The 71,136-nt window shown below is 43.8% G+C and overlaps 3 protein-coding genes across 4 annotated transcripts; 2 read left to right on the forward strand and 1 right to left on the reverse strand.

The window, feature by feature from the left end:
• Nucleotides 1–2,916: 2,916 nt before the first annotated feature.
• ndufc1 (NADH:ubiquinone oxidoreductase subunit C1) lies at nt 2,917–7,311 on the reverse strand. Its single transcript, XM_085467727.1, has 5 exons — nt 7,229–7,311; nt 6,923–7,096; nt 6,276–6,379; nt 4,397–4,472; nt 2,917–3,009 (listed from the first exon to the last, which is right to left on the reverse strand). Exons 2-4 carry the CDS (start codon nt 6,966–6,968, stop codon nt 4,413–4,415), a joined length of 210 nt encoding a protein of 69 aa, XP_085323853.1. The 5' UTR covers nt 6,969–7,096; nt 7,229–7,311; the 3' UTR covers nt 2,917–3,009; nt 4,397–4,412.
• A 68-nt stretch (nt 7,312–7,379) lies between these two features.
• On the forward strand, nt 7,380–33,004 carry LOC146716726 (N-alpha-acetyltransferase 15, NatA auxiliary subunit-like). The gene is made up of 20 exons (XM_085467720.1): nt 7,380–7,579; nt 8,482–8,566; nt 10,253–10,357; nt 10,520–10,677; nt 10,863–10,997; nt 11,424–11,577; nt 14,893–15,012; nt 19,803–19,898; nt 20,358–20,464; nt 20,552–20,624; nt 20,738–20,907; nt 20,995–21,147; nt 21,863–21,991; nt 22,275–22,488; nt 23,633–23,826; nt 23,901–24,009; nt 25,002–25,100; nt 25,195–25,338; nt 32,490–32,587; nt 32,667–33,004. Exons 1-20 carry the CDS (start codon nt 7,526–7,528, stop codon nt 32,874–32,876), a joined length of 2,607 nt encoding a protein of 868 aa, XP_085323846.1. The 5' UTR covers nt 7,380–7,525; the 3' UTR covers nt 32,877–33,004.
• A 1,887-nt stretch (nt 33,005–34,891) lies between these two features.
• Nucleotides 34,892–56,953, forward strand: ugl (ureidoglycolate lyase). Of its 2 annotated transcripts, XM_085467740.1 has the most exons (18): nt 34,892–35,015; nt 35,114–35,162; nt 35,468–35,573; nt 36,351–36,390; nt 37,955–38,079; nt 38,151–38,369; nt 38,962–39,052; nt 39,647–39,723; nt 39,902–40,012; nt 40,098–40,157; nt 40,828–40,984; nt 43,097–43,295; nt 49,346–49,424; nt 49,517–49,609; nt 49,960–50,032; nt 50,120–50,187; nt 52,812–52,936; nt 55,832–56,953. In XM_085467740.1, the coding sequence occupies exons 5-18, from the start codon at nt 37,963–37,965 to the stop codon at nt 55,995–55,997; spliced, it is 1,635 nt and encodes a 544-aa protein (XP_085323866.1). In that variant the 5' UTR covers nt 34,892–35,015; nt 35,114–35,162; nt 35,468–35,573; nt 36,351–36,390; nt 37,955–37,962; the 3' UTR covers nt 55,998–56,953. The 2 variants fall into 2 exon arrangements, with proteins under 2 accessions (XP_085323866.1, XP_085323872.1); XM_085467746.1 differs by having other exon boundaries at nt 35,114–35,573.
• The last annotated feature ends 14,183 nt before the right edge of the window (nt 56,954–71,136 follow it).

Consider the following 71,136-nt stretch of genomic DNA (forward strand, 5'->3'; position numbering starts at 1 on the left):
TTTAAATATTGACTATGCACATGTATATTTTGCCCACATAATTAGCAGTATGTGTAAACTTTTCTCAGTTAATAAATTGTCCTTGATTTATGCAGAAAACTTCTGCTGTGGAAACTGAAATAATTGTTTCTGCTCAAACCTACATTTATTCATGTTGTGATCGTTATTGATGGTTTCAAGTGTTTTGTGGCCAAGAACAGTCAGAAGATTAGTCAGCATATGAACCTTTTTAAGGAAACAGTTACATTTTGGGGGTATTTATACAATTAAAACTAGCATTGCACAGAGTGCATGTAGTGAAGTAAAACTTACTAGCCTCTCCCAATTCGAGTGAATAATTGTATCGTCGTCTGGTATAATGTAACACAAATATTTGTAGTCAGCCAAAATTCAATTTTTCAATTCAATTTTATTTACACAGCACCAAATCACAACAACAGTCACCTCAAGATGCTGTATATTGTACAGTAGACCCTACAATAATACATACAGAGAAAAACCCAACAATCATATGACCCCCTGTGAGCAGCACTTTGGCGACAGTGGGAAGGAAAAACTCCCTTTGGACAGGAAGAGATCACAAACAAAACATTTACAGACCACATTTTAATATCACTGTAATATTTAATTGACACACATATTTCACAAATCACCAGAAAAACTCTCAGTTCATCAAAAATGTTCCAGGTTAACTCTTTTTTTTTTTTTACGTCAACTGGTTAGATTTGCTTAAATATTTTACTCTCTGCTTTCCACATATTGCATATGCAGATTTATCAATTTGAGTATGTTGTTTTGTTTTGACCAGATTAAAGATCTCGCGGTAAAGGCTGCTATCTTCAGTTCATGCAAATAGATGTTCAAGTTATCTTCAGGTAACCATGAAAATGATGCTGATTAAAATATTTGTAATAAAGTTGTTTTCTTCTGCTACCACTGAGCAGCTGTTTGCTCAGTATAATGAAACATCTTTGCAAACACGGTAGAAAAAAATGCATTTTTCTTTCTGAGGTGTCTGTAGTGGAAGTAACACCCTGGATGTCGATTTGCAGGGCCTACAACTCCAATACAAGGAATCTGTTTTGGCTGTTTCCCATTCAGAGTTCAGCTGGAGTCGATGTGGATGAGGGGACTCGCCCAGTCCCAACTACCGTGAAACTGTCCAGGTGTCTGTCCTGGATAAGGAGAAACCTGAGTAGCCTTGTAGGTCAAACCTTATCAGTCCCACCTGTTCCCTGTTGATCTTTCCTGCGAGGAAAGATTAATGTATAATTGCCAGGGTAGCCTGTAAGAGCTCTTTGCACTAATAAAGAATAACACTCAGACTTTTACTGTTTCACAAAAGGGTAAAAAGTTAGTGTCCACAATTTAGACTTTAATTGCAAGAAATGTTTTCAAAGCAATTTAGCAGGAGCGCTGCAAAGCAAAATCAAACCAAATAGTAATACTCAAACTAATTAAAAAACATAATTCAATCAACTGAACAATAGATATCTATACAAGTGGGAAGAACCCAGAAACCCGTCTTTCACTGATGTCACATCTTCACACTTTGGTCATTCAGTCACGTTGCTGTCTGATCTCCACCCACACCTCCTCTGTCTTTCTACAGCCTCATCATGTTATTAGAATCACTATTATTCTTTCTGATTCATTATACTGGTTAACTTAAACATGTTTGTTATTTATATTCAACATGCCAGTATTGAGCACAATTAACCCTCAGTGAAACATAAGTTATGGTAACTGGTACACATTAGTGTTGGGTTAGACTTCAGTGTCTTTCTACCCCAGGTCGTCATAATTTTCAGATCAAACAAACTTAAATGTTAGACAAAGATAACACGAGTAAGCACAAAATGCACTTTCTAAATGAAGGTATTTATTATTAAGGGGAAAAAGATGTAAACCGACGTGGCCCTGTGTGAAAGAGTGATTGTCCCCTAAACCTAATAACTGGTTGGGCCACCTTTGCAGCCATCAACAGGTATGACATCACTGCCTATCGATCCATCAGTTCTCCTCAGGCTTGGCAGGACCCGACCTCCAGTGACGGCTTGGCAGGTCCCTCCCACTCGCTGACCTCCGGCCCAGGCTGAGGTGGGTGAGCTGCTGGTGGAAGGGGAGAAAGCTCAGCTCCCCAGCAGCGGCACCGCAGACCACGCCCCCACCACACGGTAATAAAAAACAAATACATAACAACATAACTATGGAAAGAAAAAAAATGAACCATGGTTGCTAGCATGGCTTAGTACAGATCGCTTCCCACTAGTGAAGTATGTTATTTTACACAATGGAACTACTTTCACCAGTTCAAAAAAATAAAATAAATCAGAGATCAGTTTAAACTATTGTACTCTACTCACCGATAAACCAACTCCAGCCCTCGGGAGCTACCGTCCCCCAGCTTTTAGATGCATCCTTGTTCCGACACACCTGAACCACATGATTGGCTTGTTACCAGGCCTTTGCCAAACTTGACGGCATGCTGAAGAGGTAATCCAAACATTTGATTCAGCTGTGTTGGAGTAGGGATGCATCTAAAAGCTGGGGGCAGTAGCTCTCGAGGGCTGGCGTTGGACGCCCCTGCTTTAGGTCATGAGCTCAGACAACCTACTAAACTGCTGCAGGGACATTTTTGTTTCCCTTCAAACTTTACACTGAAACAATCCCATGTTTGTTTTTAGGTTTGAATTCAAGAAGTGAATAAAATGTAGTCTTATCACCGTTATGTTGGCTAAATTCCTTCAAACTTTACACCTTTTACTTTCTAAGCTTCATTGTGTTCAGTGTTTTTCTAAGAACGAATGCAGCTCAGGCAGACGTTCAAAACCAAAACAACACTGTATGAGAGTGCTGCTGGGAGTAGCATCTAAACAAACTCAATATGTACAAAATGACTGTGAGTCAAGTACGTTCACATGATAAATGTTTTTATTTACACGTAATCCACGTTGAGAAATGGGGACGAGACAAACCAGAAAGAAGCAGACCAACACCAACAACCTCCTGGACAGGAAAAGAGACAATTAGATATATCATCACACTGCACAACACTAGTGGTGCAACGGATCAAAAGCCTCACGGTTCGGTTCGGCAAAAAAAGACAAAAATTGAACATTTAATTATTTACTTATTGAAGTTTTTTTTGCCTGTTAAAAACATTCAACTCAACACTCATTCCGCACAACTATTAAAAACATTATGGTTCAATATAGTGCAGTACAGTCTTTGTATCTACCACTCAGTTCAATTTTATTCATAAAGCTCCAAATCACAACAGCAGTCGCCTCAAGGCGCTTTATAATGTAAGGCAGACCCTACAATAATACACACCGCTCATTGCATCGCTGTGATGGTCACGTAGCTTTCCGTTGACCTGGAGCTCCACCCGTTTGTAGTTGGGCAACAGAAGATGCCTGGGACAGCTCAGCCATAACTTTAAACTTTTCCTGCTCATACATGCTTGGAACGATCTTGCCACTAAAGTGGACGCGCGACAGGATATCATAGCGTGGCTCAAGCACGTCCATCACAGTTTAAACACCTTGTTTGGCACAACAGAATACGGCCTCCCGTCTGCAGCTAAACACCGCAGTAGCTTCTGTAACAGCTTTAGCCCGGTCGGACTGGGCAGCAAAGGGCTGCTTAAATGCCACAAACTCCTCTGCTCCTCCACTTGGACCGCCAGCGCTGACCATAGCTATCGCTTGACAGACCCACCACGCCACCATACACATACTTTTTTTTCGAATCTTTGGATCACGTGCGTGCCGAACCGTGGAGTGGGATCGGTTTGGATTACGGATCAACCGTGATCCGTTGCACCACTACACAGCACCAATAATAATAGTAAGATGTATAACTGATCAGTGATTCATATTTAAACTGAAACATTACATGTATAAAGCCTAATTTACACCACGGAGCCCTGTTTGTGAAGTTGGATTTAAGAACATGTTTACAGCCATCTCGTGCCAGTGCTGGTAACAGACAGGACCAGCAATGCAGTGGAAAGCAACGAGACCGGAACATTAAAAGCAGTTTAAGAGTCTTTTGAATTGCCCCAAGCAATAAAGAAAAAACAACAAGGGTTTACCAAACTGTCCACTGTCACTCTTCTGTCTCTTAAGCAGTAAGTCAGTTTACATTGTTGGCTAGCTAGGCTACGGTTTATAGAGCACTTTATGAACGAGGGCAGTGAGGAGGAGAGCTTGTTTGAGTCAGCTGCACCTGATGGCACTAAATATGTTCCAAAAACTTTAGAAACCTACTTCTTAAATGCATCTTTACAGGCAGTGTTAAATCTATCAGTTGTTTGTGAAGGGCGCTCTTGTGTAAATTAGCTTTAATACTTGTAGTGTCCACTTAAATTTCAGTATTTAGAGGCGCTCACCTGTGAGTTTTGTAGGTTATTCCAGGCCATTCCTCACTTTGTACTCATGAGTGTCTGTGCTGTGCTGTTTGAAGAGCTGCAAATGGAAGGCCGAGAAGCCACAAGTCACTTACATGTGCGTTTGTCAATTCCCTATTTTAAATACATCACATCGTAATCTTAACTCCTGTATTGTTCCGCAGATCTACAAGAAATGGCTGTCAAATGTCTGATTGTAAGACTAACATTGAAGGAACTATTTTTTTTAAAAATCCTTAAAACCACTTAAATTCAGGTGCCAGACACACTATGGACCGAGCTTCAGAACAAAACACATGTTACAGTAAAAACAATAAAAACATTTAAAAAAATCTTGCTGCTCATTGCTGCCCTCTACTGTGTAAAATTAAGACAAGCATAGAGACAACACTAAGCACCATCTTTGTCACGCTTTTAGCCTGTAGCAGCGGTCCCCAACCTTTTTTGCACCACGGACCGGTACCGGTCCGAGGCCCGGGGGTTGGGGACCGCTGTTCTATAGCTTATATAATAGTTTGCATGACTTTGATTGTCAAAAGAAGCCGGAGTGCCCAGAGAGAGAGTATCTGTAGGCACAGGGAGAACACGCACACTCGACACAGAGGGTCACAGCTCTGGTTCAAACTGGGAACCTTCATACTGTGAGGTAACAGCCCAGCCAGGATTCAGGCTCAAGAAAATCACTCTGTAATCATTCTGCCTGACATGAATACATGCATTTAAAGGCAAGTCAAGAGTGTAAACTTCCAGTTTGATGCATTAAACAGAATTCAACCAGAAACAAATAAAAGGGAAACTCTGACAACATATAGTCTGAGGCAGTCTAGAATGCAGGTTTACCCTGACATGAAGGGAACTCTGAGTTAGGGCTGGGCCATTTTATACCTTTCACGGTAATACCGGTACAATGTTGGGCAACGATAAGAAAATGAAATATCGCGATAGAATATGGGTAAAACGCGCATGCACGGTGCCTTTATTTTCATACGCACACAGTGGAAAAAGCATGGCAGCGACAGAGAATGAGAAAGGCGAAAGTGGATCGTTGAATGAAACGAATCAGAATTGGTTTGTAAAAATGGTTCAGTGGTGTGGAACTGGTTTAGCTTTCGTCCGTCAGATACACACCAAAGCACAATGTCTGGTAGAGCGTGCTAGCGGATCATCGTTATTACCGTGTTTTTTGGAAAATAAGTCGCTATTAAAACCTCTTTTTAAGTGTTGTGGATATTCTACATGGTTATGCTGAGGATATGTCGGCCAGTTTCCACTGGAAATACCTTTTGGTTAAACTGTCAGCGAGGAATTTGCATTTGCACTGTTAAATGTTTATATAACTTTAATGCAGATAAAAAACAGCTGCTTGTTTCAGTGAAAATACATTGATGTTTTTTTTTTGCACCAATAAAGTTGTGGAGTTTTAAAGTACTTTGTCTGGCGTCAGTTATATCGTCAATTATATCGTTATGGCAAATTTCAAAATATATACCATGATAACTATTTTTGGCCATATTTCCCTGCCCTACTCTGAGTTTTTTTTAATCAAGTGAGCTAACTTAAACTCTGAAACAAATACTAAGGTAACACACTCTGAAACCAATCTGCTGGCTAGCACGTTTTCTCCAACAAACTAAGTTACGTGACATTGGTATAGGTTGCATTCACATAACATTAAACTCCACAGAGCCTATGCAAACAAATGCTGCACTCTGAATACAACTCAAGTCACAGCGAATGCACTCAGACCTGATTGAACTACATAATCAGCTTTTTCAGGACCAAAGTCTCAGTTCTGCATCAACTCACAGTGGAGCTACTTCTAAAACAGCACCTTGGTGTACATATGAAATGATGCACTCACCAAGCCCCATAGGAAAGCAGATGTTCCAAAAGCAAGACCCACTCTGAACCAGTTGGGGTTGGTCATATCAGGCTTGGAGCTTGTGAAAGCAGACCTGCAGCCAGCTGGAACAATGAGAAACCACAACAACATGAAAAACACGGTCTTTGTATGGGCAGCCAGTACTCATACAGTCCAAGTAACGGTAAATGGAATGGTTCTTATATAGCGCCTTTCTACTTCCCTGTTCATACAAGCACCTTTTATTAACTCTAACATTTACACACATCCACACTAACGGATACATTGGAGAACAACTTGGGCTTATTATCTTGCTTAGGGACATTTGGCAAGTCAAGGATCGAACCACCAACCGTGATTAGTAGATGACCTGTTAGATGTTTTTTAATCTTTACACAAAACAAAACATGCACTGAAAACCTGGGTTGAAAGCAGTTGCTAATACTTTGCCAGTCTTTAGTTTTGATGTTTTATTTTACCCCTTAGTTATAAAGCCAAAACCAATTCATGCTACCAGAATGCTAAGCTAAGCTAAGCTAAGCTAAGGTCAGCCTGCAAAACAAACAGTCACTGTTTTAAATAACGAGCCAAATCACGTAGCCTTAAAAATTTTAACGACGATAATTAACAGCTTTTCGTGATTTTACCTCTGCTGACGAAAACAGCCCTGGACAGCAACCGGTTGAAAGTCATTTTCGCTGAAGAGAGCACCTTCCTCTCGACTCGCACGTTCGCACCGCGGTTGATTAAACTTCCTGTCAGACCTGATACCAAGATCACCGATAAATCAAACGACCACTCCGGAGCATCCTGCCCCTTTACTGGAAACAAACATTTGATTATGGTTAAACTGGTATCTTTATACAGACATAATCCAATTTTACGTTATACAATAACATTAACGAATGAATTTGTCAGTTATTATATTTAAATATCCAGAAATTACTCTTTACCACTACAGTGAAAGAAATATCACTGCGTATAACGTGGTTTAATTGCGGTGTCATCTGATGCACGGTGAGGTGCCAGTCAAACGTGTGTTCGCCCACCACCTCCGACCTGTGAGCAGGCTCACAGAACAGGCTGACCCGGAGGAGAAGCGCGTCGGCCATTTTGCTCGGAAGGGGGCCTTGGCGTCAACACGTGAGAAAGAGAGGTGTCTCAAAAGATCGAAACAGCCTGGTCTCTCTACCTCAGCCAGGACATTATTATTCATGTTTAAACCGAAAGAGACATAAGAAGCTACTACAATGCCCACAATCACCCTGCCGCCGAAAGAGAACGCGCTCTTCAAAAGAATTCTGGTAGGTTAAAATACCCGAGATCACGTTAGCTTGCTGGCTAATGGTAGTTTGCCAAGTAGCCTTCAGTTGCGAGATCTACAAGAGACGTGCCAGTGAATTAGGGATGTGTTCGCTACGCCAGACACACTGCGATTAAGTCGGCAGTTTTATTAAGCAGTAGCTGGAACACCGCGAAACCAGTCACGTGTTGTAGTTCTGGTGCCTGGCCATGGGGACGTATTCGGCTCGGACGTCTATGAGCACGTTTGTCTGGGGTCTGTTTCCAAAACAGTTGCACCTTGTTGGACTAGTTAAGTCCAGCGGCTGCAGGAGCTGGTCAGCCCAGATGGAGGTACGAGGAGCTTCCTCTCACTGCTCTACTGATCATTTACAGTGTCGCATAGATAAGAAGGCGCAGCGGTTTATTAAATACAGCAACGTGAAAACCGGCACATCGAAACACGTCAGCCGCTTCTGTTATAGTTAAGAGACTCGAAAACACGCATGCATGTTGATGCCCTCTGCTGCCGTTTGACAGCTCCTCGCTGTGGCGTTACACTGCATCAGACGCATTATCAATAATAAGCTTTAATGACGGTTTGAATTGAAATATATGGAGAAAGCATAAAGTCTTAAAAACTGCTGTAAATGTTCTGCAGGCAGGTCTGCGTGGTCACAATAACAGACCCTTGCGCTGACTGTACGGTGATGACATTTACGTCACTGGGCCGTGGGGATCCTCGCAGACTTGTTGATGCTGCTTTAGGAGCATGTGGTGCTTTTCCTGCTGGCTGGAGGAAGGACAGAGTCACTGGAACAGTGTTTTCTTTTGCAGACCTACAGTAATGTACTGTTCGTGGACTTTAAGATGACTCGCTGCAGTGTCAGGCACCTGATATAATGTGCTTTGTCCTTTTTCACAGAGGTGTTATGAACACAAGCAGTACAGGAATGGTCTGAAGTTCTGCAAACAGATCCTGAGTAACCCCAAGTTTTCTGAGCATGGAGGTAAGAACCTGATGCACCGTGCTCACTGTCAGCCTCCAGTCGTTTTAGGGGTGACGTGATATTTAATGATATTAACACAATGTGACACAGTGATCATTGTGTACATTTGGTTGCACTCCCATACAGTGGAATAAGCACCAGAATCCCAGTGTGAATTCATCCAGGAACACTGGGATTAAACAGCTGTAAACAACTGCCGCTCTTTCTAAACTCCTACATTCAGTATTCTAAAGTTTAAATCCAAAACTAAAAATGTTGCCAGTAAAACTTTGGGTCTGTTATCTTGGACACTGAATTAGTATTAAAATTCATTCTTAATATCTGCACCATCATAACGTTTTCAGCAGCACAGACACTTTGCATCAAAGCACAGGCCAAAGTTCAGACTGCTTGCTTTTCTTTATTGCTGCTGCCACACATGCTAAGGCTTACAAACATTACATTGCTTACATTAAGATTCTTTTATTTGACTTTGACCTTTGATTCTGCTTCAGATTTTTTCTCGGACCTTTTAAAATGTATTTAATTTTGCAATTAAGAAAATTATTTCTTCGAAATGTAAAATTTTAAAATGCACATAAATACATTTGGAAAGGTCTTTTTTTGACAGATGTTTGCAGCTGGATGCAGTTTCTATAATGGACCCAGAGCAGATCACTCTGAAAGACCTGCGTTTTTTTTGCTCTTTTGAATATTTATTATTGCTCGTTAATAAGAGAATTTTTTTTATCTGATTACTCGATTAATTAATGGAATTATTGATGGAGTACTTGCTTAATAAAATAATTGATAGCTGAACCCCTGATAGTTGAATGTATGAATAAAGAAATTAGTGGTGGCTCAACCCTTTTGCACTCTATGTAAATGTCTTCATTTCCAAAAGAATGTCATGCTTGGAATAATTGCTGCCTGTGGTACTTTGAAAAATCCCAAGTGGAGTCACATGTTCAGAATCTTGATATTGAAAACTGTTCAGTTCAATATTAGTTATGTTGCCGACGACAACAACAGAACCGTAAGTGAGCAAAAACTGGGAATAAGATGGTTGCGTGTCATAAGTATCTGTTCTGCTGATATCTCTGTGATGAAGCAAACTTCCCCTCACCGAGTTTCAAATTGATACCATCGGTGTATTTACTAATAATCCTGGACAGTTTGGTCAAGGTCAGAGGTCAAGGTGTCTGAAAGTCCTGTGAAGAACTCTAATAACTTGAGAACAAGGTGATTAATGCCATAGGTGCACCTACCAGGAGGCTGACGAGTTCTGCTCTCCACCACTAATATGTTGTCTTACTGTTAGGGTAAGATCATTCCCAGCTCTGGCTTCAGGAGCAGACAGACTTTAATGAAGTCCAAAGCAGTAAGGAAGCTTCGTCACTGTTAACGCCTCCATGATGAGCTGCGATTCAGACTGTGAGCCAAAGTTGATCAGTTATTATCACAGCACAGAGGTTCCTGCATCATCTGGAAAGCCTGGAGCCCAGAGGAGTGCAGGCTTTTTAATGCAAGCTGCTGAGGTTTTACAGTTTGACGAAACTCAGTAAAGATATAATGAGCAATGTTTAACATAAAAGCTGCTAAATTACTCTCTGCACATATCTCTGTGAAGAAAGTAACATTTAAGAGTGGTGAAATGCGTCACATCGTGTCAGCTTTCTCTGAATGCGTCACTCCTTCCTGCTCCAGAGACGCTGGCCATGAAGGGTTTAACTCTCAACTGTCTGGGCAAGAAGGAGGAGGCGTACGAGCTGGTGAGACGAGGCCTGCGCAACGACCTCAAGAGCCACGTCTGTATCCTTTCAGTGCTCCTGCCTTTGTTCAGCTTAACAGCAGCTGCTGAATCCACTCTGAGAAACCTGTGAAAAATGTCTGCCTGAGTTCTCATATGAACTCGTGTAACGTGTGGGTAACTGTGTTTATGCGTGATTTTCTCTGACGCTCTGACCGTGCCAGGCTGGCATGTGTATGGCCTGCTGCAGCGCTCAGATAAAAAGTATGACGAGGCCATCAAGTGTTACCGTAACGCTCTGAAGTGGGATAAGGACAATCTGCAGATTCTCCGAGACCTCTCCTTGTTGCAGATCCAGATGAGAGACTTGGAAGGATACAGGGTGAGGAATGACAAATGAGACCGTCTGAATCAAAAGATGGCCGTAGAAGGCTGACGCTGGGCAAACTGATCTCGTGCGTCAGTTTCCTTTTTAGCGTCAAAACACGGAAAGTCGGATTGTAAACACGGACAGTTGTGGACTAACATTGCTGCTTCCGTGCGCATGGCGCCTCTTTCCCTCTCCAGGAGACTCGGTACCAGCTGTTACAGCTCCGCCCAGCCCAACGAGCTTCCTGGATCGGCTATGCAGTGGCTTATCACCTGTTAGAGGACTTTGACATGGCTGCAAAGATTGTTGAGGAATTCCGCAAAACACAACAGGTGAGTAGCTCTGGATAAGAAGGCCTTCATGACCTTAACTAAGCAGTGATCATTTAAAGTATTCGAGCTGTTGCAGAAAAAGCCTTGTTCTCATCGACTTCTGGAAGTCTGCACGTCTTTCTGCAGCTACACTTGCTGCCACTTGGTGGCAGGTTTAAGGGACATCTGCACGGGCTTCATTTTTCTGACCAGGAAGTTAGGCTCGTCTGTTTGGCTGTCTGTAGTGAGAAGCAGCAGAAGGTCTGATCGATGCATTAGTGTGCACTCTGGGGTGTCCAGTCCATCCAACCTTCTAGGAAAATTACTACTAATAATAAAAATAATATACGTGAAGTTCAAAGTGAAACATCCGGCCTAATATGGGCATTTCAAGTCCATGTGGCAATGTATCATTTTTTGTTCCTTTTTATGTGCGTTGTTTTTCAGACATCGCCTGACAAAGTGGATTACGAGTACAGTGAACTGCTGCTGTATCAGAACCAGGTCCTAAGGGAAGCCGGGCTGCACAAGGAGGCCTTCGATCACCTCAACAGCTACGAGAAACAGATCTGTGACAAGCTGGCTGTGGAGGAGACCCGAGGTGGGTAGTGCAGTGTCGTGCTGCTCACTGAGTGTTTGCAGGTGGTAAACCAAGTCAAGTCTGCAGCTTCTGCAAATGTTTTTCAGCTGCTGTTCATAAGAAAATGAATTATCAGCTTCACTGGACTTTAGCGCCAACAAAATAGATTTGGCACACAAGAATAAAGCACACTCAGTGTACTGTGTGTAGTTAGTGGGCAGCACTGTTGGCTCACAGCAGGAGGTGGGCTCCTCACAGTCTAAAGACGTGCAGTTAGTGGGGTTAGCTGTGAATGTGACTGTAAATGTCTCTGTGTTAGCCTCGCTCCATGTGATGTCACCTCGCTCCATGTGATGTCACCTCGCTCCATGGTGCCTGGGATTAGTCCCAGCCCTTCCCTGCTACGCTCATTCCTTTTCAGTTTCACTTTATTTCTGAAGCGCTTTAAAACAATATAACAGCTGTACACAAAAATAAAAGAATAAAGCAGTACAGGGTAAGAGGTTTAAGAAAAGGTGTGTTTTTAAATGGGTTTGAGAAGCAGCAAGAGATGGAGCCTGCCTGACCTGCAGTGGCAGACGAAACTGCAGAGGCTCCGTCTGGTTTTATTAAATGTCTTTGTGACAGTGAAGAGCACCTGGTTAACTGAGGAGCACTGACGGCATGTGGGAGGGAAGCAGCTCAGACAAATAAGAAGGGAAAGACCATTAAGACTTAATGGGAAGCCAATGAAGGGACACTGAACCTGGGGTAATGTGCTCTCGTTTGCTTGTACCGGTTTAAAATCGTGCAGCAGCATTTTGTACCCGCTGCAGACGTGACAGGGAGGCCTGGCCGAGTCCAGTCTAAAGAGAATCACAATAATCCAGGAGAGACGTGATGAATGCATGGATCGGAGTCTCCAGGTGGCATCTAAACAGGACCGGCTTAATTTTTGACAGCTGCCCCCACTGCTCCAGTGTGGAGATGAGGCTGTGTCAGAAGCAGCTGTTAGATCTTAAAGCACAGGTAAAAGATAAGATAAGATAACCTTTATTAGTCCCACACGTGGGAAATTTGTTTTGTCACAGCAGGAAGTGGACAGTGCAAAAGTTATGAGGCAAAAATTAGAATACAATAAGAATAAATACAGTACACAACTGTACAGAATAGAATAAAATAATATACTATATACAGTAGAATAAAATAAAATAAATATACAATAAGATAAAAATAGAATACAAATACAAATACTATATACAACTGAGTAAAATACAACGATGACAGAAAGGATTATTGCACTTAGTATTATTGCATATGTATGGATGTGTGTGCTTGATCAGTTAAAGTCTTTATTATGGAGTCTGACAGCAGTGGGGAGGAAAGACCTGCGAAATCTCTCCGTCCCACACCGTGGGTGCCGCAGTCTCCCACTGAAAGAGCTGCTCAGTGCTGTCACAGTCTGCTGCATGGGGTGGGAGATGTTGTCCATCAGGGGTGACAGCTTAGCCGCCGTTCTCCTGTCACTCACCACCTCCACTGGGTCCAGAGGGCATCCTAGAACAGAGCTGGCCCTTCGGATCACCCTGTTCAGTCTCTTCCTGTCCCCAGCAGAGATGCTGCCGCCCCAGCAGACCACACCATAAAAGATAGCAGAAGCCACCACAGAGTCATAGAAGGTCTTCAGGAGTGGGCCCTCCACTCCAAACGACCTGAGTCTCCGCAGCAGGTACAGCCTGCTCAGCCCTTTCCTGTAGAGGGCGTCTGAGTTATGAGTCCAGTCCAGTCTATTGTTCAGATGAACACCAAGGTACCTGTAGCTGTCCACAGCCTCAATGTCCATACCTTGGATGTTCAGTGGTTGCAGTGGAGAATGCTTGTGCCTGCGGAAGTCTACCACCAGTTCCTTGGTTTTACTGGCGTTGATCTGGAGGTAGTTCAGCTGGCACCAGTCCACAAAGTCTTGGGTCAGACCTCTGTACTCCTTGTCGTCCCCATCAGTGATGAGGCCGACTATTGCAGAGTCATCAGAGAACTTCTGCAGGAAGCACTGGGTGGAATTGTGGGAGAAGTCTGCAGTGTAGATGGTGAAGAGGAACGGAGCCAGAACCGTTCCCTGTGGGGCCCCCGTACTGCAGACGACCCTGTCCAACACACAGCCCTGAGTCCTCACATACTGTGGTCGGTCGGTGAGGTAGTCCAGGATCCAGGTAGTGAGGTGATGGTCCACTCCAGAGTTCTCCAGCTTGTCCTTTAGAACCGAGGGAAGAATGGTGTTGAAGGCACTGGAGAAATCAAAGAACATGATTCTCACAGTGCTTCCAGCGGTCTCCAGGTGAGCGAGGGAACGATGTAGGAGGTGAATGACGGCATCATCCGCTCCAATGCCAGGCTGGTAGGCAAACTGAAGTGGGTCCAGTGATGAGCTTGTTAGGCGCCGAAGCTGAGCCAGGACCAACCGCTCCAGGGTCTTCATCAGGTGGGATGTCAGAGCCACCGGCCTGTAGCTGTTGAGGTCCTTGGGGCGTGAAGTCTTTGGCACTGGTACAACACAGGAGGTTTTCCAGAGCTGTGGGACTCTTCCCAACCTCAGGCTCAGGTTGAAGAGGTGCTCCATCACCCCACACAGTTGGTCCGCGCAGGACCTGACGACCCTCGAGCTGATGCCATCTGGACCCGCTGCCTTCTTGCCATTAATCCTCCTCAGTTCCCTCCTAACCTGGGTGGTTGAGAGAGACAGGCTGGAGCCTTGTGTTGAGTGTGTATTGGATGCTGTTGTTGGGGGTGGGGGGGAGTGAGCAGGGTGAATAGAGGAGGTGTGAAGTGTCTGAGGTGGAACAGCAGCAGTGGGGGTGGGTGAGTCTGCAGCCGATGTTGCAGACTGCCTCATGGCTGAATCAAATCTGTTGAAGAAATGATTCAGTTCATTTGCCCATCTCACATCCCTCCCAGGCAGAGAGTTCTGCTGTTTGTGGCCCGAGATGGTTCTGAGGCCTCTCCAGACTTCACCAACGTTGTTTTGTTGAAGCTGGTTCTCCATCTTCTGCCTGTAGCTGTCCTTCCCTTTCCTTAAAAACACTGTTCCCAGAATCCATCGCTAAAAAGATGTCATTAAAAACTCTTAAAAGAGCAGATTTGGTGCTGTGGTGTGTTTTAAACCCAGACTGGAACATTTCCAGGTGTAAACAGTACCTTTTTTGGCAACTTGGAGGGCGACAAAGCAGAAGGGTCAAGGTTTCATCAACAAAAGAAACCCGGCCTTCAGCAAACAAAAGGGGAAAGAGACAAGAATGGCTGTGGGTGTCGTTGGTGTTAAAAGTGTGAGACCTCTGAGTCAGCGAGTGTTTGTGTTTGCAGGAGAGCTGCTGCTAAAGCTGGAGAAACATCAGGAGGCTTCAGAGGTCTACAGAAGACTCCAGGAAAGGAACCCAGAAAACTGGGCCTACTACCAAGGCCTGGAAAAGGCCTTAAAGCCAGGTGAGGACTTTCTCATCCATCACACGTCTTCTGTTGTTACTTATTATAATGAAGGCGTTGTCGTCTCCCTGCCTGGCTGCTGCACAGGCAGCGTGGACACAAGTTTGTGATTGCAATCACGTGGAGAACAAAGCAACGTTGAGTCTCAAATTTATGCCTGTTAGAAAAATTCCCTTATGAAGTGAGACGCAGAGAGTAGCGAGCTGCATTTATTCTGTGTGCAAGGAAACAACAGCACATATAATGAATGTCTATGCACGTGCTGGTCTTTGAGTCCTCCGGCAGAGTAGAAAAGCACTATATAAGAATCAGTTTACCATTTACTCCTGCTGAGCTTTAGAAAGGATCCTGGGAACAGATATGTGCCTCAGGGACACACAGAGCTCTGCACAGCTTTAATTTTACAGAGTGTTGCATAACTTTTTCTAGAAATGCATCTACTAAAAGTTCTGATCTCCAGTCTGAGGTCCAATCTCAGTGACTTTGACCCCAAGTTCAAAGGTCAAGTTTTCAAAAATCCTGTGAACGTGATCTAGAATTTTGAAATTGATGCTCCAGGTGTATCTACTAGAAAGATGACGGGTACCACTGGCCAGCACCAGTATTTCCTGTGTTTGTGGTTATTAGTACTACAAATACTCTGTTGTACTTGCCCTGCAGTTATGATGCTGTGCTTCCTGGTAGAGCTGTGCCATATCACACAGTCCTAATGAGAAGATAATAATAGTTGATTGTAAAAGTCTCACACACATGCACACAGATCAGGGGGAGGGGTCTGTGTCTGACAGTCAGACTCGGACAGCGAACAGAAATAAGGAGGAATAATAAAGTGGCAGCTGGTGAAAGTCTCCTGCTCAAGAACAGACATGCCAGCAGAACGTTTCCTGTTTCCTTTGGTCTGCTGAAATCTGCAGTGGCTGTAAACAAAAAGCTCCTTGAAACCACAGATATTTCATCAGAATCTCTGCATTTGAAAGTGCAGCTCTCATTTCATGCAGTGCATTTCCCAGTCCCTGATATGGTGGTTTTAGAGATCTTAGCAACTTCAGAATAGAGTGCAGTGTTTTCCCAGAGATGTTTGAAGCTGCGGTGCCAGTAAACGCAGCTAGCAGCACCGCAGGCTGGAGATGTCTGCTCGGTCATGGACTCTGTTGGTGCAAAACCTTTGTTGCTGTCTGATATATGCACCTAATTACAACAGGCAGCTCCTCCAGAGTCCAAAGAAGTGCTCACCCTGCACCCGTTTGAAGCACCTCTCACACACAGTGTAGAATCTGGATGCCTCGGTTTCATTAACACTTTGGTCCATTTTTCTGAAAAGGTCGGGGATGAACTTTGGTGCCACCCTTCCCGGCATGGTTCCACTGCTCTCACCATGGAGTCAGGAACATGACATTTCATTTTACTCAGTGGCGTCTGTGGATTCACACACACAGCTGTTCCAGGCCTTAGTAAGTGGGCCTTGTTGTTGAGTTTGGTGCTCTATCCATTTTCTTTTTTTTGCCATGACCTTCATATCGTTTCTTGTTAGAGCTCACATGTAGGGCTGTTCGATATAACGATGTATATCTGATGACGATATAAAAACGTCTGTCGTTTCATTTTACGCTATCGTTTGTTTCGTGGTGTCGCAAAATAAACTGTTTACAGCAATATTTGTTCATGGTTCTGATGTCACTGTAGAGGCTGTATTCATTTATTAAACGTCTCTCTTTCTCTTATATTTAATATAACCACACTACAGAAGCGCCTGTTTTTATGCATCGTCGATGCAACAACGACGGTAAAACCATCGCGTGTCCGCTTGTTTATGTTCCACATAAACCTTTCACAATAAAGCTCAAGATCCTGTTGAGACTTTTCAAAATAAACTGAATCACGTGAAAGAGCAGATTATTTACAGATGAGAAGTAAAAAAGACGCCAGGTGCTAAAAAATAAACCTTAGACTCCAACGTTAGAACAGGCTTCTCCCCGCAGCACGCCGTGTAATAAATACTCACAAAGAAAACGGCGCCGTTACAACTTGTGTCTAAAAATGTGTCGTTTCATGCATCGGTTAAAACACTCGACTCCAGCTACATGACGCGCAGCTGGAAACACTTCACACAAGTGGAGATTCACAGAGTTTACAGAAAATGTTACATTTGTGTGATTTATATTGTTATCGGACGATAGATGTCTTATATCGGGAGATGAGATTCTGGTCATATCGCACAGCCCTACCAACATGTTTTTGTCCACTTTTGTAGAACTGCTCATATGTTGGGCATTTTGCGTGTGGAAAGTAGAGTTTCAGGAGTCTGTTTAAACATTTTCTGGTTGTTTTTCTTTTTTTAAGGTAAATTTTTTTGCCTTTTCGCCTTTATTGGATAGAGACGGTGTAGATAGACGGAAAGCAGGGAGCAAGAGAGGGGAGGACGTGCAGAGGGTCGGACTCAAACCCGGGCGTACTGCTCTCCGGCCATACGACATATGGTTGCCTGCTCATCCACTGAGCTACGCCGGCACCCCTGGTTGTTTCTTTTTTGAGAACTGAGGACATCTGATAACTGCATGTTCATTTCTGTCACAAACTGGAAAAGTAGCTTTGGTCAGTTGCAAAGTTTGTATCTGCTGTGCACGGGGTAAGAGGGTCCTACTGTGGTCTGGGAGAGTCCTGCAACTCTTTGTCTGCAAATACAGTATATAATGACATGATTATATGCATTTCTACTGCTCATACACTAGTGACAGTATTTACTGATCAATATCCATAAATGAAAATTGTAAATAAATGACACTAGATGAGCACAAATCTGATTCAGTTCAATTCAATTTTATTTACACAGCACCAAATCACAACAACAGTCGCCTCAAGGTGCTTTATACTGTACAGTAGACCCTACAATCATACATACAGAGGAAACCCAACAATCATATGACCCCCTATGAGCAGCACTTTGGCGACAGTGGGAAGGAAAAACTCCCTTTTAACAGGAAGAAACCTCCGGCAGAACCAGGCTCAGGAGGGGCGGGGCCATCTGCTGTGATTGGTTGGGGTGAGAGAAGGAAGACAGGATACAGAGAGACAGAGATTAATAACAGATATGATTCAATGCAGAGAGGTCTGTTAACACATAGTGAGTGAAGAAGAAGCACCCAGTGCATCATGGGAATCCCCAGCAGCCTACGTCTATTGGAGCATAACTAAGGCTACGTTCACACTGCAGGTGAAAGTGCATCAAATCCTATTTTTTTTTTTAACCCTCTGCGACCCATCTATCCGATCATGGTGTGACAGTGTGAAAACCACAAATCCGATATTTTCAAATCCAACCTGGGTCACTTTCATATGTGGTACTGAATGCGATACATATCTGATGTTTTAGAAAGCGACTGCTGCTCACTGACACAAGACAGACGCCGATTATCAGCAACGCAGAAGCGCCTGAGAACACATGGCGAACGCTTCCTGGCCATCCCGTGTAGATGTCAGTGAAACTGTTGGGAAGACAACGTTGGAGAAACGTGAACATTTTCTTTGTACTGTGTAATCTGCAGATTCTGACAGAAATCTGCAGCTATCCTTTGAAGCACCGCTCCTCTAAAACAGCAACAAGGATCATTATTATGCAAATAACAAAATAACTTTATAACTTAAAGCAAAATTGGGAAACAAAGTCCGAAGTCTTTATATCAAGGCCATCAGTCAAACATCCTGTTGCTCTGGGTCTAAACAGAGCGCGTCGTGTGTGACGTCTTCTTTTGTGCATGCGGCCGCTTTGAGCGTTCACACTAGAGCGCGTTTGCTGTCACATTTTATTTGTAGTGTGAACGAGCAGACAAAAAAAATCGGATTTGATCAAAAAATCTGAATTGAGCATCAAGACCTGCAGAGTGAACGTAGCCTCAGGGAGGATTCAGGGTCACCTGATCCAGCCTAACTATACGCTTTAGCAACTGAAGACTTGAATTTCACCTTATTCTTTGCTGTGTGTCCTTCTCTCTTCTCCACTACTTGCACACTTTGTCCCAGTTAAAAGCCCGTCTGCTTCTTTCACAGTGGGTGTGAAGGTCCTCCTCCTGGGGTCAGGGTGGGGCTCCTGTGGGTTTGAGCACTAACATTTTGTTCACATTAAAACTTTGACATTTTGCACAATGACAGGTGATACTGTGAAAATGACAATTTTTATTAACATTTCTACTACTCGTGGTCATTTAAGGGTTATTAACCGTTATAGATGAACATTCTTAATAAATGACATTAGAATAAGCACAAAACTGATGAAGAACTTCAATTTCACTTTCAATTTTCCATCTGTCTGTCTCGAGTCTTCAGTGGTTGTACACGCTGATCCACTTCATTTCTGGAGGCTGTTTTGATACGCTTCAATAAACTGAAGCCTCTGTCACAATCTGCACTGGACGCCTGAATGTAGCACAAATATCCACAAGCTGTGAGCCCATGTCTGCTGCTCTATGCTCCAAACTGATGTCTGAGCTCGTCCCAGTCCTTGTGTACCTGCTGATGCTCGAACAGCAGCATGGAGCCATGGCGCCTGCTCTTTGTGCTGTAATAATGTGGGGAATGTGGTCATAGCACACTCTTAGCTCTTAACAGCCACGTTCATCCCTTTGTAGTTACAGTTTGTTGTCCTCTGTGGCTGCGAGATAATGCACCATTTGACCACCAAACAAACTGAACTCAGCAGATATCCTGAGTGAGCAGAAGTTTGGATTGTCTGTGTGAATTTGTGATATTAACTGACCCCTGCAGCTTTAGTTGACCATTTCCTCCTTTCTCTTCAGGCAGTTTAGAGGCGCGGCAGAAGATTTATGAAGCGTCCTGCATAAAGTTTCCTAAAGGCCTCGTTCCCCGAAGGCTGCCTCTCAACTTCCTCACTGGTAAACCTGGATTTTTGGCAAATACACCTTTTCTGTCTGTTATGTCTTTTATTTTATTAAATACCAAATAACAATGTTGTTATTCTCACACTTGTGTTTACTGCTTCTGTGAGGTGGTGTTTTTATTTTTTAAATAAAGAGAAAAAATTAGCTTATGGCTGTATCTGTGTCAGTGCGTAACACGATGGACCCAGCATGTTTTTATCAAGTATGCGCTGCCCCTGAAGTTTAGGGTTTGTACAAAGTTGCCATCAACAGTTAGAATTCATCACAGCAAACAGGAAGGAATCAGCTGCGGCTCAGAATAGGCGACACTCATGACCTGGGATTTGTTGTCTCTGTATTTGGTGCGCTCAGAATTAGCAGAAACAAACTGATTAGTCAGCTTATGAGTGTAACTCACATTTTAGTGACAGCGTAAACCTCGCTGTGTGTTTGCTGTGTGTTTGTGCTGGCCAGGGGAGAGGTTTCGTCAGTCTCTGGACAGCTACCTGAGGATCAACTTCAGCAAAGGCTGTCCTCCCGTCTTCACCACCCTCAAGTCCCTTTACAGCGACAAAGAGAAAGTACGTTTGTGGTGCTTAAAACGTAAGTCTGTTTTGAAAATGTTCTTTAAAATAAAGGGATAATAAAGTTGTTTTCTCTACGTGCAGGTCACAGTTATTGAAGAATCAGTAGTTGGCTATGAAACCTGTTTAAAAAGCTGTCGAATGTTTAGTGAAAATGGTGAGTGCTAATTGGTTATAATGGTTTCCATCATCTCCAGTCTCCATTTATTTATTTGAAAGTTTGTGACTTGAACCAAAGCTCAGTGACAGCTGTACTAAATGTGTGCACAGATGATGGGAAGGAGGAACCCCCCACCACCCTGTTGTGGGTACAGTACTTCCTGGCACAGCACTTTGACTTCGTCGGCCAGCCACGCCTGGCGCTGGAGTTCATTAATGCAGCCATCGACAGCACACCTACGCTCATTGAGCTCTTCCTCATCAAAGCCAAGATCTACAAGGTGTGGTGGAAAGCTCTGCACACACAGGTGTTTTTGTTCACTGTGTGATCTTTCCATGTCTGCTAACCCAGCTCCTCTGCCCTCTAGCATGCAGGCAACATAAAAGAAGCAGCTCGGTGGATGGACGAGGCTCAGGCCCTGGACACTGCAGACCGCTTCATTAATTCCAAGTGTGCCAAGTACATGCTGAAGGCTGGCCTCATCAAGGAAGCAGAGGAGATGTGCTCCAAGTTCACACGAGTAAGCAGATGGCATGTTTGAAATGTTGCCAAAGTAATAAAACTCCAGCATTGTGTCAGTGATTGAGAGGGAGGAGTCATTGGGACGGGGAGTGTGGACCTGAGCTGGTGTTGTTTGGCCTTCCAGTTTGTACATAGCACTCAACAGCAAAGCCTATAATTGAAGTTAAGAGATTATATATCTGTGTGTGTGTGTGTGTGTGTGTGTGTGTGTGTGTGTGTGTGTGTGTGTGTCCTTTTGCATCACTCTGTGATTAAGGAGCTTGGAAAGAAAAGCGTCTGGACTTCTGTAAGTTGCTTGAAGACGTTTCACCTTCATCCGAGAAGCTTCTTCAGTTCTATGAGTCACATGGTGGAGAGTCCCAGATTTAAACCCCGTGGGAGTGTCCCCCCAAAGAGGGACAACTTAAAGAAGTCCAGACGCTTTTCTTTCCAAGCTCCTTAGACTACGATGCCCTTCACAGACATCACTCTGACACAACAAACCTGCTGTACAGGGTCAGTGCAGCTGTGACTGAAATGCTGTCAAGTTCAGCTCAAAGCTGAAAAGATCAAAGATGTGATCCGTCTGTTTGCATGAAGACAAAACACCAACCTCGTTGTCTACGTAAACCTTTTCTTCAGCTACTCAGCTTCAGCTTAGCACCAGCACATATCATTTTCCTCAGTTTGTCTTCTGGTGGCACAAAGTAAGTTTGGAAGTTTGTGTATTTCAGGAAGGCACGTCGGCAGTGGATAACCTGAACGAGATGCAGTGCATGTGGTTCCAGACAGAATGTGCGTTGGCCTACAAGGCGCTGAACAAGTACGGAGAGGCCCTGAAGAAGTGCCATGAAATTGAGAGAGTGAGTTCATTGTTCATATTCACACGTTCCACCCAACTGCTAACGACAAACGTTCAAATACAATATCCTGCTACCTCTCTAGTTCAGGTGACAATCTCTGGCTTGAAGACAAATAAAAGATTTCCAAAAACATCATAGATTGCAGCACAGTCTTACCTTTCAAGTTCAGCTAATTTCCACAAAGTCTTAATCCAAGTAACTGAGACGACCTAACGTTATCATAACGATCAGAAGTTTTCTGATCACCTGCTGATCAAAGCTGCCCCCTTCTTCTCCTCATCAGCATTTTGTGGAGATCACTGATGACCAGTTTGACTTCCACACCTACTGCATGAGGAAGATGACGCTGCGCTCCTACGTGGACCTGCTGAAGCTGGAGGATGTCCTACGGCAGCACCCATTTTATTACAAAGCTGCTCGCACTGCAATACAGATCTACCTGACCCTGCACGACAAACCTCTGACTGATGACAGCAAGGAGAGCCAGGCAGACACGGGTCAGACTCTATGTGCACGCGCAGCACGACTTTGATTTACAAGTAGCTCTTTTAACGATGTTATGAACTGGTTCTTATCTTTCTACCCTATCTGAGCACTCAACTTTACACAGCTTACCTCATTCACCATATCACACAGGCAAGTTCTTCTTGTCTACCATTCATACACATTCATACTCAGATGGATGTGTCGCAATGCAAATTTAGGCTTAGTTTGTTTGTAAGGATATTAGGCTTGCAGGGATTGAAGCACCAACCTTGGATAGATGGCTTGATATTTAGCTTCTGAAATACAGATTGTTAAAGAGTTAAAGATGATTTTAACTTTCAGAACACTCGTGGGGGGTCTTGGCTTTTTTAGTCTTTGCTTGCAAAGATGTGTAACTTTCATACCACTCAGAAAACAAAAATGGATGCATTTTCCTGCAGAACTTGTGTAAAACTATCTCTGTACATGAAAACAGCATTTTCAAATTTGGGACATTGCACAAAATGTAAAAAACAAACAAAACTGAACTAAAACAAACAAAAAAGCCATTGACAGTTCTGAGTTTCAGAATCTGATATGTTCACAGACTCGATCCACAAGCTTAGGCTGTGTTCTGCAGTACAGGCCTGCACACATAGCCAAAAGCTTTGGCCTGGTGTCCTGTACAGCAGCGGTCTCCAACCTTTTTTGCGCCACGGACCGGTTTATGCCCGACAATATTTTCACGGACCGGCCTTTAAGGTGTCGCGGATAAATACAACAAAATAAAACTAGTACCGGTACCGAAAAAAGAAGATTTATTCATAACACACGTGAAAAGACCCAGGAAAACCAAGTAAACGATAAAAACGATGACAAAATAACTGAAAACCGATAAAAACCCTGAAAACCAGACATTTCACACCTGAACCTCAACTCTCGCGGCCCGGCACCAAACGACTCACGGCCCGGTACCGGTCCGAGGCCCGGGGGTTGGGGACCGCTGCTGTACAGGGGTTAAGCCCGAGTTGTTTACTAAATCAAATTTTAAAACCAGTCTTTCAGTGTACAGTCAAGTTGAGGTCTGTTCTGTCTTCAGACGTAGCAGACATGCAAAGCTGGAGTATAAGGCACTGCATTATGTCATAACACTGGTTTTCTCTTTCTTCTCTATAGAAAATCTGACAGACAAGGAGCTGAAGAAACTGCGCAATAAACAGCGAAGAGCACAGAAGAAGGCCCAGTTAGAAGAGGAGAAGAAGAACGCAGAGAAGGAAAAGCAGCTCAAGAACCAGAAGAAGAAGAAGGAGGATGATGACGAAGAGATTGGAGGGCCTAAAGAGGAGCTAATACCAGACAAACTGGCCAAGGTGGGCAGATGTTTGCAGCTGGTGCAGCTGCCCTCAGTCATACATGTTACTAATGAAACAACTCCTCCTTCCAGCCGGAGAATCCTTTGGATGAAGCAGTCAAGTTCTTGATCCCACTTAAGAACCTGGTGCGGAAAAAGGTTGAGACTCATCTGCTGGCTTTTGAGATCTACTTCAGGAAAGGTGAGACGGGCTTCAGCACAAAGACTCATCTCAGTTTGTACTGTTGTATTGCTATTCCAGTGTCCAAGTCCACACTAGGTGTTCCAGAAGTATCTTTGGCTTATTGTCACAGTAACATGACGTGCAGGTTTAGTGTGGAGCAGCGTTTGCTTTGATGCTGCAGGGTCTAACTCTGTAGATGAAGAGGGAAAGTGTGGGTGAGGGCATGCAGATGAGTCTGCATGCCGCTCTGACTCCCATGTCCCCACCCTTTCTCTGACTGCTGTTGAAGTTCTTCTGGAGGATGAACTTGAAGTTCTCATGGTCCATGGCCTCTGAAATGCCACGCTGGTACTGCAGTGCACTTGTGCCCTCACTATATTTGTGGGTACACCATGCCTGTCAAACATCTGTCCTGCTACCTGATCGAACTTCCTGGTGTTTTTCACCAGTTCCTTCCAGAATCTCCTCCAGCAACGGCACAAATCAAAGCACAGTCGGACACATTCCCCAACCTAGAGGTGCAGAGAAACATCTACCTGATGGTATCTCTCACCTTCATGCTCCTTCAAGCTCAGGCTGCCCATTAGGAAGGTGACGTGTCAAGTCTCGAGCTTATTTCAGTAGCCAGGGGTCAGACTGCAAGGGCCTCAACTGTTGACCACAACCCAATTCACTCAGGTGGTGAGCCCCAAGAAGGCGGGCCCATGTTGCTAATTTGTGCTGCACCTTAACATGACTCTGTGGGCTAAGGCTCTGCCACTAGACCCTCTCCTTCATGGCCTGGTTCTAGAGTGAGGTGGAGATGATAGTCACCTGAATGAGAATCTGAAAGGCACAGAAGAGCACTAGGATGGAAGAGATTGACTCATGGAAAACGAGAAAGCTTAAGAGATGTAATAATAACTAGCAGCCTGAACATCTAGAAATGAAGGTAGATGGAGGAATTCAGAGTTCGACTTTCTTACATTCTGGAAAAATGACAAAAACGTTGTCCCTCTGTCTTTCTCCAGAGAAGTACCTGCTGATGCTGCAGTCCATAAAGAGGGCTGTTCACATAGAACCTAATAATCCATGGCTGCATCAGTGTCTTGTCCGCTTTTTCAAAGGAGGTAAGTGTGACCTTCTGTGAGCTACGTGAACTGCTGTGATTGTCTCGGGGTATCACCGTTCAAAGCTTCACTGGGCTGTCTTATATACTTACAGTGAGTGGGAGCACGGATCTGGCAGAGGCAGTGAGAACGGTGCTGAAGCACGAGATCTCCAGGCTGTTTGGAGAGAGCAGCCCTCAGAGCTTCAACAAGAGCTACCTGAGCCAACACTCCAACTCCATCCCACACAGACTGGCTGGTACGCAAACCTGGTGGTGAATGTTATGACCCACTGTGGGCTCAGACACTGTGGGCTCAGACACTGTGGGGTCAGACACCGTGGGCTCAGACACTGTGGGCTCAGACACTGTGGGGTCAAACACTGTGGGGTCAGACACTGTGGGGTCAGACACTGTGGGGTCAGACACTGTGGGGTCAGACACTGTGGGGTCAAACACTGTGGGGTCAAACACCGTGGGGTCAGACACTGTGGGGTCAGACACTGTGGGGTCAAACACCGTGGGGTCAGACACTGTGCGGTCAGACACCGTGGGGTCAAACACTGTGGGGTCAAACACTGTGGGGTCAGACACTGTGGGGTCAAACACCGTGGGGTCAGACACTGTGGGGTCAGACACTGTGGGGTCAGACACCGTGCGGTCAGACACTATGGGGTCAGACACTGTGGGGTCAAACACTGTGGGGTCAGACACTGTGCGGTCAGACACCGTGGGCTCAGACATATTAGAAAACGTGTCTGAAAGAGAATCTTTAGAAGTGACCGCTTTGGGTCAGGCCACAGGTCTGTTATTATGAACAAAGAGTCTTTTTTTAAAAAACATTTTTTACACACAGCATAAGAGGAAAATAAGTACTGTGCTGAAATCTTTTGTTCACTCTTTGAAACCAGGCTGTAATCTTTATAAAGATGGAGCATTAGTCCTCCATGTTTTCTGAAGCTGCTGTTTTACTCATTTTCACTTCAGTCTTGAGCATTTTCAGCATATTTTAGTTAAAGTTGCTAATTTTTTGAGTTTATTGGAAAAGGGATATAGGATCATAAATATACACGGTGCGTAATTACATATGTAATTGCAATTTCCAAACACATGCAGCACACCAAAGACGAAGGGTTTCAAAGTGTTCTCGTGCTAATTTAAATTCAGGCCTGCACCTTTAGACTCAAGATATGAAGGATCATGTATTGCAAATGTAGTCCTGATGTTATTCTACTCACTTATTGTTAGCAGATTAAATATGTGACTCTCTGGGCAGCTGACAGCAGGTTGCTAAACAAGAATAGCTGGTTATAAGCTGATATTGCTCTTAGCTTATAAACCCTATAAAATCATGCCAGCTAATGTTACCCTTTTTTTTGGTATCTAAAAATTAAACTTTCCCCCTGATAAACAGTTTAATTACATTCTCACACCATATTGGAGTTTACTCACCAAGCATCAGAGTCCAACAAAGTTAATTTCACTTCAAAGACTTTTCACTAATACCGGCTAACAGAGGCTAATAGTAGCTAACAGAGGCTAATAGTAGCTAACAGAGACTAATAGTAGCTAACAGAGGCTAATAGTAACTAACAGAGGCTAATAGTAGCTAACAGAGGCTAATAGTAGCTAACAGAGGCTAATAGTAGCTAACAGAGGCTAATGGTAACAAACAGCGACTAATAGTAACTAACAGAGACTAATAGTAGCCCTTACTAAGAGTTCAGGATATTTTCAACAACTTGCCTCTGTATTGCTGTCATCAGTCAGAAATGAGCTTCTCTGACTTCTCTGTTCAGACCTGTTTACTGATGTTGAGCCTGTCACACCAGGTCTCCCCATGTGCTTCAGAAAAACCCTGAAACATGCTGAGTTTTGTACATGACTAGAAAGAGTGAATCAAGTTGCCAGTGACAGATTTGCATCTCTGACAGACGGGTGAGATGTTGGGGTTATGAAACCTTTCTGTGGAGTAATGTGGCATCCACTGCACGTGACTGTGACAGGAATAAGGAGACTTATCAGCGTCAGTATTGAATTTATTCATCCGTGGTGTCGAGTTGGGCACGTTTGCTTTTTTTAAATATATAATCTCAAATTTTTAAGTACCAGATGCAGGGATTTTGTAAATATTCTCTAATTGTGTGAACGACACAAATGTATTTTCTATCTAAAGATCCCAAATGTTACACATGCCTTTCTTTTTGCAGACTGTGAGTTTAGATCAGTTTTCCAATTAGTTTCAAAGAATGATTTCCACAAATTAGAGCATCATAAAGTACATATTGGCAGCCTTAATGTATTGTTTTGTCTATCCATCAGATTCTCAGTGTATTTAATAATAACAAACCTGTTACTAAAATATGATTTAACTTGAGTAGGGTGATGGAGATCAGCAAGCAATGTTGTTTTATTCTTATGGGATAGTTGTTCATACGCAGCCACGCTGGGCAGGTGTGCAGTGTGGACCGTTTTCCCACCATGTGAGGATGGACAATCCCAAGGGAAAAACGCCAACTTCCTCTGATTCTGGCAGATAAGTCTTTGAAATTCTGACTTCTTTGTAATTTTCCACTCTCAACAAGAATTGGCCAAATAGGTGGCAAAAATGTGGCAGAACAATAATTTTAGTTAATTATTTTAATTTGACATCCTCGTACCAGGATGGATGCCCCGCTTTGCTTGCTCTCTTATTTTGCCAAACCAGCTGTGGAAGGTTCTTCTGGATTGTTTGTCGTGATTCCCGTCCATCGCTGTTATGAAAGGGACGGGCTGTAAATAAGTAACATCCACCCAAGAGGAGACCGGCATACATCTGCTTACCTCCATGTATAGAAAAACCAGAAACTGATTTGGTGTTAAGAGAGAGGGGACTTAGAGACATGTCAGAGAATATCATCACGAGATTATCTCAACTGCATGTAATGTAGTTCTGTAGCACATAAAGGAAGAAAAGGGGACAACCTTTGTTAGAGTAGATCGTTACACTGTTACAAGAACAATGAACAACAGTTTGGCTTCTCTCTGTTAGCAGATGTAGACTTTTACATTAAAATTGCTTCAGAATATACGATCCACAGATACGTGTTGTATACAGTCGTGATGTGTACCAATCTATTCTATAAATGTGGGTCCAAAACCAAACTTAAAGGGTGCGTCATGTCGAACGGTTCTATTTCATTGAATGACTGATTCCACTGTTTGTCCTGCATACAAAATGTTGACAAGGTGACACAAATTAAATACGTGTGCCTGCCTGGCATAAAGCCAGTGTGGTCTGATGGATAATTTCAGTCTATTAACCAGTTTTTCTTTTGGCAGTAACAAAGTAGGACAGCAGCTAAACATTTCATAGAATCCAGTGTTGAAGGCATCTGGTTACTGGCTTTATTATCTAAGTGGGAAGATATTATGGTTTGTATTTCTTTCAGCTCAGTGTGAGCATGTAAATTAAGCTGAATCATCAGATATTGTGGGGAGCACTAACAGCTCAAAGAATGCATCCCCAAGTTTACCTGCTTCACCTTGCAAATGGAAAACTTTTGCATAAAGATAATCAAAATCTCTGTTGGTTTTATCCAGGATTGTCAGAAAACTGCCGTTTTGTCACTTTATCCTTTGTGTAACCTTAAATGCTCATGAATGCTTTAATTAACAGGCTAATACTCAGCGGAGTTTAGCCCCAAACTCAGTGCTTCTGTGCACGTCTGCAGGAAAATGCACAGTTAATGTTTGTGGAACTAAACAATCCACACTGGGGAATACAAGCTAACTAGAGATGGAAACGTGTACAAAGCATAGGACAGCAACAAGGAGGAAAAACAGGGATAAACAAAAGACAAAGACTGCAACTATAAATGCACAGAAGGTTTGGGATTGAAAGAGAGGAAACACCTCGGGAACACAGCTGAAACTGATAAGAGACCACGAAACTGAATACTACTGAAATAAACCTGAATACTTAACAAATGGGACGGGGATTACCTAAATAAAACAGGGAGACAAACATCACTGACAGAAACGTGACACAACAGGGCGAACACGAGGGAAATGATCATATAAAACTAGGCAGAAAGACTAGAATAGAGAACCGTTTCATGGTCTCAGAGAGAGTGGAATCGATAGAGATCGGATCCATCGATCAGAAAGACTGAAGAGAACAGAAGGATGATAGGGACGTCAAATATGATCACATTTATCAGCGTTACCTTTCACTGAATATCTAATCTTCTCCAATTTTAGACGTGGTGTCACTGAGTGCTGGAGGGAGCTTAGTTGACTTCTGCTGAAGGAGAAGACGATGTCTTGCCAGTAAGGAAATAAACGCCAAAATGTTTCACTGGTTAGAGGTAAACCAGTTATAGTCGACTGGGAGCCTAAATATGGCAACACGGGGGAAGGTCACTGAAAGGATCTTTGTCGTGGTATCGAAATAATTCTGCCAAAAGCGAGCGAGAAGTGAGCAAGAGAAGAGCACGTGTCAAGTTGCCCGATGGCTTTGTCGCAGTGATGACACTGGGATAGATTTAGAGCAATGGACTCTGAGGGTGCCATGATGCAAGGATTCCTTATACACTGTGAGCAGTACTGGGAACAGTTTATCCTGACACTTTTAAAGTGGAAACAGGACCAGGAGACTTATTACTTTGCATGCTTCTCACGGCGACAGTGATTTCGCCATGGCGTCAGGTTTTTTAGCAGCGTCCGAGTTTATCATGGGGAAATTGAGACGGTCTAGAAACAAACTCATTTCAGTGGAGATTTAGATTTATATAAACAGCATTAAATGAGTGAAAAACTTCCTCGTGGTGTTACACGCTGAAGGAAGGTTCATCCAGGTGCACTGAAACACAGTTCAGTGTTACTGACGCTTCCATTACAATAACTGGCCGGCGTTGCTTTTGTGAGCGATTATTTTGCCGGTCGCCCGTTCTGCCTGTTGGTCGCGTTCTCATCAGTGTCGTTTTTCCTTTTGTTAATTTTTGCTTCCTCAGGTTTGGTCAGAAACAATAATTCAGTAACACATTTGATGATTAAATGGTGATTAAATGGCTTTATTCCATTGAAAATGTGAAAGTCAGGTGTAGTTCCCTGTACTCCAGCTGAGACCAACCTGAACCCCGTTCAGAGTCCGACAGCCTCCTCCAGAGTAATTCAAGGTGGATGTTTCTCACCCAGCATTGACAGCTCTGGGGTGGAGCTGGATCCGGTCCCAACCGTAGCAGACGCCCGCTGGCTGTAAGGACGAGGACTCCCTTACTGTTAGTTATATTATAATTTTATAGCACACCTTTCACTTAATTAAGGGCACTTTATCACTTTAACCATGGATTTGCACATAAGAAGTTTAATTATTTATTGAATATTTATTGGGAATTTTAAAAGCAGTTGGTAGCCTTGTTTCAGATCCTGCACAGCTGCTCCTCATCAAGGAACGTGGTGGTGTCTGTGAAAAGGACGGTGACTGAGAGAAAATAAGCTTTACCAGTAAGAAGTAATGCAAACGTGTGTGAAAAATGTAGAATTAAAGGTGATGCAAAGAAGTGACTGTAAGATGTGAGGACTCACCTTTCTTTCCTGTGTTGTCTCCAAGGTCCAGACACCATTTAAAGGTTCTGGGAGAGACCGTGGGTTAAGGGAGTGTGGGCAGTCTTTGTGCTTGGATGTTTGGGTTTTTATAATAAGGGCTTTGGTATAAGATTAAAGTCAAATATCTGTTAATATGAAAGTGTGAAATATATATATTTATTTATTCTAATTGATATATTGTGTAATGTGGTGGAAGGTTGGGATTTGAGAATTTACCTGTGAGTGGAATAATGGTTTAGTCTGTGACAGCTGGAAGTACTTAAGGCTGCCAGTTGTCAGTAGATGAAGTGTTTGTAAGGAGAGCTGTATGCAAATTAATACTTGTTCCACTGCACTTGCCCTGGTCCATCTCACTGTGATTCCAGCCGCTAAGGGCCGCCCTGTTACACCAACCATGGTCATCGTGGGTACCGTCCAAATGTCGTGTCTTCGATGTCTTGGCTACAACATGTTTGTCCTGTCCTACCCACCAGGCTAGGATCATTCACGTGATAGGGGGGGTCAGCATATTGCAGCCAACCGAGTTCTGTTTTCTAACTATTGGTGGAAGTTTGGTACGCTGTAACTTTAAGCCTCTTAACACTGGTGTATGTATAAGGGAAGAGTAACTGTTTGTCTAAACACAACAGTAGCAAAGTGCCAAAAGTCAATTTAAATGGTGTTTCTGGCACTTTGCTTCTGGCCATTTGTTCCCGTTTGTTTAAATGTGGAAGACAAGTTTGGCAGGTTTAAGATGATGTTTTTGCACCAACATGGTCAAAGAGCTGAAACAAACGAGCAAACAAAACCAAACAAACCTGGCACTGTGTGCTCCCCGTCCTTTATACAAACACAAAGCAGTTTGACTGCACGTGAAGCGGTTTTACGTTCGCCTTTATCCAAACCTTAAATGTTCAAATGGACTTGTTCTTACACAGCTTTGTCTCCTCCAGCTGAGCACTTTATACAGCTCTACATGTTTTAATATAAATATAATCCAGGAAACGTGGAATAACACTTTGATGTTGTCTCCAGTAAGTGAACATTTTAGCAGCAGCTTAGCCCTCAAACGTTGCACACCAATGACTGCACGCATGTTTAAGCTTAGTTACTAGTTTGCACTTGAACATGTATGCATTTGTAAAACGTTTGAGATCCCTCCCCTTACCATCAACGGGCTTCTACTGATCCTTTATATTTCAAAGGTCATGTTATATGTTCATGTTAAATTAAAACGGCATCGTGTCATATTTATGTTTATCGATCATATTGTGAATTTTAGGGTGTTTGAGAGTAAAAAGGGAAAAATATGAGTACTCATATTTGCTCAGGAAATCACTTTGGTCCCATAGAAATGAATGTAAAACAACAAACGTGTGATGCTAGTTTGCAACAGACGCTGTTTACAGACATTTTGAAATCAGGTGCTCTACAACCCGGCGGGTCGGTGTTCCCTTTAATATAATTCTTATATTTGAACTATACAATAGGAAATGCTATAATGTTAATAAACCCCTAAAACTCATATTTTGTCAAATCTTTCAGGAGGTAAATTTCCAGATTGGCCTCTGCAGAGCCTCAGACCTCATTATCGAAGCGCTCGTCTTGACAGAGAACAGAGCGAAACCCCTCCTGAGGTGGTGTTAGAATATCCTTTTAAAAATAACTGTTTCTGAACCGTTTCATCTACAACGAACTAGAAAGGAGCTCGCCACAGAGCGCTGGCTGTGTCGGATAACAAAGACGGTCATATTGCTTTTCATGCTCGTTCGAATTGTGCAGATTCTGTCAGTTCGTACGTGATGTTCAGTGTTGTTTGAAATCATTGTGTGTCGTCTCTCAGCCGCTAAGATGATGGTTTACCTGGAGCCTTCTTCTGATAAGATGGCGTGTGAGATAGCTACAGCGCTGGACGAGTCGCTGGCTGGACGAAGCATTCAGGTCTGTGGTGCTGTCCACAGTGACGTCACACAGCAGCTTTGTGTCCACTGTAGTTGACTTTGTGTGTGTTGTGCTGCAGATCTGTGCCGAGGTCCTGGAGGCTTTGCGTGACGGCCAGCTAGGTGAGGGTCAGCAGAAGGCAGCTGAGGCCTATCGAGCTGCCTGCCATAAGATCTACCCCTACAGCCTGGCCTTCATGCCGCCTGGTTACCAGGACAACAGCACCGTAATCAGCTCTAATGGCGACCTGTCGGCAGGAGAGCTCGATGACATTGCGAATGAAATGTGAGACGTGATGAGGAGGAGAAGCGAGCATGTTGCCACACGCCGTAGCCCCTCCCAACAACAAACAAACTCCCTGACATTGCACTGAGCTGGATGGACCGAGTGCCACAGGAGACACAGAGACCTTTTTTTTAACAAAAATCGTACTGTTGTTGAGTACATGTAAAACAGAAAAAACACGAATACGTTTCGGGAGGCTTGAAAGGATTGTGGGAGACGTGGACCTCCTGGGTAAATGGCTTCTGTAAACACAGTCTAGGCTTTTATAACTCCTGTGTTTTCATGCCATCTTCTTCTTGTTGGTGCAGCTGCTTCTCAGATTTTTAAAAGTAATTTATATATTACAAACTGATGGATTAATAAAACAATGTTTGCAAAACTAAACAGTACTCGTGATGGCGTTAATGATGTTTGTGTGCTCAGGTAAGTGACATCACATGCAGCCTAGTGCCATGACTGTTTGTGTTGGCTGCCTCAACAAAACCTCAAACCCCAATCAGAGGTCATGGCTATGGATGCCCATTTCCACCACACAAAAAATAAAAAATTCTCCATAACTCGAAATTTCGAGTCAGCTCTGTTGGGTCTGCGCTTCACAGGCCCCGCTGGTTTAGACTTATTCCCGTTAACGAAGCAAGACGAACAGCTCGACTGGTTTTTCACATGCTAGCAAGGCAAGGACCTCAGAGCAGCCTTCTGCCCTCGGTGTCAGACCCAAGAAGCAGCTTCCCCTGCAGCCTCTTATTTCTGTGACACACAGGCTGGATCCCAATTCAGGGTCTGCAGCCTCAGCGGTCCTCAAGGGCCGCGTACTCAAAGACCGCTAAGGCCGGAAGTGCGAGGCTTGTAGGTTTGTGAAATGGGACGGTCTAGCCTCCACGCGCTGCTCAGGTTGCCTAGCAACCACGATACTAACAGCTGGAAACTTTTCATACAGCTTTGTTTGACAGAAATGAAGGAGAACATATTTTGTACATTTGTTTCTACATGAGCTGTGATTTGATGAGTATCTGAGGCTGAGACCACAGGACTGTAAAACATGATAGTTGGGCTTCATTTCTGTGCTGAACAGTCATTTAAGATTAGTTAGTAAATAACAAATAGCTCATGTTGTTCATGAGACTAAAGTCAGTGTAAATATAATATGGCCAATATTATAGTTATTATATTAATCATTATTAGTTATTACAGCAGTGAGTTTGAACATTGTGTCAAACACTGAGCTTCAGTAAAGATTTATGTTGCAGTTATTTTCCTACCACCTTAAATCTTCACTCACAGACAAGTATCTGTGACAGTGCATATATAGATGCATTACATATAAGAGACAAATATTGTTCTTTTAATATGTTGGCATTACTAAATTTGGCTCAATGCTTACATACATGTGTAAAAAGCAAATGTACGAGCTGTGATAACTGTGTCTGATAGAATGAAGAGTAGACTGATATATGAAATATTCCTTTATTGGGTGAGAAAATCAGACCATGTCATAACTGCTGTAAGTCACACAGAATAGATATCAGAGCCTTAAACAGGCTGACGTCTGCTAAATGGGTCAAACTGGGCAGAAAGTCTACAAACACATAACATCCTTATAGAATATGATGTAACACTATAGATCAACTTAGCTCAGAATATATAAAGCAAATAAACAGTTACAGAAATATGATGCAACAAACACAGAAGCTACTGATCCAAAATACTCAAAGCTTCATAGAACTGGAACATTTATTTGTTTATTAATAACTCATGAAAGAATAAAGTTACGTTGAAACCAAGCACACCATTGTTGTGACATTACCAATAAGTCTGATGTGTCACATGGCCCTCTTCCTATTGAAAAAACTAAAGTTGTATCCAAGATGGCCGACTTCTAAATGGCCACCATGGTCACCGCCCATCTTGAGGAGTTTGCCCCCTCACATATACTAATGTGCCACAAACAGGACTTTAATATCACCAACCATTCCCATGTTGTTACGCTGTATCCATATGAATGACCCACCCTGTACAAAGTCCTTATTTAATGTGTGCAAGGTGACGAGAGGAAATGGGGCAAACCTGAGAATGAAGAAAAGGGCGAATGCATTACAACAGAATGAGAATGAGGACACCCCTCTAACCCTACGTTATGGAAAAGGTGAGTGTTGTTCATGATGTGCTCCTTTTGTAAAACCGTATTTTCACCTTTGAAATGTGTGTTTTTGACATTGATGGTGCATCTGCTTTTCTTTGTAGCACCTTTTATGGTTCACCTCCCTTCCAGGCTGCTATTTGATTCAAATGGGTTGGTGTGTTTTTTGATTTGTATTGTATGTTTTCCCTGCGCACTTACTACAAGAAGGAAGGCATTTCCCCCAACTTACAGAGTGCCTCAGTACTGTCCAGCAAAAACAGATAACATCCAGATAACATGAGTGTTGTTCTTTATACTTGACCCACTACATGCCAAACTCAAGAGTAACTGTCCAGTCTGTCCAGAAAAACCACAGTTTTGCTCATTACACATAAATAACATTGTTCATTTGAGCATGTGACTGAATAGTGTTTACTGTATGTTTGACTGGCTGCATGCTGAATTTCCACTTGTAGTTAAGGACTTTCAACTCTGAATACAAACAACTGTGTTGCTGTTTAACTAGTCGTCAAAGCAAAGTCCACGTCTGTGGAGTGAGCAGAGCACCGTCACTGCACGTCTGTGAGTACTCCTTTATTCTGCAGCTAAACAGACATGCACCGTACTGAATGTAGCTTTACGAGCAAAACGGCTGCAGCGATGGAGAGATGTTATTATGGAGTTTGAACAGCTTCATGAGATGTGCAGCAGCTGTATCTTGGTGCAGCATTTCCAGCTGGGATTACTGTGCTGTAGGCTGCACAGTAATCCAACGTGTCTGTTTTTGAAATGAAATGATTATTTTTCTCAGAACTGCATAGTGTGTAAAATATTGTGTTATTATTTCATCAACAAAAATGAAGCCAAAATCAAATAACTGAGAAACTTGTTATGGTGCTGGGTCCTTTACCCTCTTCTACCATTAACCTTTACTCTTGTATTTGTGTTTATTATTGTATGTTTCTGCTTAATTAGTTCTTTCTTCTGGTCATTTTGAGTGTTTTATTTTAGCTTTTCCCCTCACGCTTTTATGCTTGGTTTTAATTCTGTCTCCTTATATAACTAATTATTGCTAATTGTTTGAGTTAAGTCCCAGAGGCTCAGTCTTCCTGTCCTACTGTCTTCTGTGTGTTGTTAATTCTCTGTTTCCGTTGCTCTTTTTGTTACTTCCTGATTTATTTTGGTAGCTTCTGTCTCATTTGTCTTCTTGGATTAATTCCAGCAGCATCTCATTATTCTGGTTTCCCTCATGTGTACATTTACAGCCTCAGTCCTCCCTTTCTTCTCGTGTTGTAAAGTTATTTTGTTTGTATCTTTTCTGTCAGTCAAAAAATTTCGTTTGTTGTTCTCTTTTCACAGACTCAGTGTTTCGGGAACTTTGCATTCAGCCAAAACAAAGGTTTGTGTTTAGTTTACAACTGTCTGCTGGTGATGGTCTCATCTTATCTTATCTTATCTTATCTTATCTCTTCTCTTCTCTTCTCATCTCATCTCATCTCATCTCATCTCATCTCATCTCATCTCATCTCATCTCATCTCATCTCATCTCATCTCATCTCATCTCATCTCTTCTCTTCTCTTCTCTTCTCTTCTCATCTCTTCTCATCTTTAAATAAAATCCAAGTGAATAATGAACATGATGAACAGCTGCAGAGCTACAAGCTGAAATGTTGACAAACCCTGTTTGGTCTTTTTCTGGTCGTACTGCCGTGGACTTTGATAGCATGTTAAACGAGTCTCAGATGTAACTCTTTTTGATGTTATAGAGGTTGTCACACTTAACGATAATTCATTCATCAACTGGATTTGATAAGGACCTGGCTGCTACTTTCATTACTTTTCATCAAACGTTTTTTGAATTCTTCAACTGACCGTGCAGCAAAGATCCACCTGGTGCTCCTGCCCCACACAAATGTGTGACTGTGACTGTGCTGCTGTCCAAGCAGTCAAAGGTGGAGCTGTTGCTGAGGAAGGAGAGTCTACAGAGCCTGATGAACCAAGAGATAAAGCACAAACATGATATGGTCTCAACAAATTAACGTGACAAACGTTTCTTCCTGCGGTCTGGAGAAATATGAGATCATTCTGTTCTGACGTTTGCTGTTTCACAGTATTTGGCCCAGAGACTCATACAGTGTTCCTACAACTGGCAAAACAAAGCCAGGACCTGGTCACCATCATTAAACTGCTGCTTCATTGAAATATTTCATCCTGACCTGAAACCTTTCCAGGTTCTGTTTTGAGTGCCTGCCACATAGTTTGTGCCAGAAACCATTAACATAATCTATGAAATTCACAGGTAGTTCATCTGAGACCCCTGATTCTGCAGCACTGCTAAAGGTCCTCATGCCTTTGACCAAACACCAAGTAATTAGGGTTAAACCTCGTGCTCTGCCAACAGAAGCCATCGTAAACCTTGCTTGCAGTCACCTTTCATTTCTGTGCCACCTTGTGGAGCCCACTTATGAAGCAGTGCGTCCCTCTACAGAAAATATGCAGACGCTGCACTTCTGACTTCACTAAGCTGCACTCTGTCAAAAAGTACTTAGTAGCATCAGCACACTGTGCTTGAACTAGCTGTTGCTGGGAAACTGAAAAATGTTCAGTAATATTTAATCTGGTTCTGTACACAAAGACTTTATGCAGCGGGTTACAAGGAGTGGTTACTCTCACCCCACAAACAAGCGCACACACTGAGCGGCGTCCTGAGAAAAGGATAACACCGAAGCCAAAACGGATTCTTTGCTCCTGTCACAGATTGTTTTCACAGGCTGCCATGTTATCTTTACCTTTGAGTGATACAAATATATCTGTACAGTAATAACCTTTCTTGCTGCTTAAATGACTAGACAACAGACTGTTTACTGGTCTGCATTTTAACTGGCAACACCACCTTTCTTTATGGGGGGGGGGGAATCCCAGGGACGTTTCGAATGGTGCTGAATACAAATCTTTTTGTCCAGTGTCCAGTATGGAGCTGTGTCCTTCTCCTTTAGGCCTGGAAAAAGAATGTGCAACTCTTTTTACCACTGACTCCCTCCACTTCCTGCATGAGCTGATTTCCACATTTGATGAGGAGGTGGACGAGGTAGGACAGCCAAAAAACCTCTTTGTGAATAAACGAAGGACTTGTTTGAGTCAGGGTGATTCTCTCTTCAGATTCTACAGCTGAGAGTGTCTAAAAAGGCCCAGCTGGATCTCACAGGTGATCTGCCAAGCTTCCTGGAAAGTACCAGACACATCAGGAGAGACCCAGACTGGAAGGTCCTTCCCGTCCCCTCAAGGCTCCAAAAGAGACATGTAGATATTGGAGACTTGGCACCCTGCGATACTGAGCACTTCATTAAAGCTCTTCTGTCACCAGCACAAGGCATACAGGTGCTACACAGGTGCAATAATGCAGAGCTAAAGGTGTAATGTTCACTGCTAACACTGGGCTTGCTCATGTCAGTGTGTTTTGTGTTGGTTTCAGCATTATCAAACTCACAATTCCAAAAAAGGTCAGACTTGTAAATACAAACAGCATGTAATGATTTGCTAATTTCATAAACCTGTTTTACTGACAACAGAACATGAAGTGTTTAAAACAACAGAATTTACCATCTGTAGGATCATAGTTGCTCAACAGTCCTTGGTCTTCTTTGGTCACACATTAGGTGTTTTACATTGGTGAAATTTATTTATTTGGTTGTTTCAAACAGGTGAATAAAATGGGGAGGAGTTAGCTGAACCAGAACCAACACCCTCGCTAGATTAGTTTCCTCTTAGACCGTTTAATCGAATGTCTGCCAACCAGTTTGAACACTGTTCACCTCCCAGCTGCACAGTCTGGGTTTGTTAAAAAACCGAATTCTTAATATTGATTTTTTATAATCATGTCTGACATCGTTACCTAAATTTATATATTAATGTTGTTTCTTCTGAGTCATTGCTGACTTTTTTCTTACAGAGCTCTTTTTGGTTTCTGCAGGTTGACTTTGATGATGGAAACTGCCCGACGTATTACAACCAGATCAAAGGCATTTACAATGTTTTTAAAGCAGTGCATAACCTGTTTCCCAGTAAGAGCTCTACTTCACCTTTATCTTCAGTTTACTCTGAGAGACACAGTCCGTACAATCTTAGTAAAAAGAAAGAACATTATATTGTCTTTACTCGTCTGCCTTCACATACATATGAGCTTGAGTGACAGCCAGGCTTAATCCATAGGGTTTAATATGATATCTTTCTACACTGAACTTCTAGAAGGTTTAGGAGTATATTTATGGGAATATGTTACCGTTCTTCCAAAAACACATTTGTGAGAAGGAGCAAATCTGAACGTGAAGTTTAGAGGTCTGTAGCTGCTGTCTTTGCAGAAAGTTGGTGACTTCTGCACACTATGGGCCACATGACCCGGGCTACCACTTTGTTTCTGTTGTTCTCGTCCACTCCTACTTTGATATAAGACTTGAATGTGGAATATTTAGCAGCAAGGAAATGTGTCCTTCATCCTCTCACTGTGCTGGAATTCCCTGAGCTCCTGAGAGTAACCCTTTGACTTTTTTACATTGAAGTTTTAACTTGTAAATCCGTAGAAAAATCCTTTAAAAAAGCTGTTTTTATTTTTACCATGTTTTCTCATAAGCTATTCCTCTGGCGTCCTTCGTCTGCAGATGTTCCACATGTATCTCAGGCTCCCGTGCTGATGCTGCGTCCCCGTGCGTGGAATATGGTGGAGCACAACATGATGGTAGTATTGAATTTTCATCAGTTTGTTACAGTGGTTGTTTTGTTGGAAGCAATCGAATGTGGTCTGAATACATAGACATAAGGGGCACAAATTCACTGAAATAACAGAAGTGGTACTAAGGATCATATACATGAAAGGACTGGTGAGGAAAACAACACGTGTGCTTTTCTGTGGTCAGGTGGAGGGGAAAGAAGCTCCTGGCCCGCTCTTTGACTTTGGGCTCCTCATGTTTCACTGTGGAAAGGCACTGTTCGAACACAAGAGTGGACCCTTTTTCTACCTGTCCAAAGTAACACACGTGCAAACCTACATATGTTCAAACATGCTGATGATTTCATTTATCTGGGTTTGCACTGTTATCCTTTGTTCTGTAGGTGGAGGGCTACATGGAGGCCAGACTCTGGAACAAAATATTTGTTTGGACACAGCAGAAGGTTTGCACTGTTTTTGGTCTTTATGTATAAACTTGTTTTTGTACTATGCCTTGTGTTTCTGGCTTGTAGCCGCTGTGCACTGGCCCTACAAGCACTGACAGCAGCCTAACACCGGCCTGCCACCTACCTTCCCTGTGCTCTCATGCACCTTGTAGAAGAGAGTTTAATGTGGAAGAAGTGGTTGATAAAGACTGACAAACAAAAGAGAAAAAAGATGGAGCTGAAAAGCTAAAAGCTCCTTTATCCTTTAACCTCAGGCCCTCTACAAGAGGCCGAGGTGAACTGAAGGCCATGTGCAGCATCTTCGGTGTTTCTGGGACTTCTCTGGACAGACACATGTCATTCCTGGGATCTACTGAACCCCAGGAACTGTGTACCAAGTATATATAACAGTTATATATAGGTATATAGAATTATGTTGAATCTGAAAACACATCAGATCTCAAAACGCAGGCTGTTAGTGCAACATACTCTTTGACTAACCAATGCACTCTCCTCTCCAGTAGCCTGGTGTAAACTGTCCAAAGCGTGATCCTTCTGTTCTTGTCCCAGTGTTACAGGGACATGCTAGCCAGGACAGTACCACAACAGTTAGAGCCTAAAGGGACTGGATGCATTGTTGACTGCTTCTATACGTATCTGACTGAATCCATGTCTCACATGTGTCTAGCTGGGTCTTCCTCTGGGCAGCATCAAGGCCACAGTGCTGATTGAAAATGTGTTAGCAGCCTTTGAGATGGAGGAGATTCTCTATGAGCTGCAAGAGCATTCAGCAGGACTCAACTGTGGCATCTGGGATTACTCAGCCTCCTTTGTCAATAAGTTTGGTGAGTTGAAAATTCTAGATTGTAGTCTGTGAAAAATCTGGACCCCACGCAGCGTTCAGGTGACTGTTTTCTGTTTCTTTTATTTAACACACAGAAATGTTTCTTTGTGGTTTGGCACCGAGGTCTTTTACAGGCAGTCAGCTTTGCATCTGACTCCACACTCTGAGGTCTCTAGTCTCAGGTCCCTGGCGTTACTAAAAGGAAGGAGACCTCGTTAGCACAACACCTGCCTCATCAGCCTTTCCTGCGCTGCCCCTTGAGCCCCCAGCACCACCCCTCCATGGCAGCAGAGCCAGAGACCACACCGCCTCACTGAGGCCGGGGCCGCATCCGGCCAAACCTAGACCCGTCAGTCAAAGGGCTGAGGGAACCGCCTAACCTCCTTTTTGGTCTTGGGATGGGGCAGGATCCAATGGCAGCCATGTCCTGCGCCTGTGGGCGCACCTGCACGCCTCACAAGTGGTAGCCCAAATGCCTGGGGCAGCTCCAGCACTGCAAACAACAGAGGGGCTAGCCAGCACTCTCAATTGCATTCATCCTTGTGAATGAACTTATGGACTTTTAAGTCTTATTGAGCTGCTCCACCAGCCCGTCACTCTGAGGATGGTAGCCGCTGGTCCGAACAGATTTAATGCCCCCTAATTTATACACCTCTTTTAGTGTGTGAGACATGAATGATGGGTGCTGGTCAGTCAGTATCTCTTTCAGGATGCCGGCCAGGAGATGAACTGAAACAGTGCCTGCAGCACACTCTTTGCAGAAATGGTGTGCAGTGGCAATGCTTCTGGATATCGCGTTAATAATACACCAGAGCTAATACAAAGTGATAGCCACTTGCACTCTGGTGATGGCCCGATTAAGTCCATACCTAAGCGTTTAAATGGGATCGCCCTTAATCGCAGTGAGTGCAAAGGCGTTTTTGCAATGGCCGGCTGGCTAACCAACTGACATTCGGGGGTGGATGTGGGAGTGGGAAAGAACGCCCCACTCTGCTCCTTCTGCCATGGCTGCCAGGTGGACAGCCAGGGTGAGCGCAGCCTCCAGGCTCGCTGACCAATGGCAGTGGAACCGGGCAGCCTCTCCACGAACTGCTTGACCTTTGCCAACACATGGGCCTCACCCTCTGATGGCTCAGGCTGCAGCCACCTCATCACATCATGCAATTTCCAGGCCCACGTGAATGGCCGGTCATCCCCCTTCATCTGGCTGGCCCAGAACCACCAGCAATGATCTTCCAGGCGATCCAGCACAGCTGGACAGATGTCCCAGAAGTTACCTCGTGAGGCTGGTGGCAGGCGGTGCCGTCTGGTCCTCCCCTGACAACAGCGGCAGCAGCCGCGGTGCACCACTCTGCTGCAGGCCACTGGCGCACCTCCCCTGTGGCCCAGAATGCCTTCAGGAAAACCTGTGGGTCATCACCTTTCCCCATCCAGTGCACAGTCACCTCCAGAGCAAGGGGGGGGCAGCAACGGGGTCACCCTGACCATCCGCTCCAGCACCTGCATCTGCCCGTCAGCCTTTTTCCGCAGCTTGTGCAGCTGATCCTTCTGGGCAGCTGCCTGCTCGCGTTGCATGGCCACTATCTCTGCCAGCATCTGGGCCAGCAACTAAATCGGCTGCGCGGGCGGCGTGGCCTGAGGGTCGGACTGTGAAAAGTCTGGACACAGAAATGTTTCTTTGTGGTTTGGCACGAGGCCTTTTCCAGACAGTCAGCTTTGCAGCTCTCTCGTCTCAGGTCCCCTGCACCACCCCTCCACTGCAGCAGAGCTAGAGACCACACCCCTGTCATTTTAGGTTTTTTCCTTCATTTCTGCACCAATTCTTGTGAAACCACAGATCTTCTACTGAAATTCAGCTGATTTCCATATTGATATTAAAGCCATAGTACTTCAGATAATATAATAATCTTGATATTATGTTTCCAATCTAAATCTGACTACAAAATAATATTTTAGATTTCCTTTTAGTCAATATTCCTGGGACTTAAGAGTTAAACCGCAGCCTAGTGGAAACTTTAGTAACTCTTAACAGTCCAGCAACTTTTCACAGTACATAAAGTGTACAACAAAGAACATGATCAAAAAGTCAAACTGAATTGAAGAAGTTCTCCAGGTCATCGACCAGCCTTCCTGTTGCCTGACCGCCATAAATACGTGAACATGGAGAAGCATTTTCTGCGCAGCTACATGGATCTGTTGGTTAAGACATGTCATCGGCGAGGAGCACTGGCCACTGGAGGCATGGCTGCCCTGCTGCTGCCTGAAGACCCACTCAGTGACACCTACAGGAGAGTGTTGGCTTCTGTCACAAGGTAGAAATATCTCCCATTAGATACTTGCATGCTCACAGCCTGAACATGCAGGCTTGTACATAGACTGTATGTGAAAAAGTGTTTTTCAGTTTCTAAATAAACGTGTTTATTATTTAGGGGAAAAAAATCAATCCTACATGGCCCTGTGTAAAAAAAAGAATTCCCCCCTGTGTTGTACAGAAGACTTGCCCCAGCTAAGGTCACTGTTCATGACTCCACCATAAGAAATAGCAAAACTGGCCTGCATGGCAGATTTCTAAAACGAAGACCACAGCTGAGCAAAAGGAACATAAAGGCTCGTCTCAGTTCAGGAAACATTCTGATGATCCCCAAGACTTCTGGGACGTCTGGGAACATACTCTGTGGACTGACGAGACAAAAGTTAACTTTTTGGTAGATGCGTGTCCCGTGACATCTGGCGTAACTGTAACAGAGCATTTCGGAAAAGGAACACCATAGCAACAGTAAAATATGGTGGTGGTGGTAGTATGATGGTCTGGGGCTGTGGCTTGCTGTGGTAAATGGAGCCATGAATTCTGCTGTCTACTAAAACATCCTGAAGGAGAAAGCCCGGCCATCTGTTTGTGATTTCAACTTAAAGTGCAGTTGGTCCTGCAGCAAGAGAATGGTCCACCTCTGAATGGCTCAAGGAAAACAAAATAAAGACTTTGGTGTGGCCTAGTCAAAGTCCTGACCTGAATCCAATTGATATGCTTAGGTTATATGACCTTAAACAGGTGGTTCATGTTTGAAAACCCTCAAATGTGGCTGAAATACAACAATTTTATGAAGACGAGTGGGTCAGAATTCCTCCAATGCACTATGAAAGACTCATAGCCGGTGTTGGGGAGTAGCAGAATACATGTACCACCGTTACGTAGTTAAAATACAAACTATGAGTAACTGTATTCTGTTACAGTTACCGTTTAAAAAGGTGGTATTCAGAATACAGTTACTTCGTTGAAATAAAGGGATTACACGGCGGTCTTTTCCTGTTTCATATGTTCGGCTATGCCCTCTCTGTTTTTGGTTTCCACGCCCCAAACAAAACAGGCATTAAGAGGCTCTAATGTCTGTGTCTCAATCTCGCCGCCCATGTCACCACTGCTTGCAGAAGCATAATGACGTGAAGAAATACGTTAAAGAATTATTCACAAAAATGATTTAATATGAAGGCAGAGTGTTACAGGCATCGCCCTAAAGCATGCAGCCTGATGGGCAGTGTAGTCCGTGCTGCAGGGAGAATGGACTGCCATACCCGTTATGTGTCTGTGAGCGAGGAGGGAGAGAAAGGAAAAGTACGAGCTGTCACCGAGCAGAAACGGGAGCTGGAAGCATGTAAATATAATAATAACCACTGCAGCCAAGAAGAGAGCCTGACGAGCCCAGCTGTAAGTAAGCTATTAAGACTCGACTGTACGCTGTGTTCGTGTTTTCCTCTGAAACAATAAGCTCCGTTGGAGCAGCCTTTCAACGCCTCTTTCTAAAACTTGACCCAGACAACAAAGTAAAGCTAGTTTTCGGCTATAAGCCCGACACGAACCCGACGTATTAGCCAGAGGTCCCTTTACTACGGTTCGGAGCCTTTATATACCTATTCACACAGGGACATGTAGGTTTGGACTTATCCCCTTAAAAATAAACACATAGTTCTTGCGTGTTATCTTTGTCTAATATTTAAATTTGTTTGATCCACACAGCGTCAGAAATATACATAAAGCATCAAAACTATATGCACCCCACTAATATTTGATTAGCAATGACAAATTACTCCTTGACTAGATGCTTGTTTTTAGCCATCAACAAGCTCCTGGCATTGTTTTTGCTAGATACCTGACCATTCTCCTTGGCAGAATTGGTAGAGTTTAAATGATTTGGTTTCCTGGTTTATAAGGATAAGTGTAGTCTACACATTTTCAGTAGTGTTGAAGTTGGGGCTTTGGGAAGGCCAATCCAGAAGTGTACAGTCCATTTCTAAAACTGCAGATTCCAGGATCATCAATTGAAACAATTGTACATAAAAATACATTTTGGGGTGTGTCCCCACTTTGCCAAGGTCTGAAAGAAGACCCAAACTGCCACCCTTATATGAGAGAAAATGTGTTAGGATGTTCAGGAACAACCCAGGAACCACCAAGCTTACCTAGAAATGAAACACCAGTGTCACTGAAACAACGAGGAGAAGAAGAAGTGGGTTAGCTTCACTAGGGTTAGGCTTAGCTTTCAAACCTAAGAATACTGCACCAGCTGCCACGTATAGTGGCAGTACAGTCATGCTCTGAGACTGTTTTGCTGACAGTGGTACTGGTGGTACTGGGAGCCCACCATCAAAAGAGGATTTCACACCACCTCCTCCCACCACAAGTCTTCATATTCATGAAGCAGATGTGAGGAAGCAGTTTAAGAGTCTGAATGCTCGGAAAGCTCCTGGCCCAGACGGTGTGTCTCCTGCCACCCTCAGACACTGTGCAAACGAGCTGGCCCCAGTGTTTTCTGGCATTTTCAACTCCTCACTGCAGGCATGTCATGTGCCTGCCTGCTTCAAGTCCTCTACCATAATCCCTGTCCCCAAGAAACCTAGGATCACTGGACTAAATGACTACAGACCCGTGGCTCTGACATCTGTGGTCATGAAGTCTTTTGAGCGCCTAGTTCTCTCCCATCTCAAGACCCTCACGACCCCCCTCCTGGATCCCCTGCAGTTTGCATACAGAGCCAACAGGTCTGTAGACGACGCCATCAACATGGCCCTACACTTCATCCTGCAGCATCTGGACTCCCCAGGAACCTACGCCAGGATCCTGTTTGTGGACTTCAGCTCTGCCTTCAACACCATCCTTCCAGACCATCTCCGAGGCAAGCTTTCCCAGATGAATGTGCCTGATCCCATCTGCCGGTGGATCACTGACTTCCTGACGGACAGGAAGCAGCATGTGAAGCTGGGAAAGAATGTCTCGGACTCCCGGACCATCAGCACCGGCTCCCCTCAGGGCTGTGTTCTTTCTCCCCTGCTCTTCTCCCTGTACACCAACTGCTGCACCTCCACCCACCAGTCTGTCAAGCTAATCAAGTTTGCAGATGACACCACCGTTATTGGGCTCATCTCGGACGGGGATGAGTCTGCCTACAGGAGGGAGGTTGAACGTCTGGTGTCCTGGTGCAGCCACAACAACCTGGTGCTGAATGCCCAGAAGACAGTGGAGATTATTGTGGACTTCAGGAAGCACACAGCCCCCCATCATCCTGACTGACACCCCCATCACCTCTGTGGACTCATTCCGCTTCCTGGGTACCACCATCACCCAGGACCTGAAGTGGGAGCCCACCATCACCTCCGTCATCAAGAAAGCCCAGCAGAGGATGTACTTCCTGAGGCAGCTGAAGAAATTCAACCTGCCAACACGGACGATGATGCAATTCTACACTGCAATCATCGAGTCCATCCTCACCTCCTCCATCACCGTGTGGTACGCTGGAGCCACTGTCAGGGACAAACAGAGACTGCAGCGTGTTGTGCGCTCTGCTGAGAAGGTGATTGGCTGCAGACTCCCATCTTTGCAGGACCTTTACACCTCCAGGACACTGCGGCGTGCAGCTCGGATCTCAGCTGACCCTTCTCACCCTGGACACAGTCTGTTTGACCTGCTCCCCTCAGGCAGGAGGCTCCGGTCCATTCGCACCAGAACCTCTCGCCATAAGAACAGTTTCTTCCCCTCTGCTGTTGGACACATGAACAATAACCATATGACTGTTCCCACCACTAACACATGACCCTACGCTGTGTCACTGCATCATTCGATGTTTGGCACTGATCACCACCTGCACTCATGTATATATCTTTCTACGTAGCACTTTAATTCTTATTCTCATGTATATATCTCATGTATATCTCATGCACATATCTTTCTACGTAGCACTTTTAATTCTTATTCTTACTTTTATTTTTTATAATAATGAATAAAACAGTTTTCACTCTGAATTCTTCCATTTCACCTTAATCCAACAGCTGACAGTCAAAACCTGGAAATAACCGGGTGGTCCAATAGAACAACTTACTCATCTACACATCAGAACTGTGATGGGAACGGACAAAGCAGGCTAACATTAAGTTTGTGGAATGGCCTTCCCAATGCACCCACCTAGGCCTCATTGAAAATTTATGAACTATGCTTATTAGTCATATATGAAGCTAGAAATACACCAGAAGCTTGTGGATGGCTGCCAAAAGCTTCTGTTGAAGTACAACTTGCTAAAGCACATTTAAACAAATATTAATGGAAATCTATGAATACTTTTAACCCTGTATGTACTTCTGACACTCTGAGCCTCTGTGGATTTCTTTCAGTAGATGTCAGCAGGGTTGGGTCTGTCATGCTTGGTGCTGTGGCAGGCAGGATGCAGAGGGATGAACTTAAAGAAGCAGCTTTATTGTGCTGTGCAAAAGACACTCAAAAAATAAACTCACGAAAAACAAACTAGAAACTGGAAACTAAAAACTAAAACTTGGAACAGGGAGCCATGAGGGGAAACCAGAAACATGGAGAAACTCACAGCACATGGGTGTGGGAAGTGGAAAACACAGGGCGTAAATAGACAGAGAAGTAGCTGTCAGTGGCAGTGTCATGGTTGGTGGTCGACCACGTGGCCAACGGTACTTCACAGGGGCCCGGCAGAGGTGACGAACCTTCTCAGGGGGTTCACCCATCCAGCTCTGGTTTCTCTGGTCAGGCCTGCACAGGACTTGCAACAGGCTCCGGTGATGGGTGTCCCTCATGCTCAGGCAGCGAGGGACCGCCTGCCTTGACCTCTGCAGCAGGTGGTGGCATGAAGGCTGCAGGGGGCTGGACAGGCTCGGCTGATTCTCCAGCTGGCAAGGCTTTGGTCAGTGGTTGTTCATCGATGGGCATGCCACTTTGCATATTAATGACCCATCGTTCCTTCAGTGGGCTGGTTTCAGTCATTGTGCAAAAGTACTGTTTATAAGATTGAAACCTGCAGTCAGCTGAGACTGAAGACGTCACTTGGATGAGTGATGAAACACTTCTCCCACTGAAAACGTCCAGATGAACAGAATCAACCTTTTGGGATAAACATACAACATAAATACACAAGAGGGTGATGAGGGAGGAGGAAGAAGAAACATATGGGGAACACAGCTGAGGCAAATACACATAATGGCAAGAGAGGAGGAAAACTGAACACACTGAACATAGGATGTGACACTGTCAAACAAACAGGAAACACTAAGACACATTAAAAATACCAGTCAACATATACTGGTCAAATACACAGCTAGACACAGGCTGGGAGGAAGGAGCAGCCAGAAAAATCCACCCGACCTGTTCCAGACCCTGACAAGACCTCGACTTCTCCTTTGATTATGTACTGTAGTTAAGGTCTTCAAGTCCTCACAACCTTCTGAAATCACCTTGATGCAAACTCAACCACTCAAGTAAGGAAATCTCAGCAAGTCGATCCCATTTTAATCCCCAGTGGATTAAAATCCCAGTCATTTCATATCCAACGAACAGAGCCCACTTTGTGATTTCCTTACCTGGATAATTGCATGCATCAACTGAAATTGTAAAAGTCCCCTGGATGACTGACAGATGTTTCTCCCACAGAAAATAATACTTCCAGATGAACAGAATCAACTTCCTGGGATTCTGAAATTGTTCCAGAATTTGTAGATGGTGTTTTTTTTATAGATTGGTGAACCTACCCCCATCTTTACTTCTTTACTTCTCCAGTACGTGCCATGTTACTGACATGTTGCCAGTTAGCCTGTGACTAAAATATGGGTTTCTGAGATTAGCAAATAGCATTTTATTTTTATTTACATTTTACAGTGTGTGTTTGTGTGTCAGTGTGCGTGGATAAGTGTGTGTGTATAACGTCTGTATTTGGTATATGTGCATTTTATTAAACTCAAGAAATGTTCATTATTGTTTTCCCCACAGGGTATAGCATATGAAAATATGACAATACATACAATCTGAATACATATTCAGTGATGTCCGCTGATCCAGTTGTGTTTTTCCACCTTTCAGGTTGAAGTTATTAGAGATTACTGCAGGTGTGGATGGTTTCATGGTATATGACCTAAATTTGGTTGAGCCCATGCAGAAAGTGAGCGCTGACACATATAAAGCTTTATATGCATATAAAGTTACAGTGATTGGCAAATGTGAAAGTGTGTGGCAATTCTTCATCTTTTCCAGCTCTTCAAGGGCCACACCGAAGGAGATAACCAGCTTGACCAGCTCCGAAATGACGTGACTGTATTTCCTGAAGACTTGCTATCCATGCCTTCAGTTAGTGGTTGCTCTTAGTGAACTGCAGAACACACCTCAAACTTTTAACAGTAATATTACAGTTAGCATTACATTTAATTGATTGAAATACATCAGATTTTAGTGTGGGTAGGAAGACTTCATCCAACAGGAAGAGGGAGGCTTTCACATCTAGATGATGTTAGGCATGAGTGAAAACATCCTCTATACCAGATGCATACGATATAGTTTTCTGTCCACAGAATAACCACTTTGCCTCATTTATTTTAGATGATGAATCAAACATTGTGTTCTTTTCCTAAAGATATTTAATTAGAATTATATATATAATATAATATATAAAAAGTTTTGGTGTGCTGTATTCTTCGTAGGGAGGAGTCACGCTTAATGGTTTGAAGTATAACATTGCAGTTGGTGTGCTCTTTATTAATGCTTGGCTATCAGGTTTGTACTTTTATATTATCCATGGAAAAATGCTTAATGCACTAAATGCTATATACATGTATGTTGATACCATTTTGTGTTTCTAAGGTAAAGGCCACTTCTTCTACAAAGGCCAGGTTGAAGATTCTGCCACAGCAGAAATTTCTAGATCGCAGGTGAGTTCTCAAAGCGAGCACCACAGAGCATATGTTGCTGAGATTCATGTAGAGCTTGATCTACACCCACAAGTAATTAGTATTTAGCATATATTTAAATGTTTTTGACAATGTTGTTTGGGAAACAAGCACATTTCTTTTTTAAATTTGCTCTAATAGATACATATTTAACACAGTGACTAAGATGCACCCTGTAATTTGTTTGTTTGTTTGTTTTTGTTTTTCATTCAGTGTCATGTGGCATGCTTCTTTCTCCTTTTAGCGGCATTTTTTTTAAAGTATCACTGAATAGGTTTTGCTTGTGGGTTAATTACTTCATGTAGTCAGTGTTGGGAAGGTCACTTGTAAAAAAGTAGTTTGTAACATATTCCATGAAGTTACTTAATGTGAGTAACGTGTTCTGAATACTTTGGATTACTTGATATATTGTCATGCCTTTTACAGCTACATGAATGTACTATTGCTGTGTGACTTATTACTGTTACTGAAGGCTACCTGCAACCAAGCTAACATTGTTAGCTGAGGTTAGTTCATCGACTGCAGACTGTTAGACTTGGTGGAGTAACAGTAGGTGGACATTAGGTAAGGCTGCACTTTTTGCAGCGATCTCATACAGAAAACTGTTTCTGTATCAGTAATATGTTTTCTTTCTGTCTGCTTTCAGAACTGCACATGATTATTTGCAGCTAGCAGGTTGCAATGCTGCCTTCATTAATAGTAATAAATCACACAGCAGTAGTACATCCAAGATACCGAAGTGGCACGTAACCCAGGTAGTTACCACAACTAAAACAAGCTAGCTGCAGTAGGCTAATGTTAGTTTTTTTTAAAAAGAACGTACTTCCAGATGTTTCTTCAGGTTGGAGTCTTTTGACGCTGAGAGCAGCTTGGTTGCTGGCAAACAGAGTTTGCATTGCACGGTCAGATTTCATCCCTTTCTTCTTTAAATGTGAAGTGTGTCGGAATTTCCAAGTAAGAAATGCATTGCTGCCCGTGCACTGCTGGCTCTGTTGTGCTGGACATTGTTCTGGTGTTCCCCAGGGTTCTGTACTGGGCCCCAAACTATTTCTTATTTATAAAAATACATTTGTAAAGTATCTGATATATTAAAACTGGTTTTATTTTCAGATGACACAAATAGTTTTGTTCTGGGGTAATCTAATGGAACTGCTGGGTATAGTTTGACAGGAACAAACTATGTAAAACCAAAATGATGTTATTTGTAAATCCTCAATTAAAGTCAAAGTGCAGATTGATCTAGATTGTGTGGAAACTGAAAGACTTCATGAACATAAGGGTCTTGGTGTAATACTGGATACAAAATAAGCTGGAAATCTCATATAAAACATGTACAGAACAAAGTTTCAAGAAGCATTTCAATATTGAGTAAAGCAAAACACTCCACAGTCTTCACACTCACCGTTCACTGATTTCACCGTATTTGAATTACTGGGCACTCAGGTCTGGGTGGAAGTTTTTCTCAAATTTCAGCCTGTAAGATTCTGGCACTCATTAGTTGTTTTAAAGAGCAAATGTTCTTTGGCCAGTTTTTAGAAGGGCTGATTGAGAGGTGGAAAGACCGTCGCATACAGCTGCTCCATCTTCATCTCTTACACATGAATGCCTTTGACCTCAAACTGCTCCTGTTAACTCCACCTCCTTTATGCACACAGCTGTGGCTCCACTGTAGATGTACCTGTTTGAGGACGGAGATTTAGGCAGTGGGGCAAGATTACCAGCAACAGCACCCAGTTGAATTCCCTCTACAGGAGCTTGCTTACCAAACAACACCTTTCATCCAGCTTTGTGCACAGAGCTCCTTCAGCTATTTTATTCTTGACATTTAAGGATACAGGCACATGAAGTTTGTTAAGTGTGTAAGATTATCTTCCTATCAAACTTAAACTCCATCTACTCTAGTGTCCCCTGGGCTAGGGGTAACCTAGTCCTACTATGAAATGTAACTCCCCACTCTCAAGTAAAGGACAGCAATGCAGAAAAATTCAGGATGCCAGACAGCAGTGTGTTTGCTTCAGAGGTGAGCAATGCCAAAACAACAAAGATTTGAATAACAAATCTTCAAGGTCCATAAGCAATAACCAAGAAAAGAAAATCAACAAAAAACACTTCTCACTGCTACTAATCTGCTGCCAGCTGTTCTGTATGTACTGTGGATACGTATTTACAAACATTATTTAACTGCTGCCTCTGTGTTGGGTGCAGAGATGCAAAGTGGCTGTCAGCTGGAGGTTAACAGACCGCAGTCCATCCAATCATGCAATCCACATCTACCAACTTCCACCCAATAGAAGTGGAAGCTAATCCGCCGTCTCCACCTGTGTCACAGCATACACATAGACATGCACTCGTTCACACCATGGAAGAGGGGAAACTGCGTGCACCTCCACACACTCTGTCAGTGCGCTCCAGGGCAGCTGTGGCTACAATGTAGCTGCCATCACCAGGGTGTGAATGTGTGGATGTGTAAAGCGCTTTGGGGTCCTTAGGGACTAAGTAAAGCGCTATACAAATGCAGGCCATTTACCATTTAATGGGAGGAGCCAACTTAACATGAGCCGTGATCATAGATCATAAGACCATGTTTTGCTTTGTGTCTTTGTCAGGTGTGGCAGTGGGTCCGTCATCAGACCCGGCTGGAGGACGATGGCAGGGTGGTGAGCAGGCAGCTGGTGACTGACCTCATCAAGGAGCTCATCATGGACCTCAGTCCCCACTGTGGCTCTGTTAGGTAAGCAAATGCACCCTCTTTGAAGAGGATATGGTAGGTGAGTGGTTCCAGTGACATCCTTCATTGAAGAATACAATATATATGTTTAATGCCTTCTTAATGTAAATAATAATTAATTTTTAATTGACTGATGAATCCTGTGTCCCAGGATATTTGCACCAACTTTTTTGATTAAATGAGAGTTTTCACCATAATCTCAGCATGGAGAAGATTTGTCAAATTATGCTACTAATGCTTTTAAATGTCACAGAAAATGTGGAAAAAATGGAAAAGTGACAGATTTTTTTGGGATACCTTTCTATTGCTTCTTTTACTGCAGAAAGATTTAATGAAACCCGAGTTTGTCTTAGTCGCATGATTTCTTTTTTCTGTCATCCAATAATTTTTGTTGAGCCATAATCAACAAATATGCAGTTTGTTTCAAGAGTGTTGGTCAGGGCTGTGCAGAGATGTTTGAAGGGGGGTGCTCAAAGTTAAAAGGGGCACATAGAACCAGGCTGAATAACAACAAACCACATTCATCAGGACTCTAATATGGAACTGCATCACAGAGTCATCAGGTGGGGGCAATGCAAAGCAAACGTAGCCCATGTTTACCTGCTGGGGTGCAATGTTGCTGCTGCTCCTGCGGCTGATAGTGCTGCAGGGCAGGGTTATGTTGATCTGAGACTGTAGACATTAAAAAGTCCACAGGAGAGATGGTAGCTGATTAAGGAAGTGTTATAAAATAATAATAAAATGTAAAGATTGGTGTCAGCACTTTGAACCATAAGGCAACAGATTGAAAAACTGTGAGAAATAAAGTGAAACTGGAATATTAGTAGGGCAAAGGAAAGAGGTGGCCATAGTAGGGTAAGAATGTAACAAAAAATACATGCACATAGAACACACACAACACATACAGTATTCTCCAGAATACTGTATATACTATGGCCACAAGTTTGCATCCTGGTGCTCTGACATCAAGAGTGGGCATTGGTTAATAGTCATCAGGTCATCATGTGACTGATGCAAGCCAGGTCCTTTTATTTAGCTAAACTGTGATTAATTAGTTAAATGTTATTGTTGAGGTGCACTCCGAAATAAAGTAAAAAAGAAAAATGCTTGAAGAAAAAGGCACATGGAGCACCCATGTTCTTTTGATCCTCTTTTGCTAAAATTTGTTATACATATATATATATATATATATATATATATATATATATATATACACCCAGCACGCCCCTGCGGGCGGTTTATCCTTCAAGCTCGGGTCCTCTACCAGAGGCCTGGGAGCTTGAGGGTCCTGCGCAGTATCTTAGCTGTTCCCAGGACTGCGCTCTTCTGGACAGAGATCTCCGATGTTGTTCCCGGGATCTGCTGGATCCACTCGCCTAGCTTGGGAGTCACCGCACCTAGTGCTCCGATTACCACGGGGACCACCGTTACCTTCACCCTCCACATCCTCTCGAGCTCTTCTCTGAGCCCTTGGTATTTCTCCAGCTTCTCGTGTTCCTTCTTCCTGATGTTGCTGTCATTTGAACCGCTACATCGATCACTACGGCCGTCTTCTTCTGTTTGTCTACCACCACTATGTCCGGTTGGTTAGCCACCACCATTTTGTCCGTCTGTATCTGGAAGTCCCACAGGATCTTAGCTCGGTCATTCTCCACCACCCTTGGGGGCATCTCCCATTTTGACCTCGGGACTTCCAGATTATACTCGGCACAGATGTTCCTGTATATATATATATATATATCTGTCAAGATCTCTGTCTAAATAAATACATTTGGGTAAATTCCCAGTTGATTAAACATGCAACTATTTTTCAGTGTATTGATTGCACATTTTATTGTGCAACAGCTTTTGCACGACAAAACTCGATGGGTCAGTTGAGCTGTGCACCAGCTGTATAAGCACTGACAGCAGCCCATTGGTTAATTTTCTAATTCATGATGCATGTATAACCTTTTAGAGTTTTCACTGAAACACCACATCCATGACACCTATAATTTCTGAACATCCTTAATTTGCTTATGATGCAAACTCACCTTTTAGTTTTTGTTTTGTTTTTGTTTTTGTTTGCTTTTTTGCAGTTACTTTGACACATACCACCTTCCTAAGCATTGTTGTAGACCACGTACACCCTTTCATGGAAACAGTTCCAATAGTCCATTTGGCTTAGAAAGGTTCTTAACTGAGAGACACGACCTGAAAGTATCTGTGTGGCGATCATGATTAAAGTTCCAATTCTCCAAATACTAAGGAAAGGAGCTTCAGTGCTTATTGCCTCCCTTAGCATAGGATGCACTAGACCAGGGGTGGGCAACTCCAGGCCTCGAGGGCCGGTGTCCCTGCAGGTTTTAGATGTGTCCTTGATCCAACACAGCTGATTTAAATGGCTAAATGACCTCCTCAACATGTCTTGAAGTTCTCCAGAGGCCTGGTAATGAACTAATCATGCGATTCAGGTGTGTTGACCCAGGGTGAGATCGAAAACCTGCAGGTTTTGGTTTTCCTAAACGTGCATGTTATAGCATATGTAAGATGATGTTTTCTTTTTCTTTTCTCGCTCTGATAAAATAGGGCGGCAGAGCAGGTCACCTAGCAGGTTGGTGGTTCGTTCCCCATCTGCATGCCAAATATCCTCGCACAAGACGCTAACACCAAGTTGCTCTCCGATGCATCCACCAGAATATGGATGTGTGTCAATTATAGACAGAAAACACTTATACAAGTGCACTGAAAATGTCTGAATCTGTGAGTGGGTGTTTGATGCAAGTTGTGTGCTCAGAGCAGCAAAGCACTATATAAAAACCAACCCATTTACCATTTATCGTTGCAAGATAGCTGCAACATTTCTGCCAGAGGGCAGTCTGAATAAGCTATTTTCAGGATTTTATCTTTCTTTTTCAGACAGAGGTTACACACAGCAGCAAACATGTTCCAGGAGGTGATCGCAAAGAGACATTTTCCAGACTTCATCACTACCTACCTGAACCAGGACCACACCTTCCTCAGCTCCCAGAACGCTGAACCCATGCAAGCTCTGGACAAAGACCTGAGGCGATCGAAACTGTGAAGCTGTGGCACTATATACCTCTGTGTGTGCTGGGGGGGATAGACACATCTGACAGCTCAGATATTTAAACCCTGCTTGAGACTGTCCTTTAATGGGTCACTGAACCACTATTACCAGATGTTTCAGGTCAAACCATTATGAGCTATCGAGGTCATCAGATGCAAGATGTGAGATGCAAGATCTCAGAGCTGTAGTGTAGGTGGCACATGGTGTTATAAGCCCCCCTCTGTTTAAAGATGGCTGTTCATTAGGTTATCTAAGTTCTTTTGTTTATTAGATTCCCCTTGTGCTTTCAACCCCTGTGGTAAGTCTCCTTTGTCCTTTATGTGTTTCATGTCTGCATGTCTTGTGTTGTCAAGTTCATGTTGTCGTGTCTGCGTCTCATTATGTTTCCTGTTTTATTTTGAAGAGGTCCTGTGTTCCTGTGTTCGATGTGTTTAGTTTTACGTTTCTCCTGTAACGTCGGTATGTGCATCTGTGTCAGCTGTTTCCCCATGTGTTCCCACTTCCCTCATTATCTTCCTGTGTGTATTTAGTCCGTGTGTTTTCAGGCTTTCCTTGTCTGATCGTCTGCAGTTTTTCCAGGCCATTCATGCTTCCATACCACATTGCAATGTTTAGAGCTTTTCTTGTCTGTTTTTCTATTCAGCGGGGTTTTTCATGGTTCATGTTTCCTTTCTAGTTTACCCAGTTTAGGACATTGTTTAGTTTTGCATTGTGTTCACCATTTTATTTTTGTACCTTTTCCTGCCTCAATAAAAAGCTCATCTTCAGTTAAAGTTGAGTTGTGGTATGACCTCACCTGGGTCCACTCTTCACACTTCACACAGTTTGCCCCGGCAGACTGGACAAAGGAGGATTCCTCCTTCAGTCCATCTGTGTTCTTGGTCTAAAATGCAGACAGTACAACTCTGTATCTAACCAATAAAGGACATTCTTGGATGTCAATGTTCACATTTGGACTGACTGTAATTTGTTATTATCAGCAGATCCTAAAAGCCTTTGTTAGGGTGCCTGGATCGTTGACCCAGTGTTTTGTGTTGATGGGTTTTTGAGTCTTGTTTAATCGTCACTGTTATGTTATCTAGTTGAGTTGATCTGTATTTCTAGTTGAGGCTGTTTGTTATTAGCTCTCGTCTCTGTGTCCTTCCCTCAGTGCTCGCCTGTGAAGTCTGTCGCCCTCCCTCTCCTCCCTCTGTTCCCTGTAGTCAGCCACAGTCTTAGTGTGTGTTTAATGTGTTTCTTGTTTTAGTCTCACAGTGTGCTGCCCTGTGTGTTCCATGTTCAGCTCTGTTTCCTCTATCTTGTGTTGATTTTGTCCTATATATTGCTATATTTATATAGCAGCAAATCACAATCCCTCACTGACCCTGATAAAGATAAGTGGAAGAGGATGGATTGGATTTATTGAACAGGCCCCACTAGTTTAGAGACTTATTCCTCATGAAGAACGAAACCAAGACAGAACATCTTCAACCGCTCTTTAACTCGCTAACGAGGGAAGCCTTGGTCAGAACCAGGCAGTGGAGCAATGCTCATCACCTGTCTCTAGCCCAAATCTTTCAAAGAGCAGCTTCCTCGCAGCTGTTTATTGACATGACAGTTACAATACACAATAGTTTACAAGCACCTCCCACCGCAAACCCCCCCAATGGTTCTAAGACAAGGCACTGTGTGTGTGTGTGTGTGTGTGTGTGTGTGTGTGTGTGTGTGTGTGTGTGTGTGTGTGTGTGTGTCCTCCTGCTCACCAAAAGGATCATAAAAGCAGGAAGCTTACAACACGAGAAACAGATCTTTCAGATAGGATGTATCTACAATAAAACCTCCTCCAGCACAGAGTAGCTGGAGAGGTGGAACATCTTTGTTCGTATAGTTTGAACTAAGACTTTACAAATTTAAGAAACACAATGACAACATTCAACAATTTGACTCCAACAGAATGAGCACATAAAAACCCTCACATGCTGTTCAGGAGTTCCACATGAACTTGAAAAATCCATTACTGGAATCCTGAACTGGAACGATCTTAGAAGGTGGTAACTGTGCACCACTGTCCTGAAATAAATACTCAATAACCAACAGAGTTGTGACATTTTAGTAATGTGTGCATACATGTGCTGTAATACTGACTACTACTATAATGATCTCGTGTTTAAAGCTAAAGAACACCTACCTGCCTTTAGTCTTCATAAGTGTTATAGTTTTATGTGATTAGATTTATATGATCTGCTCATCATATGATGAGATATGAGTTGGTGTCTCTGGTCTCTGATGAAAATGTCAGAATGCAGATCATCCAGATCCTTGGGAAAAATGCACCTGATATTGAGTCAAAGATGGAGGAAGCTGTGAGTCTGTTGGAGTTGAGAATAATATGGCAAGAAAAGACATCCTTCTGTTGGTGAAAAAGAGATTAGGCATTAGAGAAAGGATGGATGAACCTGCCCATGTAGTAAGACTACAATATAGGTGTCATGATACATGCTGTGGCAGGCAGGATGAGGGAGCTAGCCCAACTCAAACTAAAAAGAATTAACTGAGGAAGGCATCTTTAGTTTACTGTAACAAAAACACTGGAAAACTAGGAACACAGAGACTCATACAGCAACATGAGACGATGCAACAACGGGCAGAGGAAAAGGGCTTAAATACAAAGAGGTGTAACGAGGGAAGTGGAAACACAGCTGGGACCGATCTAACATACTGAGACTGGGAGAAAGTAAAACAGAAAACACTAAACACGGCACTTGGAACTGTCAGAATAAAACAGGAAATATGTAATATGTAATATGTTGTGGTCAACTGTATCAAATGCTGCACTGAGATCCAATAAAACTAAGACTGACATTTAGGTAAGGAACCGGAAGCTGCTCACTCTCTGATGGGGGTGTGTACTTCTCTGCACCTCCGGAAGTCCACTATCAACTCCTTTGTCTTTGCGACGTTGAGTGTGGGATGGTTGTCTTGACACCAGTGGGTCAGGGCGCTGACCTCCTCCCTGTAAGCCGTCTCATCACCATTGGTGATAAGACCCATGTCAATAGAAACTTGTACCTAGTAGTCAGTATAGTCTTTTAATAATGTAAGTTTGCATATGATAGAATACTGCATGATGACCTCTTGTATTGACTCAGACTGTTGTTTATAGTTCACTGTGACCCGGGAAGGACGAGTACCTGCTAGAGAAGAGCTTAACGAGCAGTTTCACTTCGTGCCAGGTAGAGAAGCCTCTCCTGGCACACACACACACACACACACACACACACACACACACACACACACACACACACACACACACACACACACTCCAATGTAATAAACGACTGCACCTACTGTTGTATATAAGTAAAGACCAGGTCAGTGGCAGAGCGCGAGTCCCGGAGCCCTCGCTCTCGTGCGAGTGCTCTGTGACTGCCCTTGCATGCAAGAAAACTGCTTTTCTCCTCTCTGATTCTCAGCTGAAGAACTGTCTTAGAATATATCTCTTGACAACCCACCACTGTAGTGTCGTCCGCAAACTTCACAATGATGTTGGAGTTGTTAGTGGCTGTGCAGTCGTAGGTGTAGAGTGAGTACAGGAGAGGGCTCAGTACACACCCCTGTGGAGCACCAGTGTTCAGTGTGATGGGGGATGAGGTGATGCTGCCCAGCAGGCTGGGACTACAGACAGAGAGAGGGAAAGGTTGAAGATGTGTGTGAACACTCCAGCCAGCTGAGCCGCGCATGACTTGAGGACGCGGCCGGGAATCCCGTCCAGACCAGTAGCTTTGCGCGCGTTCACCTTCCTGAAGCACTTCCGCACATCCTCCTCAGACACAGTGCGCACACTGTCCGGTCTCATGGTGTTCGCTGTGTCGAATCTAGCGTAGAATACGTTTAGATCCTCACACAGAGAGGCCGTGGTCTGCGGTGTGCTGGGTTTCCCTCTAAAGTCTGCGATTGTGTTTAGTCCCTGCCACATCCTCCGAGCGTTGTCAAACTGTTGCTCCACCCTGTCCCTGTACTCACGTTTGGCTGCTTTGTCTGAATCTTTTACTGTTTTTCTGCTTTGTTCACTCCAAGTTTGACAAAACCCACAGCTCACAAACATCGCAGCGCAATCTCAGTGTATTTAGCTGCTTTTTCCCTAAACACAATCAGCTGACTGAGAGAAATGCCTGTAGTCATCCACTTTGGTCACTGTGAATGTTGAAGGAGCTTTGTTCCATAGACACCTTATACTAGTGTTTCCTGCACTTAATCCAACACTGCTATGTTCTATTTAAACCCAGATTCCTTTTATAGTTTGCAGTGAAATTTGTTAAACCGTTGCTTAATGGGACAGAAGTACACGTCACTCTTTACTAACACATTGTAGATGAGTTTATTGCTGAACAGCACAGCTAACAGCCTCACACACAGTAGATTTTTAAAGTTGTTGTGTACAATGGTTTAGCCACAGAACTAACTTCCACTTTTGATAAAGATCACTCCACCTGCATATTTCTTGAGAAATGAAGCGTCTTTATTAAGCCCTTATTTATAAATGTTTACACAATAATAGACACCGTGTGCTCTGTGACATTATAGTCTTCTACTTCTGCTTCCATTGGTTTGCATTTTAAACTCCCAGTCTCTCAGGTTGTTACAAACGGCTTATATTATTGAGAAAGAATCAGTCTTTCAGAGAAACATCAGCCGCCTCCTTTGTAACACTCTGTGACCATCCACAGCTGTCGGATTTTCACCACATCCTCCCCCACTAGATTGTCGTATGCCTCGGTGATGGCGTCAAAGACTTTTGAGGAACAACAGCAATGTTGAGCCTGTTCCAAAATTTGAATGTACATGTGTTGAAGGTGCGGGTCTTGTTGAAGTGTTAAACATATTGTTCTTTAATCTGTAGAGCAACAAAAACAAACCTTTTAATTTTCTTCAGCTTGAATCTCGGCAGGTTCAGCATGTTCTGAGGTAACTGTTTACAAGATGTTGTATCCTATCCAAAGGTTCTTTGCAGTTTTACATTGAGAAACATTATCCTTAACATATTTGACCCTCATAAAGTACTATGGCCGTCACACTGTCATTTATAATTGTTTAAATAACTCGTGTCTTAAGTCATCCCATCATACAGAAAATAAAAAAGTCGCGTGGTTCACTTTTACATCACAAAATGTTAGAAATATAAGTCGTTCATAACAACCTGAGAGGCTGGGAGTTTAAAATGCAAACCGATGGAAGCAGAAGTAGAAGACTACAATGTCACAGAGCACACGGTGTCTATTATTGTGTAAACATTTATAAATAAGGGCTTAATAGTGTCACCACCCAGAAACGGATCACCATGTACCCCAACCAGAAGCCTTGGATGAACCGGGATGTTCGTCTCCTCCTGAAGGCCCGCAACACCGCCTTTAGGTCAGGAGATGCACACGCCTACAGCACAGCCAGGGCTAATCTAAAGAAGGGCATCAAAAAAGCCAAACACCATTACAAAAAGAAGGTAGAAGAACACTTCTCCAACTCCAACCCCCGACGCATGTGGCAAGGACTCCAGACCATCACAGACTACAGGACCACCAAACCCTCCCCCGCATCCTCTGATGTCTCCTTCCTCAACGAGCTCAACAACTTTTATGCTCGTTTTGAGCGAGGGAACCCCACAACCACAACCAAAGCAGACGTGACGCCAGACCACCTGTAGCTCCCGTTAGCCACCACGCGGACAAGTTCTTGTTTACAGATGATTTATTCAATGTTCGGCGACAAGATCACTCAGCGTCGTCATCATCATCATCATCGTGAGAACTACCCAAAGAAAACAATTGCAATAAGCAACATGTTTACAATAACTCTTATCACAGTAAATCCAAACAATAAAGGTATAGACACATAAATGCCCTTTTATGGCACTTTCATTGAAACTGAAATTAACAGAGGCACCCTGAACACACCTCATTGCCTGCTGTAGCCAAACGGGAGAAAGTCCGTTCTTCGCACGAGCCGCTACTCCTCTCAACGGTGAGTCCACAATTGGGTTTAATTTAACTTAACTTAACTTATGTGTTCTTTAAAACTTAAGTCCAGTTTAAAGCAGTAGGACGATGCAGCTGAACTCACAGAGCGCCATGCTTCTCTGCTCTAGTGTCACCACAAACTCAGTCCGTGCTGCACGTTACTTCCGCTACCACCAATTACAAAACAAAGTTCCACAATTAAAGGAAACTTACAAATATAAACACAAGAAAAACATTGGAACACTTCACTGTTAGTTACACTCCCACCAAATCACCTGTGATTTTCCCATAAAACGTAACATGTATGGATATAACAAGAAATCACATTTAACATTAATTGAACTTGTGGATTGGCAAAGTGACTCTTCAATTAGCCTCCAGTAGAGTTACAGTCTTTTGAATAGGTCTCTCCAGATAGGTTGGTTTTGTGGTGCGCCTTCCTCTAGCATCTAGAGTTGAGTCACTGATCAACAACCTCACACTTCTCACCTTTCCATCCTGTCCCAGATAGACATCTATGATCCTTCCCATCTTCCATTGACTACGTGGAGCAGAATCATCCTTGAGAAGCACAATATCATTGACTTTCGCATTTCGTCTTGCTCTGTTCCATTTTTGTCTGCTCTGAAGATTCAACAGATATTCCCTTTTCCACCGTTCCCAGAAGCTGTTGGCTAAGAACTGTACTCTGCGCCATCGTTTTTGCAGGTACACATCTTCCTTGATAAACTTTCCAGGAGGTGGGGGAATAATGCTTGACTTCATTGTCAGAATGTGGTTAGGTGTCAAGGGTTCTGGACCAGATGGATTGTGCAAATGCTCTGATGTTAATGGCCTGCTATTCACAATTGCCATAACTTCGTAGAGGAAGGTTCTTAACGAACTGCTGTCGAGCCTTTTAACTGCTTGGTCGAGAACGGATGCCAGAACATTACGCACGGTGCATATTTGGCGTTCCCAAACCCCACCTTTATGACTTGCAGATGGTGTGTTCATAACAAACTCACATCCAATTTTCTTGAGGTTCTCTCCATCCATCTCCTTCATGGCTTCAGCGAACTCGTGCCTTGCACCAATGAAATTGCTGCCTTGATCACATCGAATTTGCCTGACACTTCCACGCAATGCAATAAACGAACGCAAGGCATTGATGAATGCATCAGTTGTTAAGTCCTCAAGCATCTCAATATGTATGGCTCTTGAGCACATGCATGTGAGTAAAAGCCCATAACGCTTAAGCTCCTTTCTGCCATCCTTGACATAGATAGGCCCGAAGCAGTCCATCCCACAATATGTGAAGGGTGGAGACAACTCCGTGCGTTCTTGTGGGAGGTTCGCCATCCTTTGTCCTTCAGTGTTCCGTCTAAACTTCCTGCATTTTGTGCAGTTGTAAATATGAGAGGAGACTGCCTTACTGCATCCAAGAATCCAAACACCATTGGCTCGCAGCTCGTTAACAGTCATACCTCGACCTTGGTGCTGCACCTTTTCATGATGATGCTTGATGAGCAGTGTTGCCAAATGGCTTCCTTTAGGAAGGATAGCTGGGTGTTTCACATGGGGGTGAAGACTGGACATTGTTAAGCGCCCTCCAACCCTGAGTACACCCTGCTCATCAAGGAATGGGTTTAATTTGTGCAATTTATTTGCCTTGTCAATTGCCTTGATTTGCCCATTAAGCTTGAGACTCTTCATGGTTTCAGCAAGGTGTGTTGCTTGAACCAGTTTGATGAGAAAAACTTCTGCCTCCTTACGCTCCTGCAAAGTGGTGGGTTCACTAAACCTTGGTTTGTGGCCTTTAGCTGCCCTTGCTCTGCGTTTCAGTATGGCTACAGCTTGTACTGCTCTTGCCCAATCTGAAAACCTTTCAAGACGATCTAGCAGTGACCTCTCTTCCCTTGAGTGAATTTTGTGGACATGAGTCTTTCGTAACTCTGGGTCATCTTCTGATATTTCTCCCACTGTGAACACACTACTTGGGAGGTTTAGCTGCCACAGAAAATTTGGACCTCTAAACCAGTTAGATGCCTTGAGCTGTTCTGCTGTCTGTCCCCTAGAAGAGTGGTCAGCGGGGTTGTCTTCTGAAGCAATGTAGTTCCATTGGTCAGGATGTGTGCTCTGCTTGATACGTTGGACACGGTTTGCTACAAAAACATGAAATCTCCTTGCATCATTGTTGATGTAGCCAAGGACAACCCTTGAATCAGTCCAAAAGTATTCCTGCAGGCCTTCCATTTCAAGCTCTCCCTGGAGCATGTCACTTGTGCGCACTGCCACCACTGCTGCAGAGAGCTCAAGTCTTGGTATAGTTGTTACCTTTGAAGGAGCTACCCTTGCTTTCCCCATCACGAGGGAACCGTGCACTTCTCCCGATGCGCTTATTACTCTCAGGTATGAGCACTCTCCATAACCTGAGGCACTGGCATCTGAAAAATGATGCAGCTCGTATTTCACAACTTTGCCAAAGCTTCCTGGTAGGTAGCATCGTTGTACCTTTATGGTTGCTAGATCTTGCAGTCCTCTCAACCAGGATTCCCACTGGGGCAGCAGATGGTCTGGAAGAGGATCATCCCAACTAACTCTCTCGAGACACATTTGCTGGAGGATTTTCTTTCCTAAAAGGATGAAAGGTGCGACAAAGCCAAGCGGATCAAACACCGAGGCCACGGTGGACAATACCCCTCTTCTGCTCATGGGTTTTTCTTTCACCACCACTCTAAACTGGAAATCATCTGATGTGACACACCATTGTACACCAAGGGCTCTCTCCATGTGTGGTTCATGAAGAGCCATATCCAAGTTGTTGGCTCCTCCAGCACACTCTTCCTTTGGGATTGATGACAACACCTGCTTACTGTTGGAAATGAACTTATGCAACCTTAAGTTGCCAGTGTTGCAAAGCTCCCTTGCTTCATTCACTAGCTGGATTCCCTTTGCTTCGGTGGATACACTAGTCAAACCGTCATCAACATAAAAGTTTCTTTCTATGAAGCGGACGGATGCTTCGCTGAAATTCCCCCTTGCCATTGCAGCAAGATGTTTGAGGCCATAATTAGCACAGCCTGGAGACGAAGCAGCTCCAAACAAATGGACTCTCATGCGATAGACTGCTGGCTGTGCTTCTAAATCTCCATTCCCCCACCAGAGAAAGCGGAGGTAATCTTGGTCTTCTGCCCTCACGTGAAATTGGTGGAACATACGTTCTATGTCACACATGATTGCAACCTTTTCCTTGCGAAACCGACACAAGACACCAACAAGGGAATTTGTCAGCTCTGGACCAGTCAATAGATGATCATTTAAAGATGTCCCCTGAAACCGGGCTGAACAGTCAAAAACAATGCGGATTTTCCCAGCCTTTTGCGGGTGATAAACACCATGGTGTGGGATGTACCACACTGGGTGTTTGTGGAGATCAGCCTTGGGGATCTTCTCAGCATCTCCACGCGCTATGGTCTCTTCCATGAAGGTTTTGTAGTCCTGGTAATATCTGCTGTTTCCCCTTAATTTCCTTTCTAGGTGCTTAAGGCGATGGATAGCACACACCATATTGTCTGGCAAGCTTGGCCTTTCTCGTTTAAATGGAAGAGGCATCTCAATATGACCATCTTCTTTGTGTTTGATTCCTTGTTTCAATTTCGACAAAAACTGGAGGTCATCTTGAGAGAAGTGATTGTCCTCAGCAACTCTCTCATTAAAGTCACATTCAAGCGCTTTAATTATGTCAGATGAGATGACTTCCTTGATCTGTGTTCTGCATACATAGTGAACTTCCTGTTTGGGACTTGATGGAAGCTGAAGTTCCGGTGTCACTTGCCTTGTGATGACTTGATGACTCACTCCAATAGTGTCTCCACAGTCTACGTATGGGCTGCCATGTCCAATAATGCTCCATCCCAAGTCTGTTCTCTGTGCAAATGGTTGATTTTCTTCACCGCACACCACCTCTCTAGGAAGAAGTGCCTGAGAACAGTTGTAGCCAATTAGTAGACCAACATCACACCCTTGACGAGGAGCAATCCTATCTGCAGTCTCTGGTGTGGGTATGTGGTCTCTGTTCGCCGGAATGAACTTTCTTGTGTAGGTTGTAGGAAGAGTTATTTTCTTCTCTGAGTTGAATCCTCTAACTTGCAACCCAGAGATCCTTTGGCAAGCTACAACTTTGTTTGTAGAGGCCATAGTAGATAACTTTAGCTTGACCTGTTCCCCCTTTGCATTTAGAGAATCTGCTGCCTCCTCAAGAATGAAAGTTGTGTCACTTTGCGTATCAAGGAGAGCATACACAAGTGTTTCTCTGTCAGGCTCTTTCATCATTGAAACCCACACAGGAATGATTGTAGATGTCTGAATGTTGGTGTTGTCATGCTGAACTCTGTTGGATGTTGCTTCACTTATTGCTATAGCTTCTCTTTTTTCTAGCTGTTCATTGCTTTGTTCTCTGTGTCTAGCTTCCTGCCTTATTCCTTCAGTCTTTCGTGTCTTTTGTTCTCTTTGATCATCGTGTAAGCAAGTTGGATGCCTTTTCTGGCATGTACTGCAAGTGCTTCTGTACTTACAGTCTCTCGAGTGATGTCCAGGCTTTAAGCAACCAAAGCATAGCTTATTATCTTGAACAAACCTGTGTCGTTCCAATATTGGTCGTTCCAAAAATTTTCTACATTTGTACAGACTGTGGCCTGGTCTTTCACAAAACAGACAACTGCTGGCAGCAATCTTCTCATCAGTGTTTGTTGTTAGAACTTTAGCTGCAGGAGTCTGGTTTCGTTGTGGCTTGACCTTTTCTCCATCGCACTGTTTCAAGGCATGGAGTGAAGTCACAGGATTGCATGCGATCCTGGCTTCCCTTATGAGAAACTGCACAAACTGGCTAAAGCTTGGAAATCTGCCAGTCTCCTCCTCTATCGTCAACACTTTCCTATTCCACCTTGATGTCAACCAATCGGGGAGCTTGGAGAGGATTTTTTGATTCTCATTGCAATCATTAAGAACCTCTAGACCTTTAATCTGGCTTTCCGCAGCTTCACAGCTCCGTAGAAAGTCCACAAATTCCTGAAGTTCCAGACTGTCCTTGGAGCCAATTCTGGGCCATGCACTGAGTTTGTCTCTGAAGGCTTTGGCAATAAGGAAGGAGTTTCCAAATCTCTCATCTAATACTTCCCATGCTGCCTTATAAGCAGCCTCAGTGCCTAACAGGAAATAGTTTTCAACAGCCTTCTTAGCTGGTCCACTAACGTACTTGCACAAATAGTAGATTTTCTCAGAGGCTGGTATGTTTTTTCTTTCGATTAAAGTTTGAAAGGCAGCCTTCCAGTTCTTATATTTTAGCGGGTCACCACTGAATGTTGTCGGCTCTGGCATAGGAAGACGACTGGCACTAATAGAATCTGCTAATAACATGGCAAGTGCTGCGATGCCACCATCATGCTGTTGATGTATAACAGCTTGTTGTGGTAAGTGTAACTCTGGTGAGTTATGTATGTGACTTGTGTGCTGAAATCGGTCCCCTTCCCTTTGGCTTTCAGTTTTACATCCATGCAGTAACTGCTTAATTTCTTCTTCTGAATCTTCATCTTGCTCTTGCTCATACACTTGCATGGTTGCCTTAGCCACCCTTAACTGTTTGAGTGCTTCCAATCGTTCCAGTTCCTTGCGTTTGTCTTCCAAAAGCTTTCGCCTGGCAGCATTTTCAACCTCAAGTTTTGCTTGTAACTGTGCTTCTTCTTCCTCCATTCTTAAACGTCGTCTGCAGGCTTCAGCTGTTTGTTCTGCAATCTGTCTTTTATCTTCAGCCTCCAGCTGCAGAAGCTCTGCTTGCTGACACTGTTGTTCATGAAGGATTTCCAGTGTTGCTTGGGCTGCAGCCATTTTAGCAGCAGCTTCTTGTCTGCTCATGGATGACGCACTGGAGAACTTAGAAGCGACTCTTGATGCAACGTGTGACTGTTTGTATTGACTGGAAACCTGTGAGTGCTTACTGACGCCATATGATTTCTCAGACATTAAAAAAGATTCATCTACATTAAACTGTGGTTTGACTGGTGCCTTTCCTCTCAAACGTCTTTGTGCAGTCTTAATAACAGTTCTTGTTACCTCCTCGCAAGTATCAATTCTGCGGCGTGCATTGTTATCAGGAATGTCCACCTGACGCCAGTTTTCATATGCTGTGTTTAGTTCGCTGGAAGCAGTATTAATGTTGTTTATTATTGCTTGCAGCTCTTCATCTGAACAATTGTCAGAAATTGAATGGTTAGCATCCTTTGCTAGAACCTTCCACTTTTCGTACTTGATCTTAAAACTTTGCTCCAACTCCTTAATCCTTTGGTTTAACATTCCTCTTCCCTTTTCAGTTAAGGTTCTTGACCTCTGGCTTTTACGAGGTGGGTTTTGAATTTTTTGTTGCGCACACTTACTTGTTGATGGATGAACATCTGATGTTACTCGAACTTCTTGTGGACCATCTGTATTTTGCAGAGGAGAACTGCACAGTGGAGGGTTTTGCTGAGGCCTGGTCACAGTCTCTGCCTCAGGATTGTCACTCAGTTTAGAGAGATTTGTGACTGACATGTTAGGCTAAGTAAAGGAGTCTGATAACATAAAATAACACTGCTTATAGCTTGTAACAAACTTGGTTACTTCCTTTGAATAAAACCTTGCATAAAATCCAGGACTGCTTTAGTAGCTTATTCTTATAACCCTTAAACACATGTCTGAAATCACTAACAACCCTTAAAGACACATATTTTTCAAACTCATGATCAATTGTAAACTTGAACCTTCTTGCTTGCAGCTACAATGAAGCCACTTCAGGACACCCTTATTAACACTTTAAAGCATCCAAACTTGCAAATGGTCTTCAGGTTAATTTTCTGCAGCACACTTGAGAAGATCAATATGTCCTTTCTTTGAATTGTTAGGATGAGCAAACCCGTTCTTGGCTTCTGGCAGGAGCTTGGGGACCCTTGTAGACACGCTAGAGATGACTTATGTTCCTTTCTTTCTCGCCCACTCACAAGGAGCAGATGAGTTCTCACTGTAGCTCCCGTTAGCCACCACGCGGACAAGTTCTTGTTTACAGATGATTTATTCAATGTTCGGCGACAAGATCACTCAGCGTCGTCATCATCATCATCATCGTGAGAACTACCCAAAGAAAACAATTGCAATAAGCAACATGTTTACAATAACTCTTATCACAGTAAATCCAAACAATAAAGGTATAGACACATAAATGCCCTTTTATGGCACTTTCATTGAAACTGAAATTAACAGAGGCACCCTGAACACACCTCATTGCCTGCTGTAGCCAAACGGGAGAAAGTCCGTTCTTCGCGCGAGCCGCTACTCCTCTCAACGGTGAGTCCACAATTGGGTTTAATTTAACTTAACTTAACTTATGTGTTCTTTAAAACTTAAGTCCAGTTTAAAGCAGTAGGACGATGCAGCTGAACTCACAGAGCGCCATGCTTCTCTGCTCTAGTGTCACCACAAACTCAGTCCGTGCTGCACGTTACTTCCGCTACCACCAATTACAAAACAAAGTTCCACAATTAAAGGAAACTTACAAATATAAACACAAGAAAAACATTGGAACACTTCACTGTTAGTTACACCACCAACCTCTGACTCTCTCCCCCACCGATGTAGGAGCGGTGCTGAGCAGGATCAATGTCCACAAGGCTGCAGGCCCTGATGGCATCCCCGGGCGTGTTCTCAGAGCGTGTTCTGGGGAGCTTGCAGGAGTGCTCACAGACATATTCAACCTGTCCTTGGCCCACGCTGTGGTACCGGCCTGCTTCAACTCCACCTCCATCGTCCCGATACCCAAAAACTCCAACCCATCTTGCCTCAATGACTACCGCCCAGTAGCACTCACCCCCATCATCACTAAGTGCTTAGAGCAGCTGGTCCTAGCACACTTCAAATCCTGTCTCCCCCCCACCCTGGACCCCCACCAATTCGCATACCGCCAGAACAGGAGCACAGAGGATGCAGTCTCCATCGCACTGCACTCTGTCCTCTCACACCTGGACAACAACAACACCTACGCCAGAATGCTGTTTATAGACTTCAGTTCAGCATTCAATACAATCCACCCCTCACAACTCATCAGGAAACTGACAGACCTGGGCATCAGTTCCCTCATCTGCAAATGGTTACTGGACTTCCTGACCAACCGCCCCCAACATGTCCGGCTGGATAACCACTGCTCATCTACAATCATGATGAACACCGGTGTACCACAAGGCTGTGTGATGAGCCCTTTCCTCTACTCCCTCTTCACCCATGACTGCAGACCTGCTGATGGTTCCAACACCATCATTAAGTTTGCAGATGACACCACGGTGATTGGCCTCATCAGTGACAACGATGAGGCCGCCTACAGGGAGGAGGTGGATCGTCTGGCTGAGTGGTGCGACAGAAACAACCTGCTGCTTAACACCGAGAAGACCAAGGAGCTCATCGTGGACTACAGGAGGAATGCTGACCCACATCCACCCATCCACATTAAGGGGACGGCTGTGGAGCGTGTGAGCAGCTTCAAGTTCCTGGGAGTCCACATCTCCGAGGATCTCACCTGGACGACCAACTGCTCCAAGCTGGTCAAGAAGGCTCACCAGCGCCTCTTCTTCTTGAGGACTCTGAGGAAGAACCACCTGTCCTCAGACATCCTGGTGAACTTCTATCGCTGCACCATCGAGAGCATCCTGACCAACTGTATAACAGTCTGGTACGGGAACTGCTCTGCCTCGGACCGGAAGGCGTTGCAGAGGGTCGTGAAAACTGCCCAGCGCATCGCCGGAGCACCACTTCCTGCCATAAAAGACATCTACAGGAAGCGGTGTCTGAAAAGGGCTGGGAAAATCATCAGAGACCCCAGTCACCCATCACATGGACTCTTCACCCTCCTGCCCTCTGGGAGGCGCCACAGGAGCCTCCCAGAGGGCAGGAGGGTGAAGAGAAAGTCAAAGGAGACTCACTAAAGCTTTGTGTTTGCAGTGATCCAGAGTAGGATGGCACGGTTGGCTCCTTCAACATGAATGGGCTCAGAAAAAACCGACCCCCTCCTCAGAGGCTGGAAGCATTTTGTTTTTCTAATGGAGGCTAAATCCTTGTGTTCAGCTTCCTCCTATAAAATGTTTGCA

The sequence above is a fragment of the Copadichromis virginalis genome, linkage group LG2 (genome assembly GCF_057382275.1).
Source record: "Copadichromis virginalis isolate Kocher_CV1m ecotype Utaka linkage group LG2, C_Virginalis_male_GT1.1, whole genome shotgun sequence".
In the NCBI taxonomy this organism is placed as follows: Eukaryota; Metazoa; Chordata; class Actinopteri; order Cichliformes; family Cichlidae; genus Copadichromis; species Copadichromis virginalis.

Coding starts and splice junctions, on each gene's coding strand:
- ndufc1 (XM_085467727.1), bottom strand. CDS start 6,968: ATGACTTTCAACCGGTTGCTGTCCAGGGCTGTTTTCGTCAGCAGAG. Junction 6,380..6,922: donor GGCTGTTTTCGTCAGCAGAG/GTAAAATCACGA, acceptor TCATTGTTCCAG/CTGGCTGCAGGTCTGCTTTC. Junction 4,473..6,275: donor CTGCTTTCCTATGGGGCTTG/GTGAGTGCATCA, acceptor TTCCATTTGCAG/CTCTTCAAACAGCACAGCAC.
- ugl (XM_085467746.1), top strand. CDS start 37,963: ATGGAGCTGTGTCCTTCTCCTTTAGGCCTGGAAAAAGAATGTGCAACT. Junction 49,425..49,516: donor TGGTTGAGCCCATGCAGAAA/GTGAGCGCTGAC, acceptor CATCTTTTCCAG/CTCTTCAAGGGCCACACCGA. Junction 50,188..52,811: donor CAGAAATTTCTAGATCGCAG/GTGAGTTCTCAA, acceptor TGTCTTTGTCAG/GTGTGGCAGTGGGTCCGTCA.
- LOC146716726 (XM_085467720.1), top strand. CDS start 7,526: ATGCCCACAATCACCCTGCCGCCGAAAGAGAACGCGCTCTTCAAAAGA. Junction 11,578..14,892: donor GGCTGTGGAGGAGACCCGAG/GTGGGTAGTGCA, acceptor TTGTGTTTGCAG/GAGAGCTGCTGCTAAAGCTG. Junction 25,101..25,194: donor TGTCCGCTTTTTCAAAGGAG/GTAAGTGTGACC, acceptor ATATACTTACAG/TGAGTGGGAGCACGGATCTG.